This window comes from Physella acuta, unplaced genomic scaffold (assembly GCF_028476545.2).
Source record: "Physella acuta isolate Inbredline_101_S28 unplaced genomic scaffold, ASM2847654v3 ptg001020l, whole genome shotgun sequence".
Taxonomy (NCBI): Eukaryota; Metazoa; Mollusca; class Gastropoda; family Physidae; genus Physella; species Physella acuta.
In genome coordinates, this window is record NW_026732537.1 from 75,021 (window position 1) to 147,109 (window position 72,089).

Sequence of the window (72,089 nt, forward strand, 5' to 3'; positions counted from 1 at the left end):
TATCCCCCCCCCCCCACCACCACCTTAAAAATCTACTTACATTTCAGCTCCAACTTTAAGGGACTGTCCCAAACCCGTCCCAACCCTCGACAGATTTTATAAATTGAAATGTTTTGAAGTTTTGTATTTTATGTATAAATAAAAAATTGTAAATGAATGGAAGTACGTGTAATAATGAAGTATTACTGCTGTAAATCTATATCATTCCTCACAAGCCACTGATGAAATCAATAACACTAAAGCGAAAAAGAACCACAAGGAACACAGAGAACCACCACATCACCACCGCCACAGCAGCAGTGGTTAAGTGTGGTAATGACGTGGGATTGTTGTTTTACAAGACTGTATTATGTAGGGTCCTCTTTTTCTTCTTTCTTCTTCTTCGTTCTTAATTTTAGTGTTGGAAGGGATCCCCCTCCAACACAATTAAAGATACGTGTCAACTGGTTATGCGCCATTGAGGCCATTGACTCCATTTCAGCCTGCTTTTCTTTTTGCATTTGCTTCCATGGCCTTTGTCCAACCAAGAACAAACTACAAGGCTCAGTTGTTTGATTTTGGAGTTGTCTCTCCTAGAAGAGTGGCTGTCCCCAGCTAACGAGCCTCATCTGGCCGAGCCTCTTTTTAAAAAAATTTTCTTCCTCTAGCCCCCACTCTCGCAAGTTTGTCCTTAACTTTTGTCAAGACTAACATTTCATGATTGTACTATTTGAATTCTTGTTTCGACCAACATTTCACGACTGTCCCATTTTATTCGACCAACATTTCACGACTGTCCCATTTTATTCGACCAACATTTCACGACTGTCCCATTTGAATTAATTGTTTCCTCCAACATTTCTCAACCGTATTATTTTAATTATGGCCATTTCTTTTGTTCCCAGAGGTAAGCATTGCCGCTACCTCCCCGTGGTACTACCACCCATTTAGAGCTCAGGTCTGCTTTGCCACCTTTCCCCTACTGTCTCATGTCTTGTTTTACCTCGCATTGACTTCAGCTGTCTCCCACACAATGTGTCCAACTTAGCAGAGATTGTGTGTGTTATATACCAGTTTCTCTTCCCTCTGTCATTCATTCTATAAGACCTAACCATCTCAGTCTTACATTTTAAAAACCGTTGGTTCAAATTCTTCTCTATTCTCATCATTATTTTCAGCTCCTACATGTACAGTATAAGGTGAGGTTGTGGGTTTTATGGCTTCTTAGGCCTCTCCGCAATACTGACCTGTTTTAAATCACGACTGTAAGTCTTCAAACTTTAAAATGTTGATGCGGCAATATACTCGGTTACTTTATCAATAAGTTTGCTTGTGTTCCATGCAATAGTGATGTAATAAACTTTTAACGGACCTTTCGTTACCTCTGTCTGTAAAGCAGTAGTTTTTTTTCCGTGTATCTCTCCAAGGGTGAGGGGTGAAAAAGGCAGTGCCTACTGAGGCACGCCCAATACCCCGTACCAAATAAGAAAAAGTTTGTCAACTTAAATAGAAAATCTATATTTTAAAAATGGTGTAGTTTGAGTCAATGATATGTAAAGAATATAAAAAAATTCAACAACAATATTTTGTATAGCATTTGTTTTAATATATAGTTAATACATTATTGAAAAGTCTATTTAAAAGTGAATATATAAGTTAAGCAACATTCGTCTATTTTCAATAACCAAACAAACAGTATTTAGTTGTTTCTCCTAATTTACTCTAGAAATATAATCTAATATGCACAGTATAATACAGGTTGTACAACCACAGTCTCACGTCATCACCACACTTAACCACTGCTACTGCTACTACTGCTGTGGTGGTGATGGTGATGATGATGGTGATGCTTGTGGTGGTGGTGCTTGTGATGATGATGCTTGTGATGGTGGTGGTGATGATGATGCTTGTGACTCTTGCTGCTACTGCTGCTGCTGTGATGATGATGATGATGGTGATGATGATGTGGAAAGCACGAAATCGCCGCAAACAGCAGACACAAGACAACGAGAAGTCCTGTAATCTTCATGATGGATATTGCTTCAAATCACGAGCTTTATCGCGAGAGAAAAATCTCAAATGAGATGTTCAACTCCTGAACGGAAGATCGAATTCTCACAGCCTCGACTTGAAATCCATACCTTTATATAGCAGTCACTACTTTGACGCAGCTCACCTTCCATACCTGGTTTTCTCGCGCGCCGTTAAATCAACACCTTTCATGTAATCGTCATTTCAATTAGTGAGTTGACTTTTAATTGTTTTATATCAAATACGCTAAGTACAGCATGTCTGATGGAAGAAAAATAAAACACATTTCATCCCAATAGATTTCTAACTTTTAATAGTTGCTAAGCCTTTTTTTTTAAAAATAGAAAACATTACTAGATTGCATAATAGAGCGAATTTGTATTAGATTTTTATTAGAAGTTCTATTGATGTGTTCAGCTTGGATAGTACACATACGTACGTAAAATGCTCCCTACCTGTTCATATTAACATACATTTAAACATATACACACGTGTTATACTAATAACCGTTTTACTCCAATTTTTTCAGTTTACTTAAAATGTTTTTTTTTGCTTCCTATTGGTTTGTGTAATTAAACAAAGAAAAGAATCACATTAGTTCTAAGTTCTATAATTCTTGAAAGTGTGAATAAGTTTTTTTTTAGATAATTACATTTTATTATTATTTCGGTGATTGTTTGTGTTTCTTTGAGTTAGGTATCATTGTTTATTTTATTCTTTAAATTGGTGCAAGAGAATACTTTTTATATTATTTGGGCAATACATTCGTAAAATAAACATGTTTGATATAATAAATAAAGAAATATAGAACCGTGATACAAGATTAATTGAAAATAAAATCATCATACAACCTGCAACAAAATAAGAAATATCTCAGCGGTCTAACGAGGAGACATTAAAGGGAGGTCATTCAGTATTTTACCCGGTTATGTAACTTCGCTATTTAACATGAAAAAATACAACCCTTTACAAATTGAAAGAAGTTGCTACATACAAACAAAAATATTTTTCTCGACGTCGTCTGCTATAGTTGAAAGTTTACCTGTGATCATGGCGGACTTGTGTACCTGGTCTACGTCACGATTCAGCTGTAATGAAACCATTGAATACAACCCATCGGCCTAAGGAAACAGTTTGTAGTCTTTATAAGGGAGGATACTTGAATATCTTTCCACTCCACCAACAGCTGAGATTTTTCTCGCGATAAAGCTCGTGATTTGAAGCAATATCTATCATGAAGATTACAGGACTTCTCCTCGTATTGTGTTTGCTTATTGCTGGGATTTCATGCTTTCCACATCATCATCACCATCATCACCACAGCAGCAGCAGCAGCAAGAGCCACAAGCATCATCATCATCATAGCAGTAAGAGCCATAAGCATCACCATCATCATCATCACCACCACCACAGCAGCAGCAGTGGCTAAGTGTGGTGATGACGTGGGACCGTGGTTGTACAAGCTTGTATTATATTGTGTATACCTGATATATATTTACCAAGAATAATTGGCAAAGAGGGAATCAATTGCAAAATACGTAACAGATTAAATTAATATTAAGTTATTAACTGTTTGAATTCTATATTGAATATCTTTTAAATAAAAACTATAGATTTAGTTCCAATTTTTTATATTGCTGTTTTTTTTAATTTGTCGTTTAATATATTTTTATTTAGGCTATATGTTGTCACCACTATAATTCAATTTTTTTTTTTGCTTATTTGTCAAACACCAACTTTTACGTTATGTTTTCTTGGTGATTGTTACGTCCCTTGTATTATGTATATCATGTTTACTTCCCTTGAGTGATCTTTATAATTATACTCCATTGGGATGACATTCACTGTCGCACCCGAGTAGACTTGGCACACCACTTTGCTTCCGCTAATCAACATTTCCACTTTAATTACATTTTGTTTCTCACCATAGATTGCCACAATTTGTAGCAGATTTATGTCAGGCAGTGTTTTGTTTAATGACAGCTACTACAAGTATTATCCCTGCTGTCTAACTGAATACCAGACACTACGCCATACCTGATGTTGAAAGGCCCCATCTACTCATCAGCCCGTTTTATCGAGATGTAGCTACCAGATTTTCTTCCAGGCATCTCTTCGGGGGAGGGGGGGGGGGGGCTAAGCCCCCCGAAAAAATTCTACCGCCCCCCTCCCCCGAACGAAATAAAATTTATATAATTTATATAGAAAATATATACTTTTAACAGTGTCCGCCCCCCCCCCCCGAAGAAAGTCTATCGCCCCTACCCCCCCCCCCCCCCCCCCGAAAATTTCAAGTGCCCCCCGGAGAAAAAAGTCAGGAAGAAACACTGGTAGCTACGAGTATAAACGAATGCGTAAGAAACTAAAAACACTAAGTATATAATTGCCTCACAACTACCAATAAATTTACAAAGTAAACCTTCTAAATAGGTTATCGGATCAATATATTACCTACCAACTGTATCAAGTATTATCTCTGATTATCTCTGGTATACAGCGTACGTTTAGCTCTTATCTATATAAATGCACCCGTCTCAGAACAAAGCAAGTCAGGATGGCCGAGTGGTCTAAGGCGCCAGACTCAAGGGTAATCACCTTCCTGTGAAACGCAGGCGAGTGTTCTGGTCCACGAATGTGGGCGTGGGTTCAAATCCCACTTCTGACAATCTTTTTGGTTGAAATAACTTCGTACTATCTTATCTTTTAAATAATATTATTTAAACAGAATAAATGTTTTAATGCAACTCTATGCTCTTAAACTTTTCCTAACCTTTAAAATCTATGCTAAACTATTATACTGGGCTTATACTACGCCTTTAAACTCTAGGCATAACGCGTGTACTAGGCTTATACTTGGCCTTTAATCTCTAGGCTTAGCGCGTGTACTAGGCTTATACTTGGCCTTTAATCTCTAGGCTTAACGCGTGTACTAGGCTTATACTAGGTCATTATATGAAAGTAATTATCAACTATTGTTACTACTGTTTAGACGAATTAAAACAAATTACGGGTGATGGGTAGGGTTTTTGTGATGCCGAGTGGTTGAAAGATACATTACATAATAACATATCTTTTTAACTATCACTGTACCGAGCTCGTTCTGTCGTTACACAACATCGTTGGCAATGTTTATACAGCGAGTCGAAAAGCTAACCAGGAATATACAACATAATAAACCGGGAGTGATCTCCCCTAAACTTTCTCGAATATTCTTATGTAGATATAGATAATACTTTTAATCCATTTTTAATTACTTAAAATTTTTAAAATAGAAAAGAATCTAGTAGAAAAAATAATTGCACACCAAGTGAACGCCAAATAAAATGTGTATAATAGTGCGGAATATTATTAGTAGTTTTTAAATTCACATGCGTTTTTTGAGAAATCGGAAATAGCCTAAATTACTACTTCCGGTCAACGGAAGTTACTCAAAATATGATAAAAGGCAGAGAATTAAATCTTTTACTTATATGCGAAATTTCATGTATCTATCTGAAATAGTACTCAAGTTATAGACTTTTGAAAAATTGAAAGTAGAAACAGTTCCACTTCCGGTTATCGGAAATCGCTCAAAAGTTGATACACAACTGCAAATTTGATATAATACTTCTATATGAAATTTCATCAACCACCCAGCTGTAACTGTACTCAAGTTATCGTGTTCACAGACACACAGACACACATTCATACACACACACACACACACACACACACACACATGCATAGGGACAAGATTGCAAAACTATGTTTTTCCAACTCAGGGAGGTGTAAAACGTCGAGATTAGCACAAATCTCGATTTTTGTTTGCGCGCGATTACAATACTTTCTCTATACTTTGTATACTAGAAGGTAAAAATAGACTGAGCTTAATGTTACAAAAGGTGTTTGCAGACATTGTGGCAGAGTATTTGTTCAATAAACTTAAGAACAAAGCTATGGTACATGTCCCGTGAGATATAAGAAGTTTGTTCAGACTCCCAAGGATCTCGTACAGATATCACATATGATATGACGAGGTCCGTGAACACTAATGTGAATGGTTGTTTTGAGAACCTCTCAAGTATCGTCAAGGAAAGGCAAGCAACTCAGTTGGTATGGGCATGTGACACGAGCCAGCAGCTCAAAAATTAAACCGGGAGTGATCTCTCATAAACTTTCTCGAATATTCTAATATAACACTACGGGATATGGCAACTCGGGATATAGACAATATTTTAAATCTATTTTTAATTACTTAAACTTTTTATAATAGAATAGAATCTCGTGGAAAAAAAAGAATTGCACACCAAGTGAACGCCAAATAAAATGTACATAATAGTGCGGGATATTATTAGTACTTTATAAATTCACATGCGTTTTTTTTTTTTGTTGAGAAATCGGAAATAGCGTAAATTACTACTTCCGGTCAAATTACTCACAATTTAATAGAAGGCGGAGAATTAGATCTTTTATTTACATGTGAAATTTCATTTATGTAACTGAAATAGTACTAAAGTTATAAGTTTTTTTGTTCTTGGTTGGACAAAGGCTATGGAAGCAAATCCAAAAAGAAAAGCAGGCTGAAATCGGAGTCAATGGCCTCAATGGCGCATAACCAGTTGACACGTAACGCTTAATTGTGTTGGAGGCGTGGTCGAGTCGGCAAAAAGCTCATGGTTGATAAATTCGAACAAAGTCTCGATAAAACCCACTGGCAGATAAATCTCGATCCGCTTCTACACTAATAATTAAGAACGAAGAAGAAGAAGAAAGATAGGTTTTTGAAAAAATTGAAAGTAGAAAAAGTTCCACTTCCGGTTATCGTAAAATGCTCAAAAGTTGATACGGATCTACGATTTTGATATAATACTTAAATATCAACAGCTGTAACTGTACTCAAGTTAATGTGTTTACAGACACACACACACATACACACACACTCAGACATACGGACAAGATTGCAAAACTACATTTTTCTGACTCAGGGAGCCCTATAACGTCGACATTTGCAAAAATCTCGTTTTTTTTTTTTTGTTTTTTTTTTGCACGATTTCAAGACTTTATACTTCGTATATACGAGAAAGTAAAAACAACCACTGATGCAAGGCAGGGTGCCAGGAGGGAGAAGGTGAGGGAGGTAAAGACGTCTTTGGTTGCAGGACACCAGGGTATGGACTGGGCTGCCCGTCGGAGAATTTATCAAAGCAGCCTAATGGGCAAAATTTATGGAGAGGTCGTTTGTGTTGATCAACGACACCCTCCCCCCCCCCCCCCCCCCCACCACTTTAATGATGATTGAGTGACTGAATGTCTTAAATTTGGACAATACAGTAACAGCTTGGTTGTAAATAAATGGTATGAGTATGTATGTGTATTAGCGTGACAAATGTGTGTGTGTGTGTGCGTATGTTTGTTGGCGTGACGTCAAAACATGGCAGATTTCTGAAGGTCAAATATTCGCTGATAACCTACACATAAAACAGTGGTCTGAATGTTTATAAAATGCTGATGTCCTTTTTAAAATAAACGTTTTGCAGCTAGACATGCAGGTCTGCGTAGATTATTTTTAAACTTGATCCCAGTAAACCTTAAAATGTATCCTATAACAGACTGCAATTACTTGTTGATACCAATGTAGGACCAACATTCGAACAACAGGAAGAACGTGCTGTTGTACTGACTGCAAGTGTAGCGCTCAACTATAAACATTAGCATTAGGTCTACATAATTAAAACTATAGCTGTTTATACCATTGAATATGTAATACACATCTACCTTGATCAAGTCAGGATGGCCGAGCGGTCTAAGGCGCCAGACTCAAGGTTAATAACCTTCTTGTGCTACACATGTGAGTGTTCTGGTCCACGAATGTGGGCGTGGGTTCAAATCCCACTTCTGACAAATACTTTTAATGTTGGATATATATTTCGGTTTTTTAGTTTTTGTTTCTCATTATCACGGTGGAGGCAGTTGAAGACACAGATCTCGAGATAACATTTGTAGATTGCACGTTTTTAAACATGGTTAATTATTCACAGCTCATAATTTTATATTAAAACGATGTTAATAGTTCCATTTGTTTTTTTTTTACATATTTTGTTTTATAAAAATGTAATTAATTTTTTTTTCCCTCTGTGTTTGAATTACGAATATGTCATACTTAGGAGAAATAAGATTAAAACAAATACGTTTTAAAAGATAATCACCAAATTTATTACCATAATGTATGTAACAGCAATGTCAATAGTAATTAATAAAATAACTGTTTAAAAGACAAATAAAATGCAACAATACAATATAGACAATATAGTACAGGCTAATATGTGAATGGTGTAAACTCGTATGTCAAGTTTATCCAATGCTTGAATGGCCATTGATTTTTATCATTACCACACTTAACCACTGCTGCTGCTGCTGTGGTGATGATGGTGGTGGTGATGGTGCTTGTGACTTTTGCTGCTACTGTGATGATGATGATGGTGATGTTTACTGCTGTGATGGTGATGGTGATGACCGAGAATCCCAGCAAAAAGCAGGCACAAGACAACAACAATTCCTGTAATCTTCATGGCTACAAATCGCAAGCGCTACTGATTAAAAAAATCTCAAATTTGAAGTTCAACTATGGACTGTAGTTCGAGTTCTGATTTAACTATCATGAAAACCACCCCTTATATACAGTAAGCACGTCATTATACCGTCCAGATTAAAATTGCCAAACAGACAGGTACACATAAGTAAACAATGGACATGTAAACAACAGGTAAACTCCTGTATAACAGAAATCAAGGATGTGTGTCTGAGTCTAGTCAATGTTGATCGCACGTAACGTTGTTATTGAATGATCGGAATTCAAACGTGTTATAAACACACAAGCTAATAAATGAAGTAACACGTAATCGTGTAAAAAAAACTGTTTAGTAACATCGTTCACACTTCTCTCTTCAATATTTTCAACAAATCAATGTCATGCAGAGATATTTTTTTAAAATGTGCGTTATTTTTTCGTTGTTTTTAATTGCATAACAACATAGACGTGGATTGATTATTATTATGTTCTGACGTTTGTGGTCAGACATATATATTTTTTATGTTACTCGGTGTTCAAAGATTGCTTGAAATTAATTGAATTCAATATGGAACCATCCTAACATAACAGCTTAAATCTGTTGCTCTGTTATTGTTTTGTACATCCTTCGACATACTACAGTACTTCACAGGTCTTAAAGCTTACTTTTTCTTAACTAAACACTAACTAAAGCATCTGCTAATAATTATATTTATTTACGTCATTTTCTGAGGTTTTACTATATCGATAGTGTTTTATACCCTCCCCCCACCCCTCCCCCACTACAGCTAGGATCAAATAAAGTTTTTTATACATAAAGCGGGCATTGTCAAAATTTTAATTTTCTTAACACCGTCACAAATCTTGTATATTTCCTCTATTCCAATTATCATCAACTTTGTTGATTAACCAACTCCAATATTTCCTCTACTCCAAATATTATCAACTTTGTTGATTAACTTACTTCAATATTTCCTCTACTCCAAGTATCATCAACTTTGTTGAAAAAATGTTTAGCTTTCTTATACATCTATGATGCAAGTATAAAGTTAAAAAAAAAACTGTTTACTAAATACAAATTTCATCATTTGAACAACCCTCCACATGTAAGCCTAGATGCTTTGTGTCTATGTTAGAAGTGTTTGAGATCAGCTACCTGTGTAAGGACTCGAGGTGTGTTACCTATCACGGTGAATACAGGTGTAGACTCAATAACACTGTTGTCACGATCTGTTTACGCAACATCTCAAACAAGGAGATGGTGTATAAAAGGCGGAGTTTCAAGTTAGTTTAATCAGACATCGATTTACAACTAGGAGCTGAGCAACTGATTTGATTTTGCTCGCGATAAAGCTCGTGATTTGCAGCAATATCCATCATGAAGATTACAGGACTTCTCGTTGTCTTGTGTCTGCTGTTTGCAGTGATTTCGTGCTTTCCACATCATCATCATCATCACCATCATCACAGCAGCAGCAGTAGTAGCAGCAAGAGTCACAAGCATCATCATCACCATCATCACCATCACAGCAGCAAGAGCCACAAGCATCATCATCATCATCATCACCACCACCACCACCACCACAGCAGTAGCAGCAGCAGTGGTTAAGTGTGGTAATGACGTGGGACTGTGGTTGTACATGCCTGTATTATACTGTGTATACAATTGTGGTCAGTGTTTTCTAAATTGAATTGTAGCATTGTTTTCCAAACTATGTATGTAAAAATTATAAATATTGTATTTTTTAATAATTAATTTTAAAAATTAAAACATTTAAAAACTGTTTTCATGCTTTTCTTTAAAAAATTATTTTATTTATTACATTTATTATGATCATTCTTTAAAAACACCCCTAGAAAAGTAATAGTTTAAAAATAGGTTTCAATGTTTCTTAAAAAAAAATAAAGGTCTTTGTAAAACATTTGTCAGAAGTGGGATTTGAACCCACGCCCACAATCGTGGACCAGAACACTCGCCTGCGTTACACAGTAAGGTGATTAACCTTGAGTCTGGCGCCTTAGACCACTCGGCCATCCTGACTTGTATATTATAGTTTATATTTCTATTAAAACACTAAATCTAGAAAATGGGTTATATAGTTTAGGCATAAATTATGAGCCTTAAATTGAAGGCCTACAGTCGCGATTTCAAAACATTATTTCAGTTTTAAGCTAGAGACGTAATTTCAAACAATACTAAATTTTAAAAGATTACAAAATTAGCACTTCAAGTGTAACAATGTAAAAAGCAAAAAGAGTTTGTCAGAAGTGGGATTTAACAACAATTTAACAACAATAACAATATTTAAACGGAAGTTTTTAGAAAACAATTATTAAAAACATTTGTCAGAAGTGGGATTTGAACCCACGCCCACATTCGTGGACCAGAACACTCGCCTGCTTTTCACAGGAAGGTGATAAACCTTGAGTCTGGCGCCTTAGACCACTCGGCCATCCTGAATTGATATATTAGTAGTGTGTATTCCATATCGAATGTTACAAATAACTATAGTTTTAATTACGTAGACATAAGACCACCCTGAATTGTTTGATAAAATCATTTATAACAACTATATCTAGAATCTAGGAGCTGACCGGTCACGTGAGACGGTCAGCTGACCACTGAAGCGTGGGAGAGCAGACAGACAGAGATAGGTAGCGCTAGGATAAAGATGTAGAGTTAAACAGACGGTGAGAGGTAGCGCTAGGGTAAAGATGTAGAGTTAGACGGTGATAGGTAGCGCTAGAGTAAAGATGTAGAGTTAGACGGTGATAGGTAGCGCTAGAGTAAAGATGTAGAGTTAGACGGTGATAGGTAGCGCTAGGGTAAAGATGTAGATTTAAACAGACGGTGATAGGTAGCGCTAGGGTAAAGATGTAAAGTTAAACAGACGGTGATAGGTAGCGCTAGGGTAAAGATGTAGATTTAAACAGACGGTGATAGGTAACGGTAGGGTAAAGATGTAGAGTTAAACAGACGGTGAGAGGTAGCGCTAGGGTAAAGATGTAAAGTTAAACAGACGGTGATAGGTAGCGCTAGGGTAAAGATGTAGATTTAAACAGACGGTGATAGTTAGCACTAGGGTAAAGACGGTGATAGGTAACGGTAGAGAACAGAGAGTTAGAGGTAGTTTGTTAGGGATGGTCATGGGATTGCGTAGTTAGCAGTATTAGTAGACAGCATATAGTATAGAATAATTAGGTAGAAGTAGGAAAATGTTTGTGTAAATAAAGAACATTATATCTTGAATTGGACTGCGTGTTGGATCTTCTTCTCCTCGTCTTCTTCACCCCCCACTCTCACAACTGGGTGGTAGTCTTCATCTTAATAACCTCCACCCTCACACTAATACTAAAGATAATCCCGTTTATTTTACAATTGTAGCGGGTTTTTTTTTTAAACAACTGTTGTTTAATAGTCCTATTCATGAATTGTAACATTGTAATGGTAAATGGTTATTTAAGTTTCACAAATACTTAGTACCGTTCGTAGTAGAGTAGACAATAATACGACTAAAAATATTTGCTTTAACCTTCGGTTGTAGCTTGCGATGTTTTTACTCTCCGTGTGTGTTACCTGCGGCTCTTTGGTGTCAAAATCAGTTTCAAGATCCTTTAGCAACATTAGATATTTCTACCTTGTCATCTGAGACGCAAACGTTGAAAGAAACAGCTTTATTGTTGATTAGTCAAACTATTTTAAAAATATACTCATTCATTCGCATGCATGCATACATTACTATAAAGAAAAGCGTGGGTCACTTCGGTATCTAGTAGATACCGTGAAAGAGACCCACGCTTTTCTTTATAGTTATTTAAATAGTAATGTATAATTTATTTTCTACTTTTTAGTGTATTATTACATAAAAGCTTGTTATTAAAACGTTTTTTATGAATTTTTTTTTTAAATAAGTGACATTCTCGATGTGACTTGTTAAACAAGTGACATTTTTGATGACAGGTAATCCCTTTAAAAACAAGATTTTTTAAATAAGAAACAAAGACTTTAAACAAGTTAATAAAAAGTCTAGTGACAATTTAAGCGCAATTTCCTTATGTTATCCATAACAATTTTAAATCGAGATAAATCATATATTCAGCAAATAAATAATGCAACACAAGTAGTTTTAATAATTCAAAACAAAATAGAAAAAATATTTATTAACGAGATTTAAAAAAAATATGCGGACGTGTAGGGCAGGGGTTCCCAACCCCGTGCCCGCGGGCGCAATGGCGCCCGCCGAACGATTCGTATGTGCCCGCCTCTCACTATTCGACAGAGACAGAATTTTTTTCATAAACATTGAAAGGTTGAAGGGGATGGAAATCGAAAGTTTGAGGGGGGGGGGGGGGGGTGCAAATCGAAAGTTTTGTCCCCGGGTGACGGGAAGGGTCGCTACGCCTCTTGAAGGAGTTTGTCGATTTAAAATAGGTGGTGCCCGCCACCCTACCGATATTTTAGAATGTGCTCTAGAGTAAAAAAAGGTTGGGAACCCCTGGTGTAGGGGGTAATAGAAACAAAACACAAGACGTATAATGCTGGGGTGCGTTCAAGCTAGGAGAACGATCGGTTTGTAGGTGTTTATGTAATTTTAAAAAAAAAAATTGTGACCGAAAGAAAGGATATTTTTGAAAACTTTCTTCAGCAATATTGTTCTAAATTATGGCGGGAATCGATTGGTACATGTTTCAAGTCGCTAAGTGGTCTGGTTGCCGAGATATGGGCCAAAAACTGCATTTTTTCGAGGTTTTTGTGGCTTTTCCGGGAAATCCAGGAAGTAATTCCGGGAATTTTTTTGGCCCATGTTCATCCTCGGAACTTGCTTAACATATTTGCTTTTGGAACTAGTCCTCGATATTGCTTCGTTAAGGAGGAGATACGACTTAAAGCTGCGGACACACATCCATCCCAACAGAATTTCGAGGTTTTTTGGCTTTTCCGGGAAATCCAGGAAGGAATTCCGGGAATTTTTTTGGCCCAAGTTCATCCTCGGAACTTGCTTAACATATTTGCTTTTGAAACTAGTCGTCGATATTGCTTCGTTGAGGAGGAGATACGACTTAAAGCTGCGGACACGCTGCGGACACCCATCCATTCAGAAATGACGAGTTAATAATCGCAATCCCCCAGTATGGAAATTGCGCTAAAAGTCACTTGATATAAAATTACCGTTGGGCGTATACTAATTCTGCTAACAAGCAAGTACACAATGTCTCGGCAAACAGCCTTCATCAGATATAACTTGTTTTGCTGGTTTATTTCAATTAACTTAATTTCACACATGTTAGAAACAATTAATACAACAACAAAAATAAAAGTCATAAAAAATTCATGAAAAGAAAAGGCATACATATTATTTATTTAGGATATTTTTTTATTATATACTAATCATTAATGATTTAAACATTGATATTGCTCTTATGATAAACAACAGATGACAAGAGAAATAAACACGACAAACTTTCAATCAATGATTTTCAAAGTGTACGGCGTCCATTCAACACCGAATGTCATTGCTGGTGTCCTTAGTATTATACGCGATTATAAAACGTTACAAGGTAGATAATAATGAAAATACGTCGGTGGATATTCATTGACATAATTCGATATCCACTTCTTGGTAGTGAAGCATGAATAAAAATATGAAAATAAATAAGGTATACACAGTATAGTACAGGATAGTAGAGACGACAGTTCCACATCATTACCACACTTAACCACTGCTGCTGCTGCTACTGTGGTGGTGGTGGTGATGATGGTGATGCTTGTGGTGGTGATGCTTGTGATGATGATGGTGGTGATGATGGTGCTTATGGCTCTTGCTGCTGCTACTGCTGCTGTGGTGATGATGATGGTGATGGTGATGCTTGTGACTCTTGCTGCTACTACTGCTGCTGCTGTGATGATGGTGATGGTGGTGGTGATGATGTGGAAAGCACGAAATCACCGCAAACAGCAGACACAAGACAACGAGAAGTCCTGTAATCTTCATAATGGATATTGCTGCAAATCACGACCTTTATCGCGAGAAAAATCTCAGATGAGATGTTCAACTCGTGAGCTGTTGATTGAGTACTGATTGCCTCAATTTGAAATCTCGTCCCTTATATAGGGATTACAACCCTGAAACAAAAAGACGAGAACAGTGACAGGTAATTACCTTTTTACTTTGTTGTGTTATTTAAAACGACAGGTAGACACATTTTGATTACGTCAGACAAGTACGATTACCACGAACAAACAATTTTAGAAATTCGAGATCGGTTTTTAATTAAAAAGAGAAAATCAATAATTTGTGTTGGTTAAACACTGATGACGTTTGACCTAACAGGAAAACCTCCAAGAAATACAAACATAGAGCTGGACAATCGGACACACAGAATAGAGGCCGTGGTACACGTGCACAGGTAAGCGAGCACACAAACACACACTCTCTTATACAATACACATAAGCTCACACACATACACATGAAAGTTGTCTATCTGTTCATACAAAAAATTAATCGGTTCTATATAATCACATTCGTTGTTTGTTTTTTCATCTCTTCGAGCTTTAAGATTTAGGTGTAACAAGATTTGCTAGCTAATAGTCACATGAAAATAGTTTTCCCTTAATATAGTGTGGTGGATTTGATAATTTTTGTTGACCCCACGAATAATACAATACAGATAAGGCTAAATGGTTGGTCTGGTTTGGATGGATGGGGCTGGGTAGGGCTATCTTAGACACCTTGGCCTCGCGGGGGGGGGGGGGGGGGGGATACAGTGGGTCTAGTGGATAGAGTGGGGCTGGGTAGGCTATCTTGTACATGTGGGACTAGGGGGGGGGGATAAAGTTTGATACTTGGGCTAAGTGAGGTTTAAAAAAAGCATCATGCATAACCAACTTCATTCAAGTTCCCTTAACTGCTTAACTCATGGAAATTATATATATATATATATATATATATATATATATATATATATATATATATATATATATATATATATATATATATATATATATATATATATATATATATATATATATATATATATATATATATATATATATATGTTCTTTACACATCGAACTTTTATATGATTTTTTTATATCAGCTTTCGAAAACAAACATATATTTTCCTTAATATAGTTTGAAAGTTACGTTGACGAGTTTAAATCTATCAATTCCCAAGCCCATTGAATATGAATAAATTATGATAATTATCTTATACATAAATGTTTTATAAGCTTTCTTATAAATTTTTCGAATAAAGTATGAGAAGTAATTATTCCAAAGGCCTATTAAATATTGTAGAAATCATGTACAGTGCTATTAAAATAAATATGGTCATAAAAATTGACTTTTTTTGTTTTTGTTACACTTTACTAAAGATTTATTGTATTTAATGTTATTGGTATTTTCGGTAACTAAACAAAACAATTTAACACCAACAAAAAGCCAAAAAATGTGGTTAGTTACATTGTCACTGAAAACCTACATTAATATGACAAATAGACGATGTGGTTTAAAAAATGTAATTTTATTTTTAAAACTTATAGGTAAACTTTTGAGTTCAAATTACTATAAAGTGGGTTTTTCAAAAGATCGGTCGTTGACTTTCTGTACAACCAATCTATGCTTGTTCTATCTTAGGGTTCATGAAAATAAATAGAAATGTAGCAATAAACACAAAAACTTATTTTTAAGTTCTGTACATTGAAAATTTTGTATCAATATTTCTTAAATTTGTGTAACTTTTTCGCGTTTAAGTTTTTTTTTAAACAAGATTTTTACCTATTTCAACTCGTTAACGTTCTTCATCAAAAGTATGTTGTATATTTTTAGAAAAATTGCGGCTTGCAATGGAAAATGTGTTAATAATATACACAATATAAAATTTGGTGAAAGCATGTAACACTGTATTGACCAAAATTGAGATAATACGTAATCAAACCGTCCCTTTTAATGTAGTTCCAGTTACATATAAGTTTTTCTCAACGGCCAGTGCATGGCCTGGCCAGGACGGCTGGTTTGAAATAAAATCTAGATAGCCACACACTTTGTAGTTATATAATGGATCATACATTTATGACGTCCACAAAAATTTGGGAATTTATAACCCCCCTTTCCCCCTCCCCTTCCACACGCGTCCACTATCATTAAAATTATAAGTTTTTAAACCTATGTATGTTACAATAGGCATGAAAAGTCTATCTTATCATACTAAATTTTCGAAAAAAATCATCTTAAAATATATGGCAAGAGATAAAATTATAGTTACATTTGTAAAATATAAGGCCGTTTGGGAACCATTGGTTAAACTCATTTGTATATTTTTGTATCGAATAAAAGCCGTTTAGAATTATTTTATCAATTCAAATATTTTCAAAAAATGCCCTCAACCTCTCCTTCAAGTCAACCGGAATGGCCAGGGAGAGTAAAACAATAACTATTAGAAAAAAAAATGTCCACGATAAAATTGACAATAGTGATCTATGGTGTGTACTTTCATGGACCACCACTATCGCAATGAAGAGATTCATTACATTTTAATTACAGTGGATACTATTTTAAAATTATATTCAAATATAATTACTACCTATAGAAAAAATACAACTATAGAATGTATTTGCGTGATTATTTTTTAAGAGGCTGAATATTTGTTATTATCCACGCTCATCAAAATTAAGCCATATAAAAAGAATTTGTCAGAAGTGGGATTTGAACCCACGCCCACATTCGTGGACCAGAACACTCGCCTGCGCAACACAGGAAGGTGATGAACCTTGAGTCTGGCGCCTTAGACCACTCGGCCATCCTGACATGTACACTAAACAGTCAGCCTAGCTGCTCTAGCTAACTGTTATACCTGAGTTGTGTAACGTGCTATTTTTACCTGTTCATAACACCCGCATGTGTGTCAGACATTGATCGGGTGACCTACTTTTCACATTCCTCTACGTAATGGTTTTATTTTTAAACAATCGCCTATATACATTGACAGCTGATTTGAAAAATGTGTGTGTGTGGGGGGGGGGGGGGGGGGGGAAGGGGGGGGGGTTGGGAAGGGGGGGGGGGTCGTAACTTGCAAATATGTACAAATGTCCACATCCTTTTAAACTACTCAAAAACAAACAAATGACATTACGGCAAATCAAACTTAATTAAAACAGTGAAAGCAAATAGTTTTCTTTTCAATTCACATAATTTATTATAATACAGAAAATATTAAAATTTAATATTCAAATGTGCAACAAACTATATCTTGTAAAATATATTTGGTATAAACAGTATAATACACTCTTGTACAACCACAGTCCCACGTCATCACCACACTTAACCACTACTGCTGCTGCTGTGGTGATGGTGGTGGTGATGCTTGTGGTGGTGGTGCTTGCTGCTACTATGGTGATGATGATGGTGATGCTTGTGACTCTTGCTACTACTGCTGCTGCTGTGGTGATGATGATGATGGTGATGGTGATGATGTGGAAAGCTTAAAATCCCAGCAAACAGCAGACACAAGACAACGAGAAGTCCTGTAATCTTCATGATGGATATTGCTGCAAATTACGAGCTTTATCGCGAGAGTAAATTAAATGAGATGTTGAACTCAGGAGTTAAACATAGATTCAACGTGACATTTCTTGCTTTATATACCTGTAACTACTCGCCGTGTGACGTATTCGGCTCTTTGTGAAGGTGTTTTTGTTAAGTCTTTTGTTACCTTGATAGGTAAGAGTGGTGTGCTCACCACACAGGTAAATAAATAAAATCGAACATTGGCACACAACATTAAACTTAATTAATTTTTCAAATGCTAATTTTTGTGTGTAAATAACGCTTACAAATGTAAGTAAACCTAAATTATATGCATGTATTTAACAATTTTCTCTAAAAGTGTGAACAGAATAAAATGGGCTTATGAATTTAAAGTTGCTTCGAAAAATCACTTAGTCCTAACATAATATATATTTTTTAATTGTATAAAAAAGCCTTAAAACGCTTTAATTTTAAGACGGCTATCTTTATATCTATACATCAATGGGCACATTAAAATCCCTGGGATGGTCTGTAATAAAATTGTACGAAGAGGTCTTTAGTAATCTCAATAATTAAAATGTTTAAAAATGTTTAAAAGATGTAATGTAACAGTGTCTTTGAAGGGAAATCATCTGATCCATTGACTTGATCCAAGTTACAGGACTAAAACACGGTTGTTTACCTTTGATTTACCTTTTTATTTTACTGATCGATTTCATTATAACAGAAATAAAAGAAGGAATATATAATGACGTAATGCTGTATATAAAGAGTGATTTTCAGGACAAACAGCGAGCAAAACTCGATCTACAGCCCAAGACTTTCTCGCGATAAAGCTCGTGATTTGCAGCTACATCCATCATGAAGATTACAGGACTTCTTGTTGTCTTGTGTCTGCTGTTTGCTGGGATTTACAGTCATCACCATCACCACCACAGCAGCAAGCATCATCACCATCATCACCACAGCAGCAAGCATCATCACCATCATCACCACAGTAGCAGCAAAAGTCACAAGCACCATCATCATCACCACAGCAGCAGCAGTGGTTAGGTGTGATAAACTAGTAAAACCATGACTACAAAAAATTAGGGTATACATGACACGAGCCTACTAGCGTATACCGCAGATGAAAAAGCCTGTATTATATTGTCTATATCTTTATTTTATGTTCAAATAAACTCACTAGCACAGACAAATAATATGTACGTGATGTTTATAAATAGTGTAAAATTACATTTATATTAATATAGAAAATTCTCATAAATCGCTACAATAAATTGAATTTAGTTGGTACAGGGCAGTTTTTGTAGCATTCTTATTTTGTTTAGATTTGTATTCTTGTAACAGCTTATTATATGAAATGACTTTATTTAAAGATTGAATTGTCACTCAATAAAATTAAACATTGAAATGTTAACATATTATGATTTCTATTACGTTGAGTTTTAGCTTGCCTTAGTTACTTCCCATTTGAATATTCAAAATAAACAGGGGAAAAAATTATAACTTAATATAAAATAAAATTGTTAAAATTTAGAAATTAAATAGTGAAAAATTACTCTTATTACTTATAAAAATTATATAACAGTATTGTTTTATAATAAGCTTAATATGTATCTATTTCATCCTACATTGTAATATTATTATATAACTCTATAAATTTGAAAAGAAAACCCATAGCACTCTAAAGTACCTACTAGTTATATAAATAAAAGTGATCTGTAACGATATGCTAAATCCATCCTCTGTAATCGCAATATTTTTTCAGCTCTACTTATAAACCCAAATACCACCCAACCCCCCCCCCCCCCCCCAACGTTTCCCCCCCTCCGTCCCCCAGCCCACCACGCCGAGAAAAAAAAAATCCCTTGAATCATCATTTAATTACACATTTGCATTTTCAGTTTCATGTTGGTTTTTTTTTTTTTAATTCTTTTTTGAAATTTTTTCTTTATATTTAGACGTTTTGTATTAGATCTATGTATAAGTAAACCATCTTAAATGAATGAAAGCAGGCTACAAGTAAGAAAGAAATATTACTATTGTAAATCTGTATCAGTCCTCACAAGCCGGTGATGAAAACCGTAATACTAAAGCGAACACGCTGACGCTGTAAATTACATGTCTGAGAATAACCACCCTAAATAAGCAAACACTTGCAAAATTATTAAACACCACCAATCAAACAGCCACAACAATTAAAGCAATCACAATTAATTTTATTAACACGACTAGACAAAGAACAGAAGACGAAAACAGACTAGTAGCAACGGCTATTTATAGATTGACTGTATGGCAAATTAGGAATAAATTCAGATATTTTTTCACAAAATACACGGACATCGAGTGAAAAGAAATAATTTAAGCCAAGCTAAGACATAGACTGGGAACTCTCACTCAACTGGAAAAAAAAATGTACAGGAAAGCAATAAATAAAGTATTAATTTTAATTTAGACAGTATCAAGCCAAACATCACTCGATCAGCCCTCAAGTAAATTAACATTAGAACAGTCTTCTGTTTCCCAGGTTTTTAAAAGTGCACAACCTGAATGGTAGAAAGAGATACACACCTCACCCCCCCCCCCCCACACACACACACACGCTCTCCCCCCCCCCCCCCCCCCTCAACCGGACTGGCGGATATTTCAAGGTAGCGTGCTCTCATCGCCAAGGGTCAATTTTATGTCATGGAAAGTTTTGGAATGATAGATCAGTATGAGTATTACAGAGACACTTCTCCCACGGTCGTTTCTATTTCTGTCCATAGGTGGCTACAATGTGAACTTTTGACTCCGCAGCTAAGCACGGAGCACAGTAAACTAAGCAGTCAAGAGAAACCGAGTTTGCACACCTTATTTTAGTCTAGTTCTTATGCCATTTTATTTTCTCCCTTTGATTATTATATATGCAATTGATGTTCATGTCTTTGATGCTGTGTAAAATCTATCAAATAAATTATTATTACTGATTTAAATGTTTAAAACAATTGAATTAATAAAAACAAAAAAAAAGAAAGAAAAAAAACTGTTTGAGGACTGTATAAATATTGATGTTTGAAAGGGAAGAATGTTTACTTTGATGTGTCTCTTTGAAATAACATAACTTTTCTGATTGCTTTAAATTTGTATCATCTTAATTCTTTGTAATCCCAAATTTATTTCAGCTCTACATAAAAACCCAAATTCCACCCCGTCCCCCCCCCCCCTCCAGCACACCAGGCCGAGGAAAAAAAAAACCTTGAATCATCATTTAATTACACATTTGTATTTTCAGGTTGGTTTTTTTTTTAATTTATTTATTTTATTTTTTTATATTTAGACGTTTTGTATTAGATCTATGTATAAGTAAACCATCTTAAATGAATGAAAATAGGCTACAAGTAAGAAAGAAATATTACTATTGTAAATCTGTATCAGTCCTCACAAGCCGATGATGAAAACTGTAGTACTAAAGCGAACACACACAACTGACGCTGTAAATTACATGTCTGAGGCGGGTAAAAAATGAGAATAAAAATAATTAAACATATAATAAATCTCATTAATTAGTTTTAATCTCATTTTTTTTTTATTTATTCTAAAAAAATGAGTTTAAAATTAGTTAAACATATATTAAATCTCATTATACTCAACATTCATCCGACTACCTATAATATTAATAACTAGTCATCGGTACCCGTTACACGGGCGATTCTGGTGACTTTTAGCTCTCTTCTCTTTACAAATAGGCTACCCGGTTTTTCTTTTAGATATTTAACTCTGGAGAGCGGCATTTAAAACTGTCCAGGGGAGGGTGTTGGGGATGGGGGGGGGGGGCTATTTGGGGTGCGGATACTGGTTTCTCTATATTTTTTTATGAATCACTTTTTTTTTCAATTTCGTTCGTAGTTAAAAGTGGAAGAAACGGTAGAGATGAAGAAAATGTATATATCTACTGAAAGTGAGTTATGAAATGAATTGCAATTCAGCTTTTTAAAAAGCCAATATCGGAAACTTAGGAAAAGAAACATTTTATTGACCAGGAGCATTGAAATAAAACATTGTTAAGATTATGAAAAAGAAAGGGTTTTGTTTTGTGTACTGTCTATGTTTAGACATGTTTAAAATAACTTAGACTACCATAACTATTAGAAAAATTAAAACCAAATTATAAACAGTATTAGTCAACACAACACCATATATATATGCACGCGCTGATTAAGAGACTTAAAACTAAGACACTTAAATGATTTCATTAAAACCCGGCTGTTCAATTGTAGTTATGTTGTTTTTGTCTTTTAAAGACACCTAGCGTAGGTCTGATCACACATAAAAAATTACTTCCCATGAAAAAACCATGACATCGGGGGAAAATGTTTTGTATAAGTTAGTTTTGGTGTTGGAAAATAAATCATTATATAATTAGCATGGATTGATAAAGTGCAATGTGGTAGGTAAAAACGGATATTTTAAATACTGACTTTTATTTATTTTATACACTTAACGTACTGTTTACTAATTATTATTTTTAATCAATAACAGTTTAAAAGCCGCTCCTAAATATCCTCTATGTTTACTTCTATCTTTCGGTTTGCGGACAAGATGTGGGTGTCATAGTCGTTCACAGGGTTCGATTTGGCGCCCAGGGCTATCATGGGAGCGCTATGGTGCCTACGTTCGTTTAAGTGAGTGCAAAAGACTATGGATAAGTTGGGGTATTGTAGTCAGTTCCGCCGGGGCCCCGGTGGGGTGCGGTTAGGTGCTAGACTGTGAGCACTATGCGTTTATGTTTGCATTTAAGTCGTCTTTCTCTCCATGTCGGCCTTTCTTGTCGGTCTTTTGTCCTACACTCGTTCTCTATATGCATTGTACATATTTTAAACAAATGTTTCAAAATGCACATTGTGTATAATTGTAAACTTTTTTGGTTTCGGGTTATCTTTGCTATAGTCCAAATGATGTTCGTGTACTTGTTTTATTTGAAAATAAAAAATATTTAAAAATGTTTACCATAGAATTCATGCTTTATTGACTATTCGTTAACACATCAGTGTTTAATGCAAGTGTAAGCACCAACAATAATGGGGTTGGGCCAATTCATGATCCTCCCCCCCCCCCCCCACGGTCCAAGTGGCATAATGTAATAACGGGCCTAAACTATTCCAGATGCTGCGAGTTCTATTACACTATTCTTGGAGCTTCCAGAAGAAGAGAGCCGGATCTATACGCTACCTTATTACCACTAACTGCAATAATTAAAGTCTAAATCAGCACCAAACGTCATCCAAACATGCGTGATTTGACAACTAATAAACAAACAGCAAACCCACATACTAAAGTTTTGTAGATACATGGTTCCTCGTGTCGGACTGCTCTAACGTTATGACAATGAAAAACACCACAAAAGATGTGGGTCCATGTACTTTATATGTCACTGGTTTACTAGATGCTGTTTTACTGTAGCACTAAATGCTGTTTTACTGTAGCACTAGATGCTGTTTTACTGTAGAAAAAGATGCTGTTTTACTGTAGAAAAAGATGCTGTTTTACTGTAGATTTAGATGCTGTTTTACTGCAGCATTAGATGCTGTTTTACAGTAGCACTAAATGCTGTTTTATTGTAGAAAAAGATGCTGTTTTACTGTAGCACTAAATGCTGTTTTACTGTAGCACTAAATGCTGTTTTACTGTAGCACTAGATGCTGTTTTACTGTAGAAAAAGATGCTGTTTTACCCTAGCACTAAATGCTGTTTTACTGTAGCACTAAATGCTGTTTTACTGTAGCACTAAATGCTGTTTTACTGTAGCACTAGATGCTGTTTTACTGTAGAAAAAGATGCTGTTTTACCCTAGCACTAAATGCTGTTTTACTGTAGCACTAAATGCTGTTTTACTGTAGCACTAAATGCTGTTTTACTGTAGCACTAGATGCTGTTTTACTGTAGAAAAAGATGCTGTTTTACCCTAGCACTAAATGCTGTTTTACTGTAGCACTAGATGCTGTTTTACTGTAGCACTAAATGCTGTTTTACTGTAGCACTAAATGCTGTTTTACTGTAGCACTAAATGCTGTTTTACTGTAGCACTAGATGCTGTTTTACTGTAGAAAAAGATGCTGTTTTACTGTAGTACTAGATGCTGTTTTACTGTAGCAAAAGAAGCTATTTTACTGTAGATTTAGATGCTGTTTTACTGTAGCACTAGATGCTGTTTTACTGTAGCACTAGATGCTGTTTTACTGTAGCACTAAATGCTGTTTTATTGTAGAAAAAGATGCTGTTTTACTGTAGCACTAGATGCTGTTTTACTGTAGCACTAGAGGCTGTTTTACTGTAGCACTAGAGGCTGTTTTACTGTAGCACTAAATGCTGTTTTACTGTAGCACTAAATGCTGTTTTACTGTAGCACTAAATGCTGTTTTACTGTAGCACTAAATGCTGTTTTACTGTAGCACTAGATGCTGTTTTACTGTAGAAAAAGATGCTGTTTTACCCTAGCACTAAATGCTGTTTTACTGTAGCACTAGATGCTGTTTTACTGTAGCACTAAATGCTGTTTTACTGTAGCACTAAATGCTGTTTTACTGTAGCACTAAATGCTGTTTTACTGTAGCACTAGATGCTGTTTTACTGTAGAAAAAGATGCTGTTTTACTGTAGTACTAGATGCTGTTTTACTGTAGCAAAAGAAGCTATTTTACTGTAGATTTAGATGCTGTTTTACTGTAGCACTAGATGCTGTTTTACTGTAGCACTAGATGTTGTTTTACTGTAGCACTAAATGCTGTTTTATTGTAGAAAAAGATGCTGTTTTACTGTAGCACTAGATGCTGTTTTACTGTAGCACTAGAGGCTGTTTTACTGTAGCACTAGAGGCTGTTTTACTGTAGCACTAAATGCTGTTTTACTGTAGCACTAAATGCTGTTTTACTGTAGCACTAAATGCTGTTTTACTGTAGCACTAAATGCTGTTTTACTGTAGCACTAAATGCTGTTTTACTGTAGCACTAAATGCTGTTTTACTGTAGCACTAAATGCTGTTTTACTGTAGCACTAAATGCTGTTTTACTGTAGCACTAAATGCTGTTTTACTGTAGCACTAAATGCTGTTTTACTGTAGAAAAAGATGCTGTTTTACTGTAGCACTAGAGGCTGTTTTACTGTAGCACTAAATGCTGTTTTACTGTAGCACTAAATGCTGTTTACTGTAGCACTAAATGCTGTTTTACTGTAGCACTAAATGCTGTTTTACTGTAGCACTAAATGCTGTTTTACTGTAGCACTAAATGCTGTTTTACTGTAGCACTAGATGCTGTTTTACTGTAGAAAAAGATGCTGTTTTACTGTAGCACTAGAGGCTGTTTTACTGTAGCACTAAATGCTGTTTTACTGTAGCACTAAATGCTGTTTACTGTAGCACTAAATGCTGTTTTACTGTAGCACTAAATGCTGTTTTACTGTAGCACTAGATGCTGTTTTACTGTAGAAAAAGATGCTGTTTTACTGTAGTACTAGATGCTGTTTTACTGTAGCAAAAGAAGCTATTTTACTGTAGATTTAGATGCTGTTTTACTGTAGCACTAGATGCTGTTTTACTGTAGCACTAGATGCTGTTTTACTGTAGCACTAGATGCTGTTTTACCGTAGTAACATTTTAATAGTCATAATTAATTCGAATCACTTTTTGTTCAAACAAAGTTAAATTTATTGAGAATAATGTTGTGTGTTGTACAAAATATTTAATTTTACACTATTTATAAATAATACATATATTTTATTAGAAAATGTAAGCGTAGTTTTGTAAACTAAAAAAAAAATATATAGACAGTATAGTACATGCTAATTCATCATCAGTGTACATATATACATTCATATCGCGTACTTTTGTAGTCAGTTTTACGTCGGTACCACACTTAACCACTGCTACTGCTGCTGTGGTGATGGTTGTGATGATGATGATGCTTGTGACTTTTGCTGCTGCTGTGGTGGTGATGATGATGACTGTAAATCCCAGCAAACAGCAGACACAAAACAACGAGAAGTCCTGTAATCTCCATGATGGATATTGCTGCAAATCACGAGCTTTATCGCGAGAGATAATCTCAAATGAGATGTTAGACTCAGGAATGTAGATAGAGATCTAATTGCACTATCGCGAAAATCCCCCCTTTTATACAGCAATTAAGTCATTCTACCGTTCCCTTTTGTTTCTGTGAGAATGTTGTAACGAAATCATGCAGTTAAATAGCCGATAGGATAGGACAGGTAAAAGACATGTAAATAATTGTGTTTCAATGTTTAGGACGTAAAAGTCAACTTGTGTCTATACATCGGTAGTCACACATACACTATGGAGCAGACGCTGATTAACAAACTGTTGATTAATACACTAAGTTGTGTGATTAAAATGTAAGATTTGATGAAAAAAAGGTTGTTTTTTTTTAAATTGAGATTACACAGTCTTATTTTAGAACATCGAAGGTGTTTGGGATTAATTATTTAAGCTTAAATAAATTATTTTATTAGTAACTTTAGTTTTGTAGTGTGATGAAAGTCTTATAGATTTCCTGTGTCAATAAATCAATGAATCGACCTACTTGCCTCTCTCCGTGGGAATTCCAATGGCAAGAAATGATTATCAAAAATAGTTTCACAACTAATCTACAGCTCCTACGTATATCACGGCTCCCACTGCTTCAATATACAGCTCCACAGCTTTCATGTTATACATGGATGTTTATATTTTTTCTTGGCTCTGTTTAAATTATCTCTTGTGGCGCTGTCATGGGGGGGGTCGTCCATAAACGACGTCACAGTTTTAAAACAACTTTTATCCCCCCCCCCCTTCCCAATCGTCATCGTCACACGTCATCGCAACAAGTTAGAACCCCTGCCTTAAAATGACGTCACACTTGCTCAACCCCCCCTCCCCCCACCCCAGGAGTGTGACATCGTTTGTGGACGAGCCATTGTAAGTTATTTTTAAAATATCGTGTAACGAGTACATTAAATAATGATATTCTAGCACCAAAATAAATTGTTAGCTAGTTATTTCTTGTTCACTATTCAGGTAAATAATGTTAATTAGAATCTACACACCTAGATAATACATAATTTAGGTTTAACATTTTTATGCGTTATTTATCGAAACCAAATGTAAGCATTGGAGTGGTTAGTTTGTAAGTTTTGTATCAATGAAGGAATGTTCGAGTTTATTTATTTTCCTGTGTGAGCACACCACTCTTACCTATCAAGGTAACAAAAGACTTAACAAAAACACCTTCACAAAGAGCCGAATACGCCACACGTCGAGTAGTTACTGGTATATAAAGCAAGAAATGTCACGTTGAATCAGTTCAACACCTGAGTTCAACATCTCATTTGATTTACTCTCGCGATAAAGCTCGTGATTTGCAGCAATATCTATCATGAAGATTACAGGACTTCTCGTTGTCTTGTGTCTGCTGTTTGCTGGGATTTTAAGCTTTCCACATCATCATCACCATCATCACCACAGCAGCAGCAGTAGTAGCAAGAGTCACAAGCATCATCATCATCACCACCATAGTAGCAGTAGTAGCAAGAGTCACAAGCATCACCTTCATCATCACCATAGTAGCAGCAAGCACCATCACCATCATCACCACCACCACAGCAGCAGCAGCAGCAGTGGTTAAGTGTGGTGATGACGTAGGACTGTGGTTGTACAAGCCTGTATTATACTGTGTATACCAGATATATTTTAATAGATATTATTTGTCTAAATATTTACCTTTAATAATAAATCATGTGATTTATAAAACAAAATTTGTCTTCAATGTTTTATATATCGTAATTTATAATTTTCTTTTGTTCCATTTTCTTGTATAATTAGTCAATCGTAACCTCTAATTTAAAAACACTATCACGATGGTTAAATGAGTTTTCCAAAGTGAAAACACATGGATTTCCTCAAAACATTAGGTGTATTTTGAGGATCTTGGCGTTTGTAAAATTCTACCATCGTCTTTTTGACAGATTACCTTCACAATTATACACAAACATTACAAAAAGTCAAACCCCTTTAAAATTATAACTACCTCTAAATTAATATTTTAAAGCAGGCCTAAATTGATTACATTATAAAATATTAACAAAGCGAGTTTACAAATTAAACTAAATCTTTTAAAATATGACATATGATCTAAGTGCGAAAAAAAACCTTTTTAAAATGGACAAATGGGAAGTTACACTTTCTGATCTTATCACTCCCTTCTCCCCCCTCCCTCCAGTCACTTATGGCCGGGTACCCACTCCCCCTTTCCCTCTCGACCAGATGACGCCCCCTTGTAAAATTTCAGCTACCTGTGTGATTTAACAATAGTCAAAAATAGAATCATTACGTAATGGGAAAGAGAAACTGAGGCTACAGGATAAACGTTTGACATACCTGTAGGTGTTATGTCCCAAAAAAATGTGCATGTAACCGCGTAATGTAAAGAAAAAAAGTGTCAGAACAATAGAACTATAGAACAATACGATAAAATAATTAGTTGATTTAAAAACAAAATCTAAAAAGTTTGTCAGAAGTGGGATTTGAACCCACGCCCACATTCGTGGACCAGAACACTCGCCTGCGTAACGCAGGAAGGTGATTAACCTTGAGTCTGGCGCCTTAGACCACTCGGCCATCCTGACTTGCTTGGTGGTGTTATAGATATATTCATTTTCATATGCATCTAATATAAAATTATCAAATCAGCTATAGTTTTTATAATGAAACGCTTAACATTTATTCAAGAGATTTATAACAACAGACAGAACGATAGTAACTATCTTTTCCTTTCGTTGTGCTTTTAACTTGTGCATTAGGCACATCAGCGTAAAGGCCCGTGTTAATTACTTAATTAAATGTTCCTTTAATAGACGAAGTAGCGACTGGGAATAGAAGTATTAGGGCTATTCACAGTCGGAATACTTGTAAACCAGAAATTATTAAATTGAGGTAAGTCGTTGCGTGGTCGACTGACATTTACTTCACGGGTTCGAATCCATCGGATGAATGCATCCATTGGGGTGTCATATCTAATTCATCACTGATTTTTTTAAAGTTATTCGTTAAAGGATGACTTTCCTTTAAAAAAAAATTCAAATTGTAATGTATTCACGCTTGTGACGTGTCAGTATATTTGAGAAAGAAAAAAAAAAGTCATGTACCCTAAAGAGAAAAAAAAAAAGTCATGTACCCGAAAGAGAAAAAAAAAAGTCATGTACTCTAAAGAGAAAAAAAAAAGTCATGTACCCGAAAGAGAAAAAAAAAAGTCATGTACCCGAAAGAGAAAAAAAAAGTCATGTACCCGAAAGAGAAAAAAAAAAGTCATGTACCCTAAAGAGGATAAACCTTGTGATAATTGCGCTGAAAATATGAATGATACCTGATTAAAACAGACATGTTCTTCACCTAATATTTATATCTTAAATTAAAACTAGTAATTGGCAATGGAATAGTACTGTGACCTACAAAAGTGATGCATTAATTTTAATTTAAAAAAGTATCATAAGGCCCAGATTATTCCCAGTCGCATGAAATGTTAGCCGACTGTGAATAGCCAACCTAGACCTATTCCCAGTTGTCTATAGCATGAAATGTTAGCGGACTGTGAATAGCCAACCTAGAACTATTCCCAGTCGTCTATAGCATGAAATGTTAGCCGACTGTGAATAGCCAACCTAGAACTATTCCCAGTCGTCTATAACATGAAATGTTAGCCGACTGTGAATAGCCAACCTAGAACTATTCCCAGTCGGCTGGGAATGGCACCAACTTTAATTGATTTGTGCTAAATGCTGTTTCATGAAATTTGTTGGGGTTAATAGTGTAGCATGGGTAAGATGTAGGCTACGTGTGTATATGCAGCAGTTATTCTTTAAGCACAACCAATGAAAAACTATTTAAGCCGCTCTGAGTCACAAGAAGTTGTTCAACCATCGATATATTTCAGCTGTGGTAAAAACTGCAATGTCATATTAATTGATCTTAAAATTGTTTGCAGCGAGCGGCTACATTAAAACAATACCAACCTAAATGAAGTCTAAAGCTACTAACTCATCAGGTAAAGAAAAACATTACGAAATTTTATTTGACAAACTTTGTAATTATATAGGTATGACAGTGATACGTAAGTCAGGATGGCCGAGCGGTCTAAGGCGCCAGACTCAAGGTTAATCACCTTCCTGCGTAACGCAGGCGAGTGTTCTGGTCCACCAATGTGGGCGTGGGTTCAAATCCCACTTCTGACATTTTATTCATTTGTTGCTTTTAAATCAACTAATTATTTTATAGTGGTGATCTATAGTTTACATAAAGGAAAAAAATCCAAGTATATATATATATATTTTAAGGAGAACAAAACGTAATCATTTATAGTGTCAAAAAAATGTTTGGGAATGTAGGCCTATTGGTAAGTATTTTTTGCCCATATATCTTGGTCTCGGCATATGAAGAGACCGTATGGTCAGCATTTGCCCACTCTCCACACACTAACAGAATATTTTACTTCAAATAATTGAACATAAGCGTGGAAGAGATTGTGTCTGTACCATCGACTCCACGCATGGAAATGTTGATTGTATACCTTCAAGTGTGTCACAAAGTTGTGACACACTTGTAGCTAAACACCAGCGAGCGTTGGACAAAATAGTGACAGAATTATAGCTCTAAATCAACGAGGGTGTCACAGAATTGTGACAGAATTATAGTTGAGCATCAGCGAGAGTGTCACAAAATGTGACAAGTTTAAATTTTTACACCGACAAGCGTGTAACAAAATTGTGATGGGTTCAAAGTTTACTTGAACACCAGCGATGTTATCACAAAATTGTGATGATTTCCCAGGTGTGCGTCAGCCAGGGAATCATAAAATAGTGACAATTTTAAATTTTAGCTGTACACCAGCAAGGGAATCATAAAATAGTGACAATTTTAAATTTTAGCTGTGCATCAGCAAGGGAATCATAAAATAGTGACAACTTTAAATTTTAGCAGTACACCAGCCAGGAAATCATAAAATAGTGACAACTTTAAATTTTATCTATTCACCAGCGAGTCACATAATTGTGAAAAGATTTGAAAGCAACTTCTAAATATACATGGTTCTTATTAAGAAATTAATACGAGCAAATGAAGGCCAACAACATATTTATTAAGTAGCGAAAAACTGTCCGAGCTCTTATTTCTAACTAGCTTATCCAAAAATAAAATTAAAACATCGAAAGCGTGATTCGAACCCAAATCAAATGAAAATCACAAGACAAACTGAAACTATGCAAATGTGTCTGCTGCCGTAGTCGATTCGACCATCTCGGCATTAATTGTAGTAAGTAAAACTTGATCTAGATCTACAGGTTTATAAACACCTAGCCAATCACGGTCCAAGAGGGAAGAATGTGTTGGTTTTATGTGTATGTGTGTGTGAGTGTGTTGTATGTGTATGTATGAGTGTGTTTATGTATATGCTTCTCTCTCTCTCTCTCTCTCTCTCTCTCTCTCTCTCTCTCTCTCTCTCTCTCTCTCTCTCTGTGTGTGTGTGTGTGTGTGTTTCTGTGCCTCGGTGCTTGCGTGCGTGTGTGTGTATGTGTGTGTGTCCATAATAAATAATCTAAAAATCAATGTATTTTATCTAGCCCATTTGATAAACAAACTCAAGTGAGTAGATTTTCTATCATTAACTACTTGTTTAAATATCTAGACATAATGGTGTGATGTGATTTTAATTATTTTGTTTGTAAGACAAGTGAGTTACAATGTTTTAAGCAAAACATATTTAGCCAATGACAATAATTATTGAGTAGTAAAACAGAATAAAAAAATCTGCGAAATTAAACTCAATTACACGTATATTTTAAACCATATCCTGCCGGCGGCCTTTTTCAATTATACTTCGCAAATATAAAAATAGTATTTAATTTGAATGAAAACTTTTATATAAATATTAATGGAAAGGCATATGCCGCATTTTAAAAAAAAAAATTTTTTTGAGCAATCTTATTTTTGTTTATGGTAGTAAGTTTTTATTTATAATTTACTTTAAAAAATTTTTTACCTAGTGTTCGGTCGAAAAATTTCAATTAAATATATATTATAAAAATAAAATAATAATCATGAGTATCTCTTCATATGCCGAGGTCACAGAAACAAGTGAACTCTATTTCACTTGCCCCATAAACCGTCAGGTTTGAAAGGGAACTTTACTTACTTACATGAGTAGCTAAATATATTGTTAAATCGTGTGCTTATGCTGCCTTATGATAAACGTTACTTTGGAAACAAGGATATAATTTTAGGATAGGCGTAGAGCAGAAGTATCCTGCTTGAGGGCGGCAGAAGAAGACGATACAGTGACGTGACATTGAGCGATTACAATTTTTAGAATGTAAACATATATTTTAATATATCGCATTAAGATGTTAATTTTTTAAATATAATTTTTTATACTAAAGGAAATCATATTTACACAAAGTTGGGCTAATTAAAAATTATTGTACATGGTGTCCATTTTCGCTGTTTTTAGTGCTTACTTTCATCGCTGGTTTTTTTTTTTCAAATATTTTATTTTATGTTTTCTTTAATACATTTCCATCTTTGTACTTTTACTCTAAGCCGTGTATTGACTGTAAACATTGTGCCATAATGTCATGTCACTTGATCATATTCTGCTCGCGTTTAAAGCGGACACTTTGTCAAATAGAATCAAAACTCCAGTCTTTTCTCACGATTATCTATTGAACCCCCGCCACACACTCATAACCCACGCATAATAACAACCAAACCAGCCACCCAACCCATTTCCCCACCCCAGCGCAATACACCTTCCTCACCATTAAAACAGCACCCACCCTCATTGAATCCCCCCCCCACCCCAAATAACCACGCCTGCAGTATTTACTAGAAGACAAACACCCGCATCTAAACTAATACGCCTATAACTAACCTAATGTTACAGCATAATACAGCAAAAAGATGACAGACTATTTACTTGTTACAAGCAAACTGATTATGTAACTATCAACCTTAGATAGGTCATAACTAAAGTTTGGCAAACACATACTTGAGCCAACGTCGGGCTGATTCACTAGTGAATAGATTTTACCTGGTTGAATGACCGTACCAGGCCGTTTGAACCATTCAGATATTTGGATTACTTATGAATGCAAAACACACTACGCCGGTAACGATTGCTATAAAAGTAGAAAGATTTCAGTTGGCGGGGTCAGAACTTGATCTACAACTCACAAGTTGAGCATCTCATTTGAGATTTTTCTCGCGATAAAGCTCGTGATTTGCAGCAATATCCATCATGAAGATTACAGGACTTCTCGTTGTCTTGTGTCTGCTGTTTGCGGTGATTTCGTGCTTTCCACATCACCATCATCACCATCATCATCACCATCACAGTAGCAGCAAGAGTCACAAGCATCATCATCATCACCATCACAAGCATCATCATCACAAGCATCACCACCACAAACACCATCACCATCACCACCACCACAGCAGCAGTAGCAGTGGTTAAGTGTGGTGATGATGTGGGACTGTGGTTGTATAACCTGTATCATACTGTGTATATTGATTTCTATTTCTAAAATACAATAAGAAAATGACTGAATTTTGCTAATGCCGTGGTAACACATTTTTTTCGCTACAGTGAATCTCGGAATTTGTATGAATATTCGCAAATTATATAATAAAGTAAATATTATTTTAATTTCCTCTTTTTGTTTTCATTTCATTTGTTTATGCCGTAATTTTGTAAACCTTTTATTGTTTGTTCTTCAATGCAATCATAAAATCTTAATAGGTATGCTTATGTCAATGTGAATTAATCTAGGCAGAGAATAACTCTTTATTACAATAAAATCTATTACTCACCAAGTCTTAGCCTAGCCAATAGACCTGGACATTACAACCGCAACAGGACATGGATAGGGATACCATGAGAAGGGGAAAGCGTTAGACTGGAATCCCCTGGGGAAGAGGGAAGCAGAGGCGTAGCAAGAGGGGGGAGAGGTACATATGTCCCCGGGCGCCGACCATAGGGGGCGCCAAAATGGGTTGGAAAAAAAATTTAAAGCTCATTTTAGCTGCAGTTTTTCTTTATAAATTATAAAAATATATGGGGGGGGGGGGCGCCATATTTAAAGTTTGTCCCCGGGCGCCGGGAAGGGTCGCTACGCCTCTGAAAGGAAGTAGACCGGTGAATGGAATGCTGGAAGACAGAAGAAAGTGAGGCTAGGGCTGCCGTGTTAATGTGGGTGCAAATATAGAGAGCCGCTCAAAACCGTGTCCGATTGATGTGTTGTTGCAGCCATTTGTTCTTGAGATACCACAGAGGAATATGTCAAGACAGACAGTCGTGTCTTAGCTTATGTATTTGATAGTAAATAGAGCGGGCATGAGCTCCCTTAACCACTCGCGTACAGAAAGGGTTGGGATGGCATCTCTGGGGGATCGGGTTATCATTATCCCCAGAAGTATATAGCATGAAATGTTAGCCGACTGTGAATAGCCGAACTAGAACTATTCCCAGTCGTCCATAGCATGAAATGTAAGTCGACTGTGAATAGCCAGCCTAGAACTACTACTAGTCGGCTGGGAATGGCACCAACTTTAATTGATTTGTGCTAACTGCTCTTTTATGAAAGATGTTGGGGGTTAATAATGTAGCATGGGTAAAATGTAGGCTACGTGTGTATATGCAGCAGTTATTCTTTAAACACAATTAATAAAAAACTATGTAAGCCGCCCTGAGTCACAAGAAGTCAATCATCGATATATTTCACCTGCCGTAAAAACTGTAACGTCATATTAATTGAACAGAAAAAATGTTTGCAGCGAGAGGCTACATTAGAACAATACCAACCTGAATCAAGTCTAAAACTACTAACTCATCAGGTAAAGAAAAGCATTACGAAATTATATTTGACAAACTTTGTAATCATATAGGTATGACAGTAATATGTATGTCAGGATGGCCGAGTGGTCTAAGGCGCCAGACTCAAGGTTGATTACCTTCCTGCGAAACGCGGGCGAGTGTTCTGGTCCACGAATGTGGGCGTGGGTTCAAATCCCACTTCTGACATTTTTTTTTCATATTTTGTTTTTAAATCAACTAATTATTTTATAGTGTTGATCTATACTTTAAATTTAGGAAAAAAATCCAAGTATATATATATATATATATATATATATATATATATATATATATATATATATATATATATATATATATATATATATATATATATATATATATATTAAGGAGAACAAAACGTAATCATTTATAGTGTCGAAAAAAATTTAATGGAATGTATTGGTCAGTATTTTTTTGCCTATATATCTTGGTCTCGGCATATGAAGAGACAGTATGGTCAGCATTTGCCCACTCTCCACACACTAACAGAATATTTTACTTTAAATAATTGAACATAAGCGTGGAAGAGATTGTGTCTGTACCATCGACTCCACACATGGAACTGTTGATTGTATACCTTCAAGGGTGTCACAATAGTGTAACAAATTTGTAGCTAAACACCAGTGAGTGTTGGACAAAATTATGACAGAATTATAGTTGAACACCAGCGAGAGTGTCACAAAATGTGACAAGTTAACATTTTTACACCGACAAGCGTGTAACAAAATTGTGAAGGGTTCAAAGTTTACTTGAACACCAGCGATGGTGTCACAAAATTGTGATGATTTCCCAGGTGTACACCAGCAAGGGAATCATAAAATAGTGACAACTTTAAATTTTACCTGTACACCAGCAAGGGAATCATAAAATAGTGACAATTTTAAATTTTATTTGTACACCAGCAAGGGAATCATAAAATAGTGACAATTTTAAATTTTAGCTGTACACAAGCAAAGGAATCATAAAATAGTGAAGACTTTAAATTTTACCTATTCACCAGTGACTCACATAATTGTGAAAAAATTTGAAAGCAACTTCTAAATATACACGGTTCTTGTTAAGAAATTAATACTAGCAAATGAAGGCCAACAACATATTTATTAAGTAGCGAAAAACTGTCCGAGCTCATATTTCTAACCAGCTTATCCAAAAAAATAAAAAATAAACATCGAAAGCGTGATTCGAACCCAAATTAATTCAAAACCACAAGAGTGAGTTTTGTAAGTTTGTGTCTGCTGCCGTAGACTACTCGACCATCTCGGCATTAGTTGTTGTGAGTAAAATTTGATCTAGATCTACAGTTTTGTAAACATCTAGCCAATCTAGGTCCAAGTGGGAAGAATGTGTTGGTTTTGTGTGTATGTGTGTGTGTGCGTGTTTTTATTTGTGTGTATGAGCGTGTTAATGTATATGCTTCTGTGTGTGTGTGTGTGTGTGTGTGTGTGTGTGTGTGAGTGTGTTTGTGTTTTTGCGTTTGTGTATAATTATGCTTGTGTGTGTCCATAAATAATTAAAAAACCCAATGTTTTTTATCTAGCCTATATGATAAACAAACACAAGCGAGTAAATTTTCTACCATTAACTAGTTGTTTAAATATCTAGACAGAATGGGGTGATGTGATTTTAATTGTTTTGTTTGTAAGACAAGTGAGTTACAATGTTTTAAGCAAAACCTATTCAGCCAAAGACAATAATTATTGAGTAGTAAAAAAATCATAAAAAACGTTTTAATAACAAGCTTTTATGTAATGATGCACTAAAAAGTAGAAAATAAATTATAGACTACTATTTAAATAACTATAAAGAAAAGCGTGGGTCACTTTAGTATCTATTGGATACCTTTACTAATGTTAAGGAAGACACCCACGCTTTTCTTTATAGTTATTTAAATAGTAGTCTATAATTTATTTTCTACTTTTTAGTGCATCATTACATAAAAGCTTGTTATTAAAACGTTTTTTATGATTTTTTTTTCAGTACTTTACATGTTTTATTTACAATAGAGTTACATGACTAAAAACCATTGCGCGCCTACTGAACATCACGTTCAGTAGGCGCGCAATGGTTTTTGAACGCAGCCATTACGTGATGGCACAGCTATTGAAGGTGATGACGCGTGTGGTGTGGTTGGCTAGACATGCCTACTAATTCGGTCCAAATTTTAATTAATTTATAAAAACTTAATTAGGCATCCGATTAAGTCAAATTTAGTTTCAGATTGCATTGTCTTCATGTCTTGACCCACGTGCCAACTGTGAATCGTATCGGTCAAGTAGAACTGTCCGAATTTTCACTCCTGCGTTTCCGTCTAGACTGACGACAGACAGAGGAAGTGAGTTAAATAAAAGCTTGTAAAAACAGAACAAAAAATCTGCGAAAGTAAATTCAATTACATGTTTAGTTGAAATAGTATTCTGCCGGCGGCCTTTTCAATTATGCTTCGCAAATATAAAAATAGTATTTAATTTAAATGAAAACTTTTTATATAAATATTAATGGAAGGATATACACCGCATTTTAAAAATTTTAAATGTATTTTGAACAAGCTTAATTATGTTTATGGTAGGAAGTTTTTATTTATAATTAATTTTTAAAAATTGTACAAAGTGTTCGGTAAAAAAAAACCACACACTCATACCCCACCCACAATAACAACCAAACCAGCCACCCCACCCATTTCCCCACCCCAGCGCAATACACCTTCCTCATCATTAAAACAGCACCCACCCTCATTCAACCCACCCCCGAATAACCACGCCTGCAGTATTTACTAGACGACAAAGACCCACATCTAAACCAATACGCCTATACCTAACCTAATGTTACAGTAAAAGAGGACAGATTATTTACTTTTTACAATAAAACTGATTATGTAACTATCAAACTTAGATTGGACATAACTAAAGTTTGGCAAACACATACTTGAACCGACGTCGAGTTGATTCACTAGTGAATAGATTTTACCTGGTTGAATGACCGTACCTGGCCGTTTGAACCATTCAGATATTTGGATTACTTATGAATACAAAACACACTACGTCGATCACGATTGCTATAAAAGTAGAAAGATTTCAGTTGGCGGAGTCAGAACCTGATCTACATCTCACGAGTTGAACATCTCATCTGAGATTTTTCTCTCGCGATAAAGCTCGTGATTTGCAGCAATATCCATCATGAAGATTACAGGACTTCTCGTTGTCTTGTGTCTGCTGTTTGCGGTGATTTCGTGCTTTCCACATCACCATCATCACCATCATCATCACCATCACAGTAGCAGCAAGAGTCACAAGCATCATCATCATCACCACCACCACAAGCATCATCATCACAAGCATCACCACCACAAACACCATCACCATCACCATCACCACCACCACAGCAGCAGTAGCAGTGGTTAAGTGTGGTGATGATGTGGGACTGTGGTTGTATAACCTGTATCATACTGTGTATATTGATTTATATATCTAAATTACAATAAGAAAATGACTGAATTTTTACTAATGCCGTGGTAACACAATTTTTTCGCTACAGTGAATCTCGGAATTTGTATGAATATTCGCAAATTATATAATAAAGTAAAAATTATTTTAATTTCCTCTTTTTGTTTTCATTTCATTTGTTTATGCCGTAATTTTGTAAACCTTATATTGTTTGTTCTTTAATGCAATCATAAAATCTTGAAAGGTATGTCAACGTGAATTAATCTAGACAGAGTATAACTCTTTATTACAATAAAATCTATTACTCACCAAATCTTATCTTAGCCAATTGTTACGATCCCAGTGGATCTCTACCTGAGTTAACCCTATTAAAGGGGTAGGGGTGATGATAATTGTGTTAGATTCTAATTACTGGTGACAGCCTTATTGACCTGTGACCGTTGGGGGAGACAGTATGGCGGGCAGACTGGACGTAAAACCGAGGAAGTTATCATTAGGGTCTGACCTTTTAATTAGGTACCACAGAACTGTGGCGACGTACGAATTAGGTTAGGCTGGATGAGGACAAAGAAAGGAGACCGTTATTTAAGGAGAGGTAGACTGGGGACAGACAGGCGGAGAGTCAGAGCTCACGAGTCACACACGGACGGACTCGGATAGCTAGGTAGAGGAGACAGACATGGGGCGTCTCTGTGAGCTAGTGGACAGCCAAGAGATGCCTGTACTGTGGTAGACCTAGGGTAGTTAGACAGTTAGGGATAAGTAGGGTAGTCGTGCTAAGAACTTTAGTTGTTTGTAGCTATTTGTGTATATTTCTGATGGTTGTACTTCGGTGGCGGGTTAACTTTAAGTGTCGTAATTTGTGGAAATAAATAGAGATTACTGAAGTTGGCGTTTATTTATTTTTATTTTTCTTCTTGTTTACGATTCCCTGACTAGTTCGAAAGGATTAGAGAAGGGAGTCGTAACAGAATTCTCTAATAGTTTAACCTCATGTATTCTCAGTTTCTCTAAACTTTGAATATCATTTTCCTTACAAGATTCTGACATAAATATATCCCTCCTGATCTCTAATAACTTCTCCTCTTGTTCTCTTGCAATCTCTAACAACTTAACTTGATACTTTCTCTCAATTTCTTCTACTCTAATGCGTCCTATCTCGTAGTATTCTATAGAGTCTAGACACTCTTCCTCTAATCTACCTGTATTTACTAACTCAACCACAATATGATCTCGTAGAACTCTATCTCTATCCGAGACATCAACCTCTAGTCCTAGTTGCTCAACTAGACACAACAACTCTAAGCGACAAAACTTGTCTAAAACTTCTAGAGTTGGACACTCAATAAAACTCATTACGTCCATTACGGAACTTATTCAGCTAAATGGTGGCGGTTAACTAAGAAAATGTGGCTCACACAAAAACTTTAACTTAAACATTACAAGTACGGCTATCACCTTTGACACTTAAAACAGGTAGACACCAGCTATACTGGGCCAACCAAACTAAAATATCCAGCTACACTGGATCACAAACGATTTACTCACGTATACTGGGAATTGACCCTCCAGCTATACTGAGCAAACCAAACAAAAATTACGAATTTATTTACGTACCTGGGAATTGACCCTCCAGCTGTACTGAATAAACCCGAACACTCCAGTTCCACTGGATCACACAAAAATATTCGAGTATACTGGGCATTAATCCCTCCAGCTATACTGAATCAACAAAAAAAAAAAGAACAACCTCTAATGAATAAATCAGTGTCAACACAAAGGTGATAAGCTCGCTACTTACTCAATGTTTGGAAAACTCTCCTGATTCCGTGAACAACTTTACTCTCACTACTCATAAAACTTAAAACTCAAACACAAGCTCGTGAGCCCCCAACTGAAAATGGCATCAAAAGAAACTATTCAACTCGTTGTCTGTCCTATCCCGGACTCTAGCCGCCAATTCTGTTACGACTCCCTTCTCTAATCCTTTCGAACTAGTCAGGGAATCGTAAACAAGAAGAAAAATAAAAATAAATAAACGCCAACTTCAGTAATCTCTATTTATTTCCACAAATTACGACACTTAAAGTTAACCCGCCACCGAAGTACAACCATCAGAAATATACACAAATAGCTACAAACAACTAAAGTTCTTAGCACGACTACCCTACTTATCCCTAACTGTCTAACTACCCTAGGTCTACCACAGTACAGGCATCTCTTGGCTGTCCACTAGCTCACAGAGACGCCCCATGTCTGTCTCCTCTACCTAGCTATCCGAGTCCGTCCGTGTGTGACTCGTGAGCTCTGACTCTCCGCCTGTCTGTCCCCAGTCTACCTCTCCTTAAATAACGGTCTCCTTTCTTTGTCCTCATCCAGCCTAACCTAATTCGTACGTCGCCACAGTTCTGTGGTACCTAATTAAAAGGTCAGACCCTAATGATAACTTCCTCGGTTTTACGTCCAGTCTGCCCGCCATACTGTCTCCCCCAACGGTCACAGGTCAATAAGGCTGTCACCAGTAATTAGAATCTAACACAATTATCATCACCCCTACCCCTTTAATAGGGTTAACTCAGGTAGAGATCCACTGGGATCGTAACACAATAGACAGAGACATTACAGCCGCAACAGGGCATAGATAGGGATACCATGAGCAGGCGAGATGATAACATCGTGAGGAAAACGTTAGACTGGAACCCCCAGGGGAAGAGAGAAGCAGAGGCATAGCGAGGGGGGGGGGGAGAGGAACATATGTCCCCGGGCGCTGACCATAAGGGGCGCCAAAATGGGTTGAAAAAAAAATAAAAGCTAATTTTAGCTGCAGTTTTGCATAATAAATAATAAAATATATGGGGGGGGGGGGGGGCGCCATATTGAAAGTTTGTCCCCGGGCGCCGGGAAGGGTCGCTACGCCTCTGAAGGGAAGTAGACCGGTGAATGGAATGCTGGAGGAGGACATAAGAAAGTGAGGCAAGGGCTGCCGGGCTAATGTGGGCGCAAATAACGAGAGCCTGATTGAGGTGTTGTTGCAGCCATTTGTTCTTGAGATACCACAGAGGAATATGTTAAGTCAGTCATGTCTTAGCTTATGTATTTGATAGTAAATAGAGCGGGCATGACCTCCTTTATCCATTCTCGTACAGAAAGGGTTGGGATGGCATCTCGAGAGGATCGGGCTATTTGGGACAAAACACAATTGTCGAAAAAAACACATTATTACGAGAAATTTTCAAAATATGCTGCTTTTTGAAAATATGGTAACGTATTAAATTTTCAACATCGGAAGATTATTAAGAAATCGGATGTAAAATATCTCTTCCTTTTAATGAAATTTCCCCCACCTAATTGTGGTAATACACATACGCACATACAGACAGACACATTTCAAAACTATTTCTGACTCAGTATGTAGGTGTAAAATTTCGCGAAGTCAAAATCTCTATTTTACAATAGCCCCCCCCCCCCCCCCCCCACGCCCCTCCCTATCCCCATAAATGAAAGTTTTAAAAAAAATGTGTATTGCCCTTTCCTTACCATTCTTTACTCTATCACACACCCGTTTAAAATTATCAAACTTGGGGCCAATAGTGTATCAAGTAGATGGCAGTAAGAGGGCCGACGTAATTTTTAACAGCCTTTTTAACAAGTAGATCTACTTTTCTACCACATTTCACTTAACCCTAACCATTTTTGCATTATTTTAATCTAAATGCCTACAGAAAATGACAAAACAACAACAATAACATAATTTTAAACTAAGTTCACAAATATAAACTTCGTCTGTAATCTTGTTTCTATAACACTAAACTCTGCAGTATGCTGAGAAAAAACGTAAAAAATCTAGAGCCTATAAACCTCGGTATTATAAAAAAAAAACATTGATGAAAATTATATCAACGCATCGTTAATCAAGTCAGGACTACTAAATAAAAGTTGTTTTTAAAAAAACCGCTTCAATTATAAAATAAACGAAATTATCTGTAGTATTAGTGTGAGGGTGGGGGTTATTAAGATGAAGACTACCACCCAGTTGTGAGAGTGGGGGTGAAGATGATGAGGAGAAGATCCAACACACAGTCGGATTCAAGATATAATGTTCATTATTTACGCAAACATTTTCCTACTTCTATCTAAATAGCCGTCCCGGCCAGGCCCTGCTCTGGCTTCTGTGAAAAACCTTTCTGTTAAAGACCATTACCTGTGTGTTTAGTAATCATCATAAACCCGGCATTGCCCACCCAAACCACAACCAACCAAAACAACAAAACGCAAACATAACGCTAACACAATTACAAATACAAACGAAAACAAAAACCTAACAACAAACCCAACCACAACCACAAACACCAATACAAACACAAAGAAAAAACAAACAAAAAAGCAAACGAAAACAAAAACCTAACAACAAACCCAACCACAAACACCAATACCAAAAAAAAAAAAAAAAAAAAAACGAAAAAGCAAACGAAAACAAACCAAATCCAAACGCAAAACCAACCAAAAACACAAATACAAACCCAAACAAAAAAAACACAAACAAAAACGAAAAAAGAAAGAACAAAAACGAACCAAATCAAAACGCAACCACTAACGCAAACCCACCTAAACACAAAGAAAACACTAACGCGAACATAAACGCCCGGGGCGGAATCACCTGTTTTAGCTTAATGAACGACTATAGTACCCCAACTTATTCATAGTCTTTTGCACTCACTTAAACGAACGCGCCTGTTTCAATTTAATGAACAATTTTAATACTCCAAGCTTATCCGTAAAATACCTACAACATTTGCACTTGATCAATCCCCGCTAATTATGTAATTATTTTTTTTCCCAACACCAAAACAAAGTAATAAAAAGTAAATTATTTTCCACTAATGCAATGGTTTTATAAAGGGAAGTAATTGTGTTTTCCTAATTTATCAAAGGGAAGTAAGTGCTACAGGACTAAATAAAGACATAATTAGAATTTTTGTAAAAGATGATATTTTTTTAAAACTTGTGTTCAATGAACATGCCGACAATTATTACTATAATTTGAAAAATGAAAATTATTTCCCAACACTTTCAATAATAATTTTTTAACTCATAAATTTAGACAAATGCGCACGATAATTGTCTAACACTTAAATCCATCCAAGACCAACGACAAACATATGCGTTACATACAGAACTGAGCTTTATATATTAGATTAGTCTATACTATATGCTGTCTACTAATACTGCTAACTACGCACTCACATTCCTAACACACTATCTAACTCTTAACTCTCTACATACTTCTGTCCATTCTCTACCGTTACCTATCACCGTCTGTTTAACTCTACATCTTTACCCTAGCGCTACCTATCACCGTATGTTTAACTCTACATCTTTACCCTAGCGCTACCTATCACCGTCTGTTTAACTCTACATCTTTACCCTAGCGCTACCTATCACCGTCTGTTTAACTCTACATCTTTACCCTAGCGCTACCTATCACCGTCTGTTTAACTCTACATCTTTACCCTAGCGCTACCTATCACCGTCTGTTTAACTCTACATCTTTACCCTAGCGCTACCTATCACCGTCTGTTTAACTCAACATCTTTACCCTAGCGCTACCTATCACCGTCTGTTTAACTCAACATCTTTACCCTAGCGCTACCTATCACCGTCTGTTTAACTCTACATCTTTACCCTAGCGCTACCTATCACCGTCTGTTTAACTCTACATCTTTACCCTAGCGCTACCTATCACCGTATGTTTAACTCGACATCTTTACCCTAGCGCTACCTATCACCGTCTGTTTAACTCTACATCTTTACTCTAGCGCTACCTATCACCGTCTGTTTAACTCTACATCTTTACCCTAGCGCTACCTATCACCGTTTAACTCTACATCTTTACCCTAGCGCTACCTATCACCGTCTGTTTAACTCTACATCTTTACCCTAGCGCTACCTATCACCGTCTAACTCTACATCTTTACCCTAGCGCTACCTATCACCGTCTAACTCTACATCTTTACCCTAGCGCTACCTATCACCGTCTGTTTAACTCTACATCTTTACCCTAGCGCTACCTCTCACCGTCTGTTTAACTCTACATCTTTACCCTAGCGCTACCTATCTCTGTCTGTCTGCTCTCCCACGCTTCAGTGGTCAGCTGTCCGTCCCACGTGACCAGTCAGCTCCTAGATTCTAGATATAATTGTTATAAATGATTTCATCAAACAATTCAGGGTGGTTTTAGGTCTACGTAATTAAAACTATAGCTGCTTGTACCATTCAATATGGAATACACACTACTAATATATATCAAGTCAGGATGGCCGAGCGGTCTAAGACGCCAGACTCAAGGTTCATCGCCTTCCTGTTTAACGCAGGCGAGTGTTCTGGTCCACGAATGTGGGCGTGGGTTCAAATCCCACTTCTGACAAATGTTTTACAAAGACCTTTTTTTTTTAAAGAAACATTGAAAACTATTTTTAAACTGCTGATGCTACTGCTGTGGTGGTGATGATGGCGATGGTGGTGTTTGTGGCTCTTGCTGCTGTGACAGATTTTTGTGACAATATTTTTAGTAATTGTTTTCTAAAAACTTCTGTTTAACTATTGTTATTGTTAAATTGTTGTTAAATCCCATTTCTGACAAACTCTTTTTTGCTGATCCGAGTTACTATTTCAATTAAGTACTGCTAGTTATAAGCTTTTTACATTGTTACACATTGTTACACTTGTAGTACTAATTTTGTAATCTTTTAAAATTTAGTATTGTTTGAAATTACGTCTCTAGCTTAAAACTGAAAGAATGTTTTAAAATCGCGACTGTAGGCCTTCAATTTAAGGCTCATAATTTGTGCCTAAACTACATAACCAATTTTCTAGATTTAGTTGTTTAATATAAATATTAACTATATTACTATACTACAAGTCAGGATGGCCGAGCGGTCTAAGGCGCCAGACTCAAGGTTAATCACCTTCCTGTTTAACGCAGGCGAGTGTTCTGGTCCACGAATGTGGGCGTGGGTTCAAATCCCACTTCTGACAAATGTTTTTAATAATTGTTTTCTAAAAACTTCCGTAAAACTATTGTTATTGTTGTTAAATTGTAATCTTGATTCTCTTTTTCATTGTTAAATTGCTGCAAATTTTTATTTACCACTAATCGGATGGGATTCATTTCTTCTAGTTCTGTTTTTTTTTTACATCAGACCCAATGTGCTTTATTGCATGTCACTTAAAATTGAAAGACATCGCTGGAATTCAAATGATAACCATAAACCTGAATGCTTGATCTTGTATACACACGTTGTACCTTATTGCACTGTGTACACAAATGGCAATATCTCTGTACACAAATACACTAATGTCTATTCTTTGTTGCCAGTGTACCCCAATACCATAGCCCCTAACATTCAATGTGTTTGAATTAATCGGGAGATATAACAAGGTCACGTTTCTTCACACTAAATATGAGAATAAAGCTTTTATTTTATTAGATAAAGGTACCCTGCTAATTATATAATTTAAAATAAACAATTGATTTTTAAAAAACCAACAACATTGAAGACAGAAGTAAATAAAGCGGGAGTGATCTCCCCTAAACTTTATCGAATATTCTTAAATAACACTAAGGGGGATGGCAAGTCGGGATATAGACATAATCAATTATAATAAATTTTAACATACATTCGTTTATTTATCTGAAACAGTACTCAAGTTATAGGCTTTTGAAAAACCTAAAATTCCACTTCCGTCTACCGGAAATCGCTGAAAAGTTGATACAGAACTACTAATTTGATATAATACTTATATGTGAAATTTCATCAACCCTAGCTGTAAAGGTAGTCAAGTTATAGTGTTCACAGACATACATACATACATACACACAGACAAACGGACAAACGGACAAAATTGCAAAACTATGTTTTTCTTACTAAGAGAGGTGTAAAACGTCGAGATTTGTGAAAATATTGATTTCGAGTTTTTGCACGATTACAATACTTTGTCTGTACTTCGTATACGGGAAAGTAAAAAGACGGATATTAAATCTCACAAATGGGGATTGATATGACATACCCTAATAAGCGGAGAGGATAACTGGAATCCCGAGGAGAAGAAAGCAGGGCGGTCAAGAGGATTCCTAGTGGATGGCAGTAGATGATGGGGCAAGGGCAGTCGAGCTTAGGTTAGGTTAGGTTTGCCTGTCGTCCCTACTGGGACATAGGCCGCTGACAAGAGCTTTCCAGACGTCTCTGTCATGGGCTAGTCTCTCCAACTGTCCACAGGTGTATCCAATCTTCTGGTGTCTTCTTCCAGGTCACGTCTCCAGGTCTTTCTTGGTCTGCCTCTCCTCCTCCTACCTTGTGGATTCCGCGGTCGGGCTTACATGGACGCAAATAAAGAGAGCCGCTAAAACCCGAGACCCATGGAGAGGTGTGGCTGCAGCCTTTTGCTCCCCAGGGGCCTTAAAGAAATGAGCGATAGTAAAGTGAAACTAGAAGTACAGTTTTGAAAATTTAAAAAAAAACAAAAAAAAAAAAAAAAAACAAGGCATTGATTCGCTGTGATTTAATAAATTGTAAAAACAAAGCTTTATACACATGTAAATGTATACAAAATGTAAATATAAAAATATAGTAAAATAGATATATCATATGCACATTATTTACGTCACGCTTCAATTGGCGTCAAGAAATTACGTAAACCCGGTATACACAGTATAATACAGGCTTGTATAATCACAGTCCCACGTCATCACCACACTTAACCACTGCTGCTGCTACTGCTGTGGTGGTGGTGATGATGATGATGGTGATGCTTGTGGTGGTGATGTTTGTGGTGGTGATGCTTGTGATGATGATGCTTGTGGTGGTGATGGTGATGATGATGCTTGTGACTCTTGCTGCTGCTGTGGTGATGATGATGGTGATGATGGTGATGATGTGGAAAGCACGAAATCACCGCAAACAGCAGACACAAGACAACGAGAAGTACTGTAATCTTCATGATGGATATTGCTGCAAATCACGAGCTTTATCGCGAGAAAGTGTTAGAATATATTATTATATTCAAACTCTTTAGTTGTAGATCAAGTTCTGATTAAATTAAGCTGAAATCTCGTCCTTTTTATACTCATGAGATTTCATTGAATTACACTACAGGTAGACGGAGTAAAAGGTACAAGATGAATAGATTTTTGTTGAAATGACAGGTGGAGATTACGTCACTCGTGTATGCTGCACAAATTTTAAAGCCCTTACTAAATAGTCAAATTAAATAGCAATACTAGCTTTTGATTACATAAACTTTAAGTTGGTCAACATTAATAAAGGTCTAAATTTTACATTAGAAAATTAAAATAGGCCCTACGCACTCAAACAGAAGACTAACGGTATTGATGAATAGCAAGGAGCATGTAATAGTTCACTAGTTACATAAGAACTGACTACTTACACCCACATAATTTAGCCAAGGAAATCACTGCGATTATTTTAATACAAGTTGATTTGAAAACTTGTTTCCCGGAGACTGCATATACTAGCGAATATAAACAAATCAATTTTATTCAGCAACTTTTCAAATAATCCTTACTTGTACGAATACGTAGGTGTATCTCGACCTCCGTCGAACCCCTGAGACTGACTCACCGAACCTCTGGGTTTCGAGCGAACTTCAGTTCAGAACCCCTGCTCTAAACTCTTTTGTGATTTTCTTCTTTTTATTATTTTTTTTTTGGCTTCGTAAGGAGAACAGGCGTAAGCAACACTTCGTCAACTCACTTGATTTTTTATGTAGATAAAACCCTAATAATCCAACCTCCCCTTTCTCTAGTTCATACGATTTCTTTCATGACCTTTTTTGGTCTCCCTCTCTTCCTCTTTCCCCGTGGACGTCACACCAACAACTGCCTAGTGATGTTATTTACTGTCTTTCTCATATAGTGCCCTAGCCACCACCTTTTCAATGCCCTTATTTCATTCTCCACTGTATGCAGAGCCGGCGTTAGGGGGTGGCAAACGGGGCGGTCGCCCCAGGCCCCGCGCTTGAAGGGGCCCCGCGCTTCAGCAACGCCATTGTTGCCTGAATTAGTTTGTAAACTTAAATAATCTTTGCTGAATAAAATTAAAAAAAAAAAACCAACTAAAACTAAATGGCCGAAATTGTTGGATGTTAAAACTGAGGCCACGGCTGATGTTAGTGAGTTATCCTCTACATGGACTGGGACAGACCGTTATTCTAAAGAAAGACATTAGTGTCACACATCGCTGACACGGTCGACTCGCTATTGTCCTGAGGTGACTGGAGATGGCGGTCGCGAATTATCCCCCGACCTGACATGGGAGGTAAAATCGGGAGAAACGTAAACAGATACCCCTATTGTTTGCGGACCGTTGAAGACGTTTTTTTTAGTGAGCAGGCGGGGGTGCCTGTAGTAAACAGTCAGTGACCTGATGATGGCTTGCAGAGGTGGGGGGGGGGGGGGGGGGAGAGAGAGCGGATGGGGGCATGCCCTTCCCGGGAAAAAAAAATGCAAATTTTCGATTTGCACCCCCCTCAAACTTTAAAAATTTGCACCCCCCTCCTCAAACTTTCGATTTGCACCCCGCTCAAGTTTTCGATTTGCACCCCGCTCAAGTTTTCGATTTGCACCCCCCCCCCCCTCAAACTTTCGATTTGCACCCCCTCAAGTTTTTCTCTATATATTTTGCTATTTTTTGCCTTGGTGTCACCCCCCCTAAATGGACCTTCTCTTGTGAGAACGCGGTCTTAATCTGTAATGTAATACGCGGACGCTCTATAAACACGCACCTTCTCTTGAATTGCTACGGTCAGAGATCCAGTAACGTAGTACCCGAACTGATTTTTTTTAGGGTTTGGCATCCCATAGATTTAAATGTACAGTTTAATATCCTTCACCTCACCCCACCAACTGTCACCCCCCCCCCCCCCAGTGTTCCACCTTACTGAGCGTCCGTGATTACATTTGAGAGTCATTTCATTTGGATATCTATAGCCGTAAACAGTGTTTTTCACGATTCGAGCTTATTCCGAAATCTATCAATGTTTTGCTATTTTCCCCGGCATCCACACACTTTGAATGCCACTGTTAACACTCGATAAATTGAGAAAATATCGATACTATCACCCGCCACTGTGGACCGATTTAACGTTGCTTCAAAGTGATTTCACAATTTTTCTTTACACCATGGCTACAAGAGACAGAGATAGATTTCGCAAGTATGAATCAGGTGCATCAAAAGCGAGGAAACGCAATTTAAGAGAAGAATTTGATAAAACACAAGCAGACGCGTTGGACAAGTACATACACTATCCAAAGAAAGTTATTAAACAACAAAAACATTTCTCCAAACTGAAGTTGATCAAGAACTATTTGAGATCAACGATGTCCCAAGACAGACTCTGCGGTCTGTCAATTCTGTCAATAGAAAAAGACATAGCCTCCAGTTTGGACTATGATGATATAATCATGGAATTTTCCTCACGAAAGGCAAGAAAAGTAGATCTTCGTTTGTGAACGTACTGGTAAGATTTTCATAAACATTAATGTAAAAAAATCAGGTTTGAAGCTGACGTTCATCGTCTCTTTAATGCGTGTCTCAAACTTATATCTGTTTTATTTTTTACTTTTCAAACAAAAAGCCTTAACAGAAACAAGCAACGTTTCAAAAGCACTTCTAAGTAAACAAATTATTTGTTAATCAGTGTCTTAATGTTAAAACTAATATACGACATTGATAAACAGCTTAAAAATACCACATATATCGTTGTAAATAATAATTCGCGTTGAGAAGAAAAAAAAAACGCCTCACTGTACATGTTTTATTTAATTATACACCAATGAAAATAATATAAGGCCCCGCGCGGATGGTTGGCCATAGGCCCCGCGTACCCCTAGCGCCGGCTCTGACTGTATGTTACCACTTAGCTCCGCGCCATACAGTAAAAACGACTTCTCAATTAGCGATAGACTTTGATTTATTTTTTTATTTTTTTATTTTTTTTGGACAATGCATTTGAATTCCACGGTGCGCCCATGACGTTCATTAAAGTTTAAAACATTGAAAACAACATTAAAAGCTTTCCGCTATCTTTTTCCCTTTCATATACATATAATACATAGAAACGTTTGCAGGTAGGGGGTGGGAGTTTGAAGGTATGAAGCTGGCATAATCTGTTTTCTGGAAAGAAACATAAACATTCAGTTATGAGGAAGTTTTTGATTTATTTGGAATTGGGGGTCAGAAGGTTAAAGCCGCCAGTCTGTCCAGTCATAAGCGTTTTCTGTTTTCCTTGATGTCAATGTTGGTCTTCCCTGAAAGGTTCACATTATGTTGGGCGGCGGGGGGGGGGGGGGGGGGTTAACTTGCTTCTAACACAGAAACATAAAACTGATACAACAGTGGTACTATTGTAAACAGACTACAACATTAATTAAAATAAATTCTCGCGTGTAATATTATTTACCTGTCTTATTTTAAATTGCGGTTTACATATACTTTTTTTGTCCATCGAAGTTAAACAGTGAAGTAAAATCAAGATTTTACTTTAAATAATTTGTTGTAACTATATAGACTAAACGGGAATAATACAACAGTTAATGTCATGTTTTATTTATTATGCATATATTAATTCTTTTATAGAATATAAAAATGAGATTAAGTGTTGTCTCCCTTGTTCATGAATTAAAATAATAGGGGAAGTAATAAACGTTTTTAGTACTACGATATAAACATTGTTAAGTTCAGTGGCTAACAATCGAATAGATAAAGTAGAGCGAATTTGCATCTTTGAATCTTGTAACCGAACTAGGGATTCGAGTTTTCTGCGGTACGCGCTTTCATTCGACCAGACAAATGCAATGTTAGATCTGGTTTAAAAGCAAGATTAGTGGTAGGGCAAAAGGTTTAATGATTGCACGGTAGACGACATTAGAGAAATAATACAATCATGCAGGGCCGGCGCTACCGATAAGGCGAACTAGGCGGTCGCCTATGTGCTATCCATAGGGGGGGGCGCAAAAATGTGTAATCTCGATTAGTAAAAAGTACATAATAATTAATAACTTTGATTACATTATATAAACTTTAGACAGGGTAATATACTAAGGCGTAGCGGTCTATTTCGGGGCCCAGGACGAACTATCAATTTTGCGCCCCATCTTCAAATTAGGCCTAAATAGTTATTCCTCTTGGTGAAAATGCGCCCCCAACCTCCCTCATTATTATTATTTTATTTTGGTGTCACAAAATTGATGTAGAAAAGAAATAAGTTCGTAATGCCAAGTAGCTGTTAACATTCTTTATTTCGACTGTATCTAACTCAGTAATGAGCTTCTATATATATAATTATCTTCTGGGAGACATTAGAAAACAAGCTGCAAGCGCGCCTTACAGTCCCCTCTCTTTCTCTCTATCTATATCACTACCACCCTCACCCCACCCACACATTGTCTGGTGAGCGGTGTTCACTCTAAATGTTTACAAATCATAGAGCCGGGCTTAGTTACGGCTATTAGGGGCAGATAATTTAGTTTGATACGATTTTAAACTTAGAGGAGGTAACTAAGAGGAGGCTGCTTTCACGGGGGGGGGGGGTGTTAGGGGTCGGGGTTAGGGGAGAGGGGGGGGTAGTGTTTTAAAGCAAAATATTTTCAGTGGCAGCATTGGTACTGTCGAATTCACAAATTAGGAGTTACTGAAAAGTAGAAAATAAAACAACTAAATAGCGGCATATGATACGCCGCGGGTCGGCTCGTTTTATATAATTATCTACCTTGTTTGGTGCCCCCTTTGGGACGGCGCCTGTGCAATTTTGATTTTTAAATAGGGCTAAGTCTTCTTTTCTCTCCCTTTGAATTAGAAAAATAATCGTCAGCCAGGGAGAGATTTTCAAAGGAAATTAATTGTTGGCACCGCAAGATTCTAAACAGACACACACACACACACATATATATATATATATATATATATATATATATATATATATATATATATATATATATATATATATATATATATATATATATATATATATGGGGTCCGAAAAAAATGCGGGAGGGAGGGGGCGTTTTAATAAGTTTTGCCTAGGGCGCTAAATAACCTGGCGCCAGCACTGCAATATGTCACTAGTGTCTTTACAGTTTACAGTAAACGATTAAAAGATACTTTCATTTAAAAATAATTATCAACAGAATTATCTTCTCTGCGCGATGAAATCAATGTATCAAAAATACCAACCTGTCTTTATTTTCTAATTATGCTAGGCTAATTGTGAAGGCGCTTAGAATTATTTTTTTTTAAACGAAGAATTAAAACTAGGGGAACCTACTTTGTATTTGCTATAATGTTTGAAATATCACGGTAGTTTCCCTTTGATAACTCTCAGACACTCCTTACTATTAAAACGGCGGTTTTTTTTTGTTTTTTTTTTCTTCCCTTTCTAGAAAATAATAAAGGACCTATATGTCAAGTGTTCAATTCTCATCATTGAGCCCCCAAACTTTTATTTTTAGTCACCATACCTGCACATAGATTTAAGTAAGGTTACAGTATAAACTAAATTTACTTTTTAGGGCATTTTTCTTTATGGTTATTTTTATAATTTCTTTTTCTTTTTTTTTTTAATACAATGAATGCCTTTTTCCTTAAAAATTGCATTTTCTATGTGAGATTATTCCTTATGCATTCGCCATAAATACTTTTTTTCACGTGTACTTTCAAAACCGCGGTGTCCAGGACACTGTTGTATGTATGTATATTTATTTATCTGTGCGCAAGCATAGGTATACGAGTGTATAAGTGTGTAAGCGAGAGTGTGTGAGTGAGTGTCTCTGTGTGAGAGATATATACGTAGAAAGTGTGTGTGTGTATGCACACATTAGTTCTGTTGTTACATTTAACAAAAAGCGCCTGTTTAACATTTAGATTGTTTATTCATCGTTTTTGTTAGACAGAAAACACTCTCTTACAAAATAGTTTTGAAAAATATACGCTCTGGCACATTATTAACACCGGAAAGGCCTACACGTTAAGGCAAACTTTACGTTTAAACATGGATACCTACAGCCTGCCTAGCTTCTTTATAAATCTTACAAAGCGACCAACCAGGACCTATAAAACCTCGACCTGTACTCATCAGAACACCCACCCTCCAACAGCCAAACCAACCCAGGCCCTCGACCACGCCCCTAACTCTGCATCTAACTGCGCCCTCCCCCCCCCCCCCCCCCCCTCCAACAATCACTGAACCGATTACAACCCCTTCAGTGACTATCTCTAATCTAAATCCAACTGGATCCAGACAGCAAATCCAACTGGATCCATTAATTATTTAATTAATTAAGACTTGAGAGATTGCTGGTTCCACCTGGCTGGCGTATCTATGTAAAAGCCCACAATCTGTCGCCGTCGACGTACACAAACCACCGTCAATCTCCGTGACGTCCGCCCATCGTACCCTGTGAGAAGATTCCCGGTGAATCCTTTCGTCCGGTTTCAAACGTCAACCCAAAAAACACTCTCTCGTATCTCAGCAAATCTGATTACACTTAAATCCCCGTTAACACGGATCACTGAACACCGAGCGCCGCCGACACGCTTCATTTGATGAGGTCAGTTAACAACAGTTGAAACAATCATGCAGTGCCTTCCCAATTCAAATACACAATCTACGATTTAATTATCTTCAAAGTCAGTGGACCGTTAAAAACAATCTTACAGCACGTCCATTCAGTTTGTTAATGAAGATTGTAATCCCGAAAGTTTAAAATTAATATTTGAAATCGCGAAACTTTTTAAATATACGCTGGAGTTTTAAGAAATGTAGTGCAGTCACGTCGTTAAGAGATTTGTTATTCAATGATCGCCGCCGTAGAGTGATGTATGTTTAGAATGTTGTCTGTATTGTCTAGTGCTTAGTGTGGCGTAGCTAGGGTTTGTGTATACAACTAGTGATGCGAGACGGGATTTACCACTTAGTCCCTGGGGGTGGGGATGATGGGGGAGCCCCTAGAGAAATGCACCGAGTAGGTCGAGGGTATGTTCGTGGGTCTGGCTAGGGAATAACTTTAGGATAAAGGTTAAGATTAGCGTTAAGTCTAAGACTCGTTGAGAAAGTGTAATGAGTGCATGTGAAACAAAGAAGTTTTGTTATAGTGGGTATACGTGCAGATGGTTGGGCATACAGTCGCTTTAAACTACTATTTCGTGAATTGCTAATATAAGCCTGCAATAGTTATCCGGCGTGATAGAAACTAAAACAGTCAGGGGACATAAATCAGTAACCTTACACAATAAAAGCGTTATAAATAAAGAATGATTTAAAAGTCATCAAGACAACCTTGGTTATATTTTTCAAAAAAGCAAAATATAATTTTAATGCAAATTTTATGTCAATGAAAATGCGAACACAATTCAGTTATTATTATTTTTAGTTATGTTTAAAAATTTCACTTTAAGTATTATAAAGTACAAAACTTTTAAGTTCGAATAGTTTAGTGTAATAAAGGGTTGGTTGCCAGTTCTTAAGTTCCGTGAAACAAAAATATAAATAACCCGTTGAGGGAGAGATACAACGGGCTTCGGATTACGAACGTCCAGAGTTGTAGTCGTCTCGGGTTACGAAAGCTCTTGTCTCGGGTTGCGAGATAATAACGATCGTTACAACCTACATGTTGACCACGATAACTAACGTCCCAAGCTAATGTTGACCACGATAACTAACGTCCCAAGCTAATGTTGACCACGATAACTAACGTTCCAAGCTAATGTTGACCAAATCAAACGTCCCAAGCTAATGTTGACCATAACAAACGTCCCAAGCTAATGTTGACCACGATTACTAATATTCCAAACTAATGTTGACCATGGTAAATAACGTCACAAGCTAATGTTGACCACGATAACTAACATCCCAAGCTAATGTTGATCATGGTAAATAACATCCCAAGCTAATGTTGACCATGGTAAATAACATCCCAAACTAATGTTGACCATGGTTAATAACATCCCAAGCTAATGTTGACCATAGTAACTAACATCCCAAGCTAATGTTGACCATGGTAACTAACGTCCCAGAGCTAATGTTGACCATGTTAACTAACGTCACAAGCTAATGTTGACCACGATAACTAATATCCCAAATTAATGTTGACCACGATAACTAGCATCCCAAGCTAATATTGAACTTGGTTGCCCTGAGTTAGCTCAACCTTGAGCTGCGACATAATTCCCAGCCTATTAAACCTCATCCCGTAGAGCCCAAAAAGAAGCAAATACGTCTCTACTAAATCTACCTTAAAGAATAGTGTTGCCATTAGTAGGTGGTGTACTCTCTAATGTAGCGCACCTCAAGCGTGAAGTTTTAAGACGTGCTAAACGGGCCACAAGGGAAATCACCCTAAACATATTAGACTATTTAGTTAACCAACGGACTATGTACTAGTTTGTAGGAAAAAATAGGTAGGCCTAATGAATAATTTTTAATGGATTAATGTTTATTGCATGTGCTGGAGATTACAAGTAGGAGGGGCTTGTTCTATTGGTTTGAGAGTAGTGGGCGTGGTTTTACGTGACGCAATGTAGACGTAGGTTTACGACAATTTGAAATACTGACGTCGTGTTTGTGACGGAGATTCAGATCCGGATTCTCTTTTACCTAAAGCGTTTTCATTTCAGACTAAAAACTAATTATCAAATTAATTAAGTTTCATTAGTAGGCTTTGAATTGACGCAAGTTTGAGAGTGTATGTTTTTTTTTTTAAACTGCTTTTTAACAAGCTTTATTTAAAAGAGGGAAAGTTTAATTGAGTACTAACCTTAATTATAATACTCTAATGAAAGTTCGTTAGGTCAACATACAATTAATGCAACTTTGATTTTGGGTGCTCGGGGGCATTTAACTCTTGAAATGTACCGAGTGCATGATATGTAGACGCCGAGAAAATCAGGGGAGGGGGGGGGGTGATGATTTTGATCTTTATTTTTTCAGGACTGACCTTAAGCTATCTCGTTTCTAAAGATGTCTGATGTTTGTAATTAGGAGTGGTCTCATCATGTTTCAAGTTAATTAGCGCCATTTGTTTGTCGCATTGTCCAGACACGGTGGCGGATACATAGTGGAGGCTGACCGGGCACCACCCTAGGGCCCACAAGGTTTAGGGGCTTTAAATGGCTACTTTTAGATCGTACAAAATAGAAATAATCTTCGTAATGTGATAAACACAGGGCTCCCACCCCCAGGTTACAGAACCTGTTAGGTACATTAGGATATAGCACTAGTCCACCACAATGATACACCACTAGTCCACCACAATGATACACCACTAGTCCACCACAATGATACACCACTAGTCCACCACAGTGATACACCACTAGTCCACCACAATGATACACCACTAGTCCACCACAATGATACACCACTAGTCCACCACAATGATACACCACTAGTCCACCACAATGATACACCACTAGTCCACCACAATGATACACCACTAGTCCACCACAATGATACACCACTAGTCCACCACAATGATACACCACTAGTCCACCACAATGATACAAAAATGGTCCACCTACTTTGATTGGGCCACTGGTATACACCCACCAACCCTATTAGGGCCACTATGATACAACCACTGGCCCAACAACCTTATTAGGGCCAATGGGGTACAACCACTGGCCCAACAGACTGGCCAGGGGCCATCTATGTAGTTAAAAGAAAAAAAAACTGCAACGTTTTAATGTCTGCCTCCCGGCCTAATACTTTTAAATCAAATTAAAACGTGATTTTAAATTAAAGCTATCCACATTCAGAAGGATTTAATTAAAAGTAGCCTCCTATTTGACGTCCGCCCCGTTTTTTGCAATGCATTAGACACGCACCGTTTTTAATGTCCCTTAATTCGCTCCATTTAATTAATATGTATCTGCCCCAAAAATTAATTGCTCGAATGTCTTACACGAATACCTCATGGGACTCCTGGACAACGTCACGCGTTTCATTTTCCCTCTGGGGATTATGGGATGTGCGTTTTGTTCGGCCATTAACGTTCCCTCTGCAGACGTCAAATTTCTGCCCCGGGGTGTGTGATACGCCATACACAGGAGTTACCGGAAATTGACGGATCCGTGGGTAGCCCGTCATGCCAAATAAAATTAAAGATAAATTTAATTAAAGAAGAAAATAAAAAGCCGTACTAATTAGTTAATTTGCAGTTATGAATGTTTCTCGCTAATATAGGCGAATAAGTAAATCAGGCGCCAATAACATTATGATTAATAAAATTATATATATATATATATATATATATATATATATATATATATATATATATATATATATATATATATATATATATATATATATATATATATATATATATATATATATATATATATACCAAGACTCTACCATAAATAAACCTTAAACTGACAACACAATCCTTAACTATGCCGCGGTCACGGAAGCAGGATAACTCTGTTTCAAACTCTGTTTCTATTTTATGTGCCACTTGAACCACTAGTCCATTGTGTAGTTGTACTCGATAGGAATGAAAGCAAAGGATTGAGAAAAGAATACTTTAATGAGGAGCCTAAATTTATATTTTTTTTAAATGAAAAGATTCTATTCGCGCAAATATGTTGTCAACGAATCTGGCTAATTCTGATAAGTTTGTAACAAAGTCCTTTTTTTTTAGAAAATGTTTTGTTTTTTTCTTGAGAAATCGGAAATAAAGTAGTAACAATTTCCGATAACCGGAAATCGCTTAGAGGTCGACAGATATCCATGGACCTAATTCGTGTATGTCATTTCGTCCGCCAAACTGAAACGCTAGTTAGACAAGTTAACAAAGCTGTCTTTTTCGGACTAAGAAAGATGTACAACGTCTTGATTTGTAAGACCCTCGACTTCAATTTTTCCACGATTACAACACTTTCTCTATACTCCGTGTACGAGAAAGTGAAAGTAAAATGTGAGTGATATACTTTTCATTCACCAAACGCGCAAAAGAAACTGCTTTGAAACGTGTTCAACAGTGCGACATTTATTTGTTTACATTGTAATAAAGCTCGTATGATCTCATTAAAAGAATATTATTATGTTTGTACTACTGTTTAAAACAGCTTTAGACCCGTCTGTATCAGCGCTGCCCAGTTTTAAAGCCCCCTCTCCCTTCCCTCCTCTTGGGGAGACGGACTAACTCCAGGTGAGTGGTATAACGTCTTCAGAAATATAAACAAATAATATGTAAATTGATATAATACATATGATACGATTAGATCTAGACTAGACGTCTATACTCCATGTGTATACTATAATCGTGCTGTATAGCCTACTTTTATTGTATAGCCTATAAAAGTGTATATTCATCTGCCTAACTTCGAAACAAATATTAATACTTAGGCCTAAATATTCAGTTTCGTCCAGGAGCCCATAAGAAAGTCTACCCTCCTCTCTCCCGAACGAATTGGAATTTATACAGAAAACACAGAAAACTTTCTTCAACTGTGAATAAATCATGCAGCTCGGAATCAACTTTGAATTATTCTTTTTACCCGTTTAGGGCTTTAGGCTTCCCCTCCCCCCCCCCCCCCCTGAATATTTACGGTTTGAAAAAAAAATATTTATTCTTAGTTTTTCCTCTTACATCTTTTACCCCCCACCCCCTTTTTAAAACACACAAACACACACACGTACAAACCAAAGGTCTTTCATACCTAAGAAGTAGAAAAACTAACAGAACGAGCTTGTTGTAGGGAGGGGGGGGGGTAGAGAAAATACAACCACAATAGAATCCTTTCACAGGTTTGACAAGGCCGCCACCCAAAGGGCGATAAGTGACACCCATCAAACACAGATTATCTTCCCCTCGCACGGGACTCGCGGTAAACGGGGGAATCGCTGCTCGAACGGCCGCGTTACATAGGTAGGGAACTGTTGGGGAACTGTTGGGGAACTGTTGGGGAACTGTTGGGGAACTGGGTCTCAAGTTAAAATATGTGGGGAACTGTGTCTCGAGTTAAAATAGGAGGGAAAAGTAAGTCCTGTATACAGTATACAACTCTATATTCCAAAGACTGAAAAAATAGGCCCTCAGTCTCCAAATGGACGGTAGAACTCAACTAATTTCTCAAACGTGGTGAGCCTTACGGAGTTTTGAGCCCCTTTCTTTAAATGTATAATTTCTTCTCAAAAATGTATCAAGGTCTAGTATTTTAACTGTGATGAACCGTACATTGACCTGATACATGTTTAATGGATGTAGCTCTAGTCTACTGGTCTGATTAATCTTGAACGTACAATTGTACAGTCTGTCAATACATGCTGGATGTTTCAATCTATATTCCAACCTTCTGAATCCTGGTGGATGTATAACACTAGTCCACTCTCTTGAGCTGTAGTTTTTTATACAGAGGGCATCATTGGGCAAGTTGCAGACCTCGGTGTTACTTCCATAGTTATACGTGTGTGTGTATTATGTGTGTAACGGCAAACTGTGTTGTCCCTATGTCCGAGTGTGTACATGTACGTGTGTACAAATGACGAAAAACATGTATTTGATTAGTACACAATAGATGTCAGTAACGACAAAATTTACTCATAGAATAAACGTCAGCGATAATGACAAATTTGTAATCGGTTTAAATAAATCTACGCAAGATGACTTTATGAAAAAAAAATTATTAAATATGAAGTTTAGATTAAAAATGACATTTACATAGTGTGGTCACGTGATGACCTTTATTTGCACCGAAAACAAACCGAAGGACACTACTGTTTCCAGATAAGACCACATGGTCATTTTTCCAAGAGGTCATTTTTCCAAACAGTACAACATTTTCCGTAACCTTCTGCAGACTTTCCAATCATAATATGGGTCGTTTCGTGACAACAAGTCGTGATTCTCTCGCTGGAATCAATTGTAATTTTAAAATCTTATCAGTTAATGTTACATGCACTGTATTTTTTTTTCTAAAAGTATTTAATAAAATATGTTATTTTTTTCTCTAATTTTAGAATCCTTATCTATCTTTTTCTTTATGGAAGTTGTTTCTTTTCAGTTTTAATAAATGTAAAATTTCCGTTGATTCTACTTAATTACCGCATTTTTCTAAATAAAAAAAGATAAGCCTTAATGTTTTGACAGACCCACGTTAAAATGTGAAGCAACGCCTTTGTTTATGAATAACGTGTAGATATGTCTTGTATTCATTTGTGTGTAAGGTTTGTGTGAGCGATGTTGTGTGTGGGTGAGTGAGGTTTGTGTGTGGGTAGGTAAAGTTTATGTGAGTGAGAAGTTGTTTGTGGGTGAGTAAGGTTTGTGTGAGTGAGGTTGTGTGAGTAAAGTTTGTGTGAGTGAGGTTGTGTGAGTGAGGTTTGTGTGTGGGTAAGTAAAGTTTATGTGAGTGAGAAGTTGTTTGTGGGTGAGTAAGGTTTGTGTGAGTGAGGTTGTGTGAGTAAAGTTTGTGTGAGTGAGGTTGTGTGAGTAAAGTTTGTGTGAGTGAGATGTGTGTGAGTGAGGTTTGTGTGAGTGAGGTTGTGTGAGTAAAGTTTGTGTGAGTGAGATGTGTGTGAGTAAGGTTTGTGTGAGTGAGGTTGTGTGAATAAGGTTTGTGTGAGTGAGATGTGTGTGAGTAAGGTTTGTGTGAGTGAGGTTGTGTGAATAAGGTTTGTGTGAGTGAGATGTGTGTGAGTAAGGTTTGTGTGAGTGAGGTTGTGTGAGTAAAGTTTGTGTGAGTGAGATGTGTGTGAGTGAGGTTGTGTGAATAAGGTTTGTGTGAGTGAGATGTGTGTGAGTAAGGTTTGTGTGAGTGAGGTTGTGTGAGTAAAGTTTGTGTGAGTGAGATGTGTGTGAGTGAGGTTGTGTGAATAAGGTTTGTGTGAGTGAGGTTGTGTGAATAAGGTTTGTGTGAGTGAGATGTGTGTGAGTAAGGTTTGTGTGAGTGAGGTTGTGTGAGTAAAGTTTGTGTGAGTGAGATGTGTGTGAGTGAGGTTTGTGTGAGTGAGATGTGTGTGAGTAAGGTTTGTGTGAGTGAGGTTGTGTGAATAAGGTTTGTGTGAGTGAGATGTGTGTGAGTAAGGTTTGTGTGAGTGAGGTTGTGTGAGTAAAGTTTGTGTGAGTGAGATGTGTGTGAGTGAGGTTGTGTGAATAAGGTTTGTGTGAGTGAGATGTGTGTGAGTAAGGTTTGTGTGAGTGAGGTTGTGTGAGTAAAGTTTGTGTGAGTGAGATGTGTGTGAGTGAGGTTGTGTGAATAAGATTTGTGTGAGTGAGATGTGTGTGTGTGTAAGTAAGGTTTGTGTGCTAGAGATTGTGTGTGAGTAAGGTTTGTGTGAGTGAGGTGTGTGTGAGTGAGTAAGGTTTGTGTGAGTGAGGTTGTGAGTAAGTTTTCTGTGAGTGAAGTTGTGAGTGAGTAAGGTTTGTATGTGGGTGTTGTACGACTATGAATGATATGAGAGATTGTGGTTTACTGTAAAGGACAAGAGTGGTGGAGTGGACGCAGGCTTTCTGTTGAAAGATGTATTGATAAACAGATAGATGCCAGGGGCATGAAAGGAGCCGATGATGAGGAGTGGGGCAGTGGGGGTTAGATACTTTTATCAGAAGGCAACCATTGATATATCGGGAATTTATTACCTCCCCTGTAATGATTATTGGTTCCGTAGTGCTATGTCTAGAAATTAATATACCCACCGCCCCCCCCCCCCCCATAACGTTGGTGTGTAGCGTTATGTCGCCTCCTCCTCCAGCCGTCATCATTACCTCAATGCTGTTATACAGTCGCGAAATATTCCGCCCAGTGTTTCTTTCAGACTTTTTCTCTGGGGGGGGGGGGGCGGACATTGGTAAAAGTATATATTTTCTATATATATTCATTTTAGGGGTGGGGGCGATAGACGCACCCCCCCCCTTCACCCACAAGAGATGCCTGGAAGAAGCTCTGATTCCGCCTCTGCATGCACGTGTTGCTACATGAAGACACGCGCAATCTGGTCATCTCAAAACTCGCGCGCACCAGGCGAATTGTGGGGGGAGTGGGGGGAGGGGGACACGGCTTTACGTAACCCTCAGTCACGTGGTTGACTTCGATAACTGACAGCCGTCCATTTTACTCGCAACCAACATCGGCAAATCAGCTTGAGCGAAAATCAAAAGGGGCAAATTCTCTTTCAACATCCCATAATTTCACCACCGTGTTGCGTTCACTCAAGTGTGTATTCCATTTTTTTTGTGCACAAGCGAGCATCAGAATTTTCACGACATACCGCGCATTCTTCCGCAGCCCCTCCGCCAATCAGCGACGGCGCGGCGTGTTTTTTCCTCGCGGCGCGTGATGTCACCAAGCGGGTTTAATCTCAACGCCTCATTGGCTGGCTCCGCGCGCTAGTGGGTCACGGCGTTCCGCTCCAAGTCCAATGAACAGATCGCGAGGCCGGGGGTTGCCTGTAAACACGGGTCGTCCATCGCGAGGAAAGGTTTAAATAGTGTGGTTTCCCTGTCAGTGTGGAATCAGCATGGCTCTGGTGCTGTGTTGCTGTGATTTAACGCCAGTGTGATATGTGGTTTGGATTAGTCTACATCTTGTTTTTTCCAATCGTTGATTATTGTATTCTAGTGTGGGATTAAGACTATTTTCTGTACAGCGGTTTTTATATTTGTCAACACAGACTTATAGTCAAAAGTACGTACACTTGTGTATACCTATATCTTGTTTATTTATATCCGAAACTGGTTTAGCTTGTAAGAAACATGTTCTTTTATTAAGTGTTATTTCATTGAACTAGAATCTAGATCTTGGCCTAGTTATGGAGGGCTAAATATAAAAATTATTCATTTATTGAAGTTGCCTTATGTTATGTAAACACCTGGTTTGTACGACCTTAATTAAAATTATTATTGATAAGTTATCAAATGTTTGAGGTCATTAGCAGATGACATATCTCGATATTTAGAGTCACATGTTTACCATTGTCATTAGCCTCAATTGCTGTCTTGGCCGGCTAATTAAAGCAGTGTCTTTCCTAATCCGCACAGATTTACCTGGTATGAAACATGATCTCTATATACCAGGTATAAATCTTTAAGCGAGTAGGCTAAGATGTCTACTTACTTATTGATCTGTGGACAAACATTGCATTTAGATCTATATATTTTCTGAATACTAAAAACTGCTGATAAATGTATCAGTTTGTATCAGACAACACTAGAACTGTTGTATGATAAGAGAAGTGTTGGGTTAGGTAGTGAATAAAACCTTGCGGTGATTGTGGTTTATTTATTTTTTATTTCCCTCACCCCCCCCCCCCCCACCACCACAGGACAGCCGCTAACGATGGAGGGGTCATTCATGAAGCGAGGTCGCCAGTGTGACGTGTCGGTCACCAAGACTCACCTCAAGTGCACCCTCAAAAATAACCTTGGACCTAATGTTCAACGTAAGTTTTTACAACAGACCCACCCCCACCGCGCTTTTCTTTCCTTTCTAACGTTTATAACCATACAGGATATAAATCTATTTCTTTCCTACAGTAAAACCGTAAACCTTCTCCATATAAGTACTCTTTATATCCCCCCCCCCCCACCTTTTCCATCTAATCTCTTAATCCCATTCCTCAACACACTCTCCCGTCCTCCCTCCCCACACCCTTCTCATGTATCCTTGCCCTATCTCCAAAAAAAAAAGTTCATAACACTGTCATCACCCCCCCCCCCCCCCATTCCTGTATGTTATACTATATGGGATCGTGTCATGCTTGTTGAAATTAATTAAGCCAGTCATTAGCGAATGTGGGGGACGAGCCACGGGAAAAATGTGAGGGGTGGGGGACAGGGCAGACATGACAGTGTGATCCCAGTAGCGGGGGAGGGGGGGGGGGTGACATGACAGGGGGGGGGAGGTGTAAGATGTCGGGGAAGGCGTGATTAGTGTTGTAAAGTAACGGAAGGTGGTTACCTTGTCGTGTTCTGACCAGCAGAATACCTGTGTACCTGTGTGAGACCACGTTTGTTTCCCCATTCCTGTAGGCAGGTGGTGATATACCGACTGACAAATTTAAAACAAGTGGTGATATAGTGACTGACAAACTTAAAACAAGTGGTGACCTACTGACTGACAAACCTCCTAAAACAGGTGGTGGCACACTGACTGACAAACCTACAACAGGTGGTGATATAGTGACTGACAAAACCTACTGACATACGGTGAAATACTGTCACAATCTACTAAACCAGGTGGTGACATACTGACTGACAAAACCACTGACAACAGGTGGTGAGATACCGACAAAACCTACTGACGAAACACTGACTGCCACAACCTTCTGACATACGGTGATATACTGACACAACCTACTGACGAAACACTGACTGCCACAACCTTCTGACATACAGTGACATACTGACACAACCTACTGACATACGGTGAAATACCGACACAACCTACTAACTGACACAACCTACTGACATACCGTGAAATACTGACACAACCTACTGACATACCGTCAAATACTGACACAACCTACTGACATACAGTGACATACTGACACAACCTACTAAACCAGGTGGTGACACACTGACTGCCATACCAACAGCTGGCAAAGTGAAAGTAAACAAACACTGTTGTTGTTTCTCCCGATCGTGACTAGAAAACTCTACCCTACACGTTCGTCGTGTTTGTTTGTATTTTACTACTTCCTGTTTCGCTTTCTCACACCGCTGTGTGAGCAACCGTTTTCACTATCGGAGATGTGTCTGTCCACTCAGAGATTGAACAATAACAGTTGTATGTGTCCAGTCGTAGTTTTCACTATAACAGATGTAACTGTCCACATAAGAAAATATGGGTTTTTCTAACGCAGTTTGACTAGCAACTTTTTTCTCCAGCAATTACAGGTACATCTAGTTTTTACCGAGGGAGTTTATAAATTTAAGAGAAACAGTGCAGCTAAATTTACCGTCTAACATGTTGTTTTCATTGGTAAGCAATTGATTTCCTAATAGGTAAGCAATTGATTTCCTAATAGGTAAGCAATTGATTTCCTAATAGGTAAGCTATTGATTTCCTAATAGGTAAGCTATTGATTTCCTAATAGGTAAGCAATTGATTTCCTAATAGGTAAGCAATTGATTTCCTAATAGGTAAGCAATTGATTTCCTAATAGGTAAGCAATTGATTTCCTAATAGGTAAGCTATTGATTTCCTAATAGGTAAGCTATTGATTTCCTAATAGGTAAGCTATTGATTTCCTAATAGGTAAGCAATTGATTTCCTAATAGGTAAGCTATTGATTTCCTAATAGGTAAGCAATTGATTTCCTAATAGGTAAGCAATTGATTTCCTAATAGGTAAGCAATTGATTTCCTAATAGGTAAGCAATTGATTTCCTAATAGGTAAGCAATTGATTTCCTAATAGGTAAGCAATTGATTTCCTAATGAAACAGGACAATATAGATCTGTGAAATTTTTTTTTGCTATTTTTCTGTTGTATGCACTACACGGAAACGAGGAGGTAGGGGTCGACAGCCTGTCTTGTTTAATTAGTTACAAGCGTTAATTAATTGGATGAGAAAAGAGAGAGTGACTCGAAGTATTTGTTGTAATGTAAAGCGTGCAACTTAAATGATTGGGGTTAGAATAGAATTTCTAGTGTGGCTACCTAAATAGTTACAGCAAAAGATTGTTCATAAAATGTCTTTTAATGGTTTTCACTGTCAAGATGGGATTAGCATTTAGTATATCCCAGGGTGGGATCCAGGAATAAATATCGTTATGACGACACTGATTCTAAGTAAACTAGGTTTGTCTTGTCTCTGTTTCGGGTTTGACAGTCAGTTTAAATCCCTCTCAACGCTGTCGGTTTAAAAAGCCATACAACCCCCACCCCAAACCCCACCCCACACCCCCCTTCAAATATGTGTCGTCTCCAATATCAAAAAGCGATCAACATCAACCAACGGCAGCCCTACCGGTGCGTCATCGGGCGTATCTCCTGAGTTCATGAATGAATGAACGCGCTTTCAATAGTAGTGTAGGTATGTGCGTTCACTGGCTGTGCACTGCACTCGGTGGACGTGGAATTTTGCGGTGCTCTTCAATGGCGAACAACTTACCTGGGTACGCAATCGTTGAATGGCCGCAGCGATCTAACGGGCGGATTACGATACGTGTAGGCTACATTTCCGTTATAGGTACCCCGTGTCACTGTTTGTCGACAAACATTTTGACCACCACCGTGACTTGTATACATAGCTGGGCAAGTGGTTGGGGGGGGGGGGGGGGGCTTAGGGTCAGGGAAGGGTTAGTTGTGGTAAGGATTATAATGATGATCGTGACAAGAGTTAGGTTAATATAGTAGCAAAAGCAAGCCTCTAATATCTGCATCCGATGTATTCTTATAAAGCCCAACCAAATTCAGTATTGCGTCCTCTCTGCAAATGCGAATTGAAATGAAATAGTTATATTTAAACAGTAGCCTCGCAAATACTAAGAAATCTTCGGAGTCTGTGTTATGTGCTCTACAGTCAGCATGGACTGGAAGCGACATTGTGACAAATTTTAATTTAATGGTTTTTTTTTAATCGCCTCCCATCAACCTTATCTCTACAAGGCTGTTGTTTGAGCACTTTGAACAATCTTTTAAACAGACACCTTTCTCTAGTACTAGAATTATTTAGTCTAGGCTAGAAAAAGATTGTATACTGCTAGTCGTTGTTCAGACCTCTCTTCTTAAAAAAATGTGTTCACTACTAAAGCAATACTTCCATCTAAAAAATGTGTTCAGTACTAAAGCAATACTTCCATCTAAAAAATGTGTTCACTACTAAAGCAATACTTCCATCTAAAAAATGTGTTCACTACTAAAGCAATACTTCCATCTAAAAAATGTGTTCACTACTAAAGCAATACCTCCATCTAAAAAATGTGTTCAGTACTAAAGCACAACTACCACTTTCATTAATTATTCGTACGAACCCTCGCCTTTGACACTTTTTCAATATTTCTGATCGCATTTTACCAGCAAAGGTCGGCGACCCCCCCCCCCCCCTTCAATATTTAGTCAGCCCCTCCGCCTTACCCCCTCCTTAACTGATACCATCACAGCACCAAGGCCGCCCGTCCATTTGTCCAAATCACAGTGCCCAGAACCACGGAACAATACCCCTACTGTGCGCCCTACTTTCTCCTATCCCCTCAAGACTGAAAGCATCCTTTTAAAAGAAAAACTGGGATAAAAAAAATTTCTTCTCTGACTCGACATAATCCTGTTGAGTGTGTACACAAGGGTTAAACATCCCCCCCTGTCGTGTATTTGCCAGGCTGAAAAGGGTTAACTAAAAACTGTTCCTTGATGGACGCCAGCGGTGAGGTCGTGCCAAATGTTCGATCGCCTTGCAGTAGTCGGCAACACATAGATACAACCTGTTTCCAATTTTGGGTACCAGCAAGTAGGGCAGTCGCGACAACAAGGCCGGAGTTATCGATCCTTGCTACACAGGACTTTAATACAGGCCAAGGAATTTGTCTTGTTCAATCTCACCCAGATAACCAACGGCGAAATGGCCTGATGGGTAGGGTGGGGGAGAGGGGGGGAGGGGTTGTTGTTAGTGCATTTTCGTTTGTCGCGTGTATTAAAATTAATGACAGGATTTGAAGCCGACTTAGAGACGTGTGGGGGTATACGGTGGCTCTTGACATATGTAAGGCTGAGATATACTAATTAGTGTTGACCTATATAAGGCTGAGATATACTAATTAGTGATGACCTATATTAAGTTGAAATATACTAATTAGTGATGACCTATATAAGACTGAGATATACTAATTAGTGTTGGCCTATATAAAGTTTTAATATACTAATAAATGATGACCTATATAACGTTGAAATATACTAATTAGTGATGACCAATATTAAGTTGAAATATACTAATTAGTGATGACCTATATATATAGGAAAACTATACTAATTAGTGATGACCTATATAACACTGAGATATACTAATTAATGACGACCTAGACCTATGTAAGATTGAGATATACTAATTCATGACGACTTATTAAAGACTAAGATTTTAATAATTTGTGAAGACCTATAAGATGTGCATATTGAGAGTGATGTTGCCTAATTAAAGACGTAGAGAAATGAATGTTGACCTGTTAGTGTAGGCTCACCTGACTTAATAATTAAAATATTTTTTATTTTAGCACATTATAACACGCGAGGAGTAGCAAACCACTTTAAATGCCGCCGTTAACACCATATGTCAAATGTATCTAAAACGTTCAATAATTACAAACTCGCTCTTTACACACACTTGCCGCGTACAACCCACGTGTAAATCAATAACAACCCACCGGATATAAAACTGAGAACCCATTTAGTATAACTGCAACAAACCAACTTGTCCAAAATGTCAACCCACGTCCTATAACAGTAGCAACCCCCCTGATTTAAAAATATCAACTCATCTCATATAACAGTAGCAACCCCCTAATATAAAAATATCAACCCACCCTGTACAAACCGATCAAGTATGCCTAAAACAATTACAACCCATCATGTATTACAATGGCAACCCACCTGATATATCAATGCCAACCCACCTTATACATCAGCAACAACCCACCAGATACACCAATGACAACCGACCTTGAATAACCGTGACAAACAACTGTTACCTATTATGTAAGTCACCTATTATGTAACAGCAGCGGGGTCCACCTATCTGCACCAGCCCGTGCCCACCACCACAACACACCTGGCGACCACAACACACCTGGCGACCACAACACACCTGGCGACCACAACACACCTGGCGACCACAACACACCTGGCCACCACAACACACCTGGCCACCACAACACACCTGGCCACCACAACACACCTGGCCACCACAACACACCTGGCCACCACAACACACCTGGCCACCACAACACACCTGGCCACCACAACACACCTGGCCACCACAACACACCTGGCCACCACAACACACCTGGCCACCACAACACACCTGGCCACCACAACACACCTGGCCACCACAACACACCTGGCCACCACAACACACCTGGCCACCACAACACACCTGGCCACCACAACACACCTGGCCACCACAACACACCTGGCCACCACAACACACCTGGCCACCACAACACACCTGGCCACCACAACACACCTGGCCACCACAACACACCTGGCCACCACAACACACCTGGCCACCACAACACACCTGGCCACCACAACACACCTGGCCACCACAACACACCTGGCCACCACAACACACCTGGCCACCACAACACACCTGGCCACCACAACACACCTGGCCACCACAACACACCTGGCCACCACAACACACCTGGCCACCACAACACACCTGGCCACCACAACACACCTGGCCACCACAACACACCTGGCCACCACAACACACCTGGCCACCACAACACACCTGGCCACCACAACACACCTGTCATGGTGTGGTATGCACGTGAGCCAGCGGCGCGTGACCTGCGGGTCCCAGACAATTGAGAACCAGGGCACCGCGAACACTCGCGTAACGTCACCTGGGCAGACCGTGTCAGGTGGTGATCACTCACCTGTGCGTGTCACCTTGACCTAAGACTGGCCGCGGCGACTTCGTGTAGCTCACCTGGCTCAGGTGCTAGACTCACGTTTAGAGAGCCATCAGGTATTAAGGTGGATGTCCTAGACTCACGTTTAGAGAGCCATCAGGTATTAAGGTGGACGGTGGCCGTGTGTTTATGTTGTGTTGGCGTATTAAAATTGGAAGCAAGTGCGTTTTATTGGGTTTTTTTTTTATTTAACAGGCATTTTTTATTAGATAGTGAGAAAATTCATTCTAGTTCTTTTATTAGCCTATATTGCAAGTCTGTTATCTGAAGTGCATGTGTTCAGCGGTTAGCTCAATCTAAACAATGCTGAGGCCGTCTTTTAAATGTTTAAGCGTCTGTTAAACACAATTCTGACCGTCCATATCACACAGTACCATGACCGTCCATAAAACACAGATGTGGCCGACCATAACACATACATCCGTGGCCGTCTATTATATACAGAGCTGAGGCCCTCCTTAACACATTCGTGGCCGTCCATAACACTCATAACCGCGGCCGTCCATAACACACAGAGCCTATGTATTCTCTAACACACCAACGTAACCGTCCACAACACCCTTGTAAGCCTCCATGTCATACAAAGCTAACCGGTCACGATGTGTAGCTTGGAATGGCATAAACAAACAGAATCAAATGCACATAACAATATAAGCTAACATCACAAGTTTGACAAAGATATTGTTATCGTTTTCGATTTCCGTCTGGCTAGTTAAAAAGCAATAAGACACAGCAGTAAAGAAATATGAAAGACATCTGTTTCATTACATGTGTGTTAGATCGGGATTTTGGTGGTTCGAGTCTAGACTAGTTAGGTTTCTGAGAGTTAGCGAACTTTGTTGGGTTATAGAGGAAATTGAAGTGTCTTGTTGAATTTTATTAAAAATTTAGCGTGTCCTGTTTGGTGTTAGCAAAAATTTAGCATGTCCTGTTGACTACTGTTGAGTGTCAGATAAATTTAGCGTGTCCTGTTCGGCTTAGAAGAATCTAGCGTGACTTCAGTTTCGTCAGACTAGTAGTCTTGTTGGAGAATCTTCCGTGTCTACAGAATAATTGCCGGCAAGTTCCCAGAAATGCCGGCACCCCTGCCGTGCTGTAATTATAAACCGGCTCTGATAATCCCAAACTTTTAAAACGCGTTTTTCCCCATGAAAACTCTTTTGTAGCTGGGGACAATGGAAGGGGGTGGGGAAGGAGGTGTCATCAGAGGGCCCACATTTAAAGATAATTTTTATCTCTTCATTCCTTAACCTGGGTTAACTTTTGTTAACATATCTTGGTTGGCCGTGCGACTTGAGGCTGAAACAGCATGAGCCACTACTGGCACTTGTGAAGTCTTCTATTAATAGTTTACACTAGAGCCATTACAGGCATTATCGCAGCGATGGGCATACATCAATATTTGACACAATAACAGGACAGGGCATTGTATAAACGGTGGGCATAGCGCTATACGGACGGCATAACATCGTCAGAAGAATAACAGCTGGTATTGTCGTGGATGATAATAAAAAAAGAAATGGGACAATGGAGTCAATACGTGCATCTGTTTCTACATTAATTTTTTTTAATAAAATTATTTTCTAAAAAATAAGATTTACAAAATTGGCCGATATTGCGGACAACGCTAAATTATCATTACCAATCGCACCCATCTTCTACGTAATTTTTTCCTATCTCTGTTTACAAAAGCTGCTATTTAAAGTTATTTTAACATAAAATCTATTAAAAGAAGACACTTAATTTCCTCGTATTTTATGTATTGTACTTAAATTACCGCTTCGTGCCCAAGACACATGGGGCAGATGAAGTAGATTTTATTTACAGCATATAAATGGATAGTGTGGTCAACACTATGCCCAGCCGTCTTTGTTTTCCTTTTCGTCGGTTAAGTACTCATCCGGGCTGGGTGGACGTAGGGACGTTCTACCCGGATTCAAACCCGTGACTGCGGGTTTGCTGCCCAGCTCCCTACCGCTAGGCCAGGCATCGCACGGTT

The 72,089-nt window shown here is 37.5% G+C and overlaps 1 protein-coding gene and 10 non-coding genes across 11 annotated transcripts in view; 7 read left to right on the forward strand and 4 right to left on the reverse strand.

Moving 5' to 3' along the window:
* Nucleotides 1–4,558: 4,558 nt before the first annotated feature.
* Trnal-caa (transfer RNA leucine (anticodon CAA)) lies at nt 4,559–4,675 on the forward strand. The gene is made up of 2 exons: nt 4,559–4,596; nt 4,630–4,675. It is a non-coding gene; the product is annotated as a tRNA-Leu (tRNA).
* A 3,098-nt stretch (nt 4,676–7,773) lies between these two features.
* Nucleotides 7,774–7,890, forward strand: Trnal-caa (transfer RNA leucine (anticodon CAA)). The gene is made up of 2 exons: nt 7,774–7,811; nt 7,845–7,890. It is a non-coding gene; the product is annotated as a tRNA-Leu (tRNA).
* Nucleotides 7,891–10,481: 2,591 nt separating this feature from the next.
* Nucleotides 10,482–10,598, reverse strand: Trnal-caa (transfer RNA leucine (anticodon CAA)). The gene is made up of 2 exons: nt 10,561–10,598; nt 10,482–10,527 (listed from the first exon to the last, which is right to left on the reverse strand). It is a non-coding gene; the product is annotated as a tRNA-Leu (tRNA).
* Nucleotides 10,599–10,901: 303 nt separating this feature from the next.
* Trnal-caa (transfer RNA leucine (anticodon CAA)) lies at nt 10,902–11,018 on the reverse strand. Its single transcript has 2 exons — nt 10,981–11,018; nt 10,902–10,947 (listed from the first exon to the last, which is right to left on the reverse strand). It is a non-coding gene; the product is annotated as a tRNA-Leu (tRNA).
* A 6,230-nt stretch (nt 11,019–17,248) lies between these two features.
* On the reverse strand, nt 17,249–17,365 carry Trnal-caa (transfer RNA leucine (anticodon CAA)). Its single transcript has 2 exons — nt 17,328–17,365; nt 17,249–17,294 (listed from the first exon to the last, which is right to left on the reverse strand). It is a non-coding gene; the product is annotated as a tRNA-Leu (tRNA).
* An 11,261-nt stretch (nt 17,366–28,626) lies between these two features.
* Trnal-caa (transfer RNA leucine (anticodon CAA)) lies at nt 28,627–28,743 on the reverse strand. The gene is made up of 2 exons: nt 28,706–28,743; nt 28,627–28,672 (listed from the first exon to the last, which is right to left on the reverse strand). It is a non-coding gene; the product is annotated as a tRNA-Leu (tRNA).
* A 1,485-nt stretch (nt 28,744–30,228) lies between these two features.
* Trnal-caa (transfer RNA leucine (anticodon CAA)) lies at nt 30,229–30,345 on the forward strand. The gene is made up of 2 exons: nt 30,229–30,266; nt 30,300–30,345. It is a non-coding gene; the product is annotated as a tRNA-Leu (tRNA).
* Nucleotides 30,346–35,066: 4,721 nt separating this feature from the next.
* Nucleotides 35,067–35,183, forward strand: Trnal-caa (transfer RNA leucine (anticodon CAA)). The gene is made up of 2 exons: nt 35,067–35,104; nt 35,138–35,183. It is a non-coding gene; the product is annotated as a tRNA-Leu (tRNA).
* A 9,579-nt stretch (nt 35,184–44,762) lies between these two features.
* Trnal-caa (transfer RNA leucine (anticodon CAA)) lies at nt 44,763–44,879 on the forward strand. Its single transcript has 2 exons — nt 44,763–44,800; nt 44,834–44,879. It is a non-coding gene; the product is annotated as a tRNA-Leu (tRNA).
* A 494-nt stretch (nt 44,880–45,373) lies between these two features.
* Nucleotides 45,374–45,490, forward strand: Trnal-caa (transfer RNA leucine (anticodon CAA)). Its single transcript has 2 exons — nt 45,374–45,411; nt 45,445–45,490. It is a non-coding gene; the product is annotated as a tRNA-Leu (tRNA).
* Nucleotides 45,491–62,869: 17,379 nt separating this feature from the next.
* LOC131954704 (ceramide kinase-like) overlaps nt 62,870–72,089 on the forward strand; it is a 114,054-nt gene continuing 104,834 nt past the window's right edge. Inside the window, exons 1-2 of the mRNA XM_059318459.1 lie at nt 62,870–63,147; nt 63,785–63,901. Coding sequence (XP_059174442.1) covers nt 63,799–63,901 — 103 coding nt within the window. The 5' untranslated portion in view covers nt 62,870–63,147; nt 63,785–63,798. The remainder of the gene's footprint in view (nt 63,148–63,784; nt 63,902–72,089) is intronic.